Source organism: Prinia subflava (assembly GCF_021018805.1).
Source record: "Prinia subflava isolate CZ2003 ecotype Zambia chromosome W unlocalized genomic scaffold, Cam_Psub_1.2 scaffold_22_NEW, whole genome shotgun sequence".
Classification (NCBI taxonomy): domain Eukaryota; kingdom Metazoa; phylum Chordata; class Aves; order Passeriformes; family Cisticolidae; genus Prinia; species Prinia subflava.
The window spans coordinates 96,241-168,329 of NW_026960606.1; the positions used below are offsets into that span (position 1 = coordinate 96,241).

Sequence of the window (72,089 nt, forward strand, 5' to 3'; positions counted from 1 at the left end):
ACATCTTTCAGTTACCCTTTTTGCTACCCCATAAATCCCAATGCACCCATAGTTCCTTAAGAAATAATCACACAAAGCTTGGGTACCTCAGTGAGTTTTCTGATGCATGTCTTCTAATATTTTTCTAGTAAGTACTTTATTAAGTAATTGCCTTCTATCAAGAAGTTTCCATTTCTTTGATTCATCTGGTTCACCTCCTATCTCTTTCAATTCTTTTTCCTCTGTTTCACTAAATTTTGGAATTTCCAACATCTCCTCATTGGTAGTTAATACCAACATTACTTTTTCTACTCCATTCTCTGCTGCATCCTTTGCTTCCTGATCTGCCAAATTATTTCCCCTTACTTCTGGAGTTACTCCCTTTTGGTGACCTCTAATATGTACTACAGCTATCTCTTCAGGTAATTTTAATGCTTCTAGGACTTCTAAAATGAGCCCCTCATGTACTAATCCTTTTCCTCTTGAATTCAGCAAACCTCTTTCTTCCCAAATTTTTCTAAAGGTATGTACCACTCTAAAACAATACATGCTGTCAGTATAAATTGTACCCCTTTTACGTGCTAAGTGTTCCAGTGCCCTTTTTAGAGCATATAATTCACAGGTTTGAGCTGACCAGTTTGAAGGTAATTTCCCTTTTTCAATAGTTTGCATGTTCTTCCCATCAATTACTGCATATCCTGACATTCTTTTCCCTTGTAGGCATCTGGAGGATCCATCCACATAAATTATTTCTCCTTCTAGAAGGGCCTGGTCCTCAAGGCCTTCTCGAATCTTTGTCTGGTATTGGATAATTTCTAGACAATCATGTATTAAGTTATCTGTTGGTTCCCCATATAAAAATTGAGCTGGGTTCAGGCTTTTATTTACTTCTAATGTCAAATCATCACTGTCTATCAAGATCGCCTCATATTTTAGCATCCGAGAGTCTGTCAACCATTTTTCAGCCTTTTGGTTTAACACATTTCGAACTGCATGAGGCGTGCACACAATTAGTTTACCTCCCTTAAATGTTGTACCAGCCTGTAACTTCCATCAGACTTTTTTACTGGAAGAATGGGGGTATTATGAGGAGACATACAGGGTTTTAGTGTACCATCCCTTATCAGTCCTTCTATTACCGGCTTTAAACCTTCCCGTCCTTCTAATGAGATAGGATACTGACGCACCGTATGGGACAATCTTCTCTTTCAATTGTAACTTTAATGGGATCAATATTCAATCCTCCCCTATTTCCTTCAGCAGCCCATACCTCCTTCTTAATTTTCTTTTCATCCTCCTGTTCTAATTTCAATATTTTAGCTGTCATCTTCCCATTTTCTGGTATAACTCCTATTCCTAATTTTATTTGGAAGTCTCGTCCCAATAAATTACTCCTTGTTCCTGGGACTAACAAAACATCTCTTATCTAAATTCTGGTATCTCTCTATATCACCGCATCCCTGATGACAGGCAAAACTCTTTTCTTGCTCCCACCACTCCACTGCATCTTTACTTACACTATGCCTTCCTGAGATATCTACCAAACAAATTCTTCTTGCTATTGCACCTTCCACAAATTCTAACTCTTCCTCCTGTCTGCATCTTCCAAAATATTTTCTACACATCTCATTTTATAGCATAGACTAAGCAAATAATCCAGTGAACACTAATACTTCCCTTTCTTCACTCCTCCTCCTTCCACATCCATTCATCAACTGTAGAAGAGACACTTAAAAAGCACTAAACACTGACTTCACATGGCCAAGCTCTCTCTCACCAAGTGAAAAACGCTTGAAAAATGTTAGCACATCAAGCAGCAGTCATTTAAAAAACACAGCTTCAGACACTGTCTCCTTTCCTCTCAAAAAAACCACAAGTCCTTCCTAAAACATCCCAGAACACGTGTGCACACTGTCTGAGTTTACAGGCTACCGATTTGAGAGAAACTGAAGGCTAGCGCATGAGAAACACTGAAAAAATCTTTAAAACTTCTATGACCCGAGTCACTCGGTCATAAGGAAAAGGGCAGCTGCAGTGGGCGCTGATAAGCGAGCTGGAGGAGGGGCGGGCAGGGAGCAGCGTGTCCCACGCGCGGCTCGGCGCCGCCGCCTCCACCGGGCAGCCCCTCTGCCATGGCACGGCTGTGCAGGAATGCGGCGGCCGCCCCTCTCCGCCGCCGCCACTGGGGACGAGAGCCTCGCTCGTCCTCCTACTCCCGGCAGGAGAAGCGCTCGGCCACCGTCCCTCTCTGCCCACTCCCTTTCTTCCTGAGAAGATCTGCATTGACTGCGGTTTCCAAGGGAACGGCTTCCCCAACAGGAAGTGGGGAGCTCTGGAGGACTGACCACTGATTTTTTTGGTCCTCCAAGGACGGGGCATGGGTGGGGTCTGCCACCGGAATTCCCGAAGGGGAAGCAATTTCCGGTCTCCTCCATGTGGCCGCGCTCTCCTGCATGGCCCATGCTGGCGGCTCCAGCCGCCTCCGGCAGTCGCCCAGCACCACCGGAGCTGGAATCGCTACTGAGGCAGCTAGGGACCGGACCAACCCGCCACACGCCGACAGCGGAGGAACCGCCGCTGGGGGGAAGGGGGGAGGGGGAGCCAGCTGCCCCGCCGCCGCCGCGAACGGGAGGGGGGTGAGGGGGTACCCGCCGCCGCCGCTGGGAGGAAAGGGTGAAGGAACCAGCCGCCCCCCCCCCCGCTCTGCAAGCGGAGGGGGACTCACCACCGCGGCTGGGGAGGGGAGGGGGACCTGCCGCCGCTGCTGCAGCTGGGGGGCTTTTCCAGGGTCGGCTAAGCCACCACGCGGTCACCCCCCCACGTGGCTCATGGCTACTGTACTCGCCGATTCCAACAAAAAGTAAGGCAGTGGCGGCAACGCTCAGCGCTGCTAAAACAAACTAACAAACAAATACCGGGAATGAGGTTGAAAAAGCCATTGCGGGAAAATAGCGAGAGGGACCGGGGTGGGGGCCGGGTACCGACTGAGCCGCCGCTGCGAACAGCGAGGGGGGGCCGGGGGGAAACCGGCTGGGCTGCCGCTGCGAACAGCGGACTCTTGCCTGGGATGGAAACTGGGGCAGAAACAAGCGACAAGCCAGAACCTGGGGCAAGCACTGGGACTGAGACAGGCACCAACACCGGAGCCGGCAGTGCAACTCCCAGGGGACGATCCTAGGGTGGTATCTCTGTCGATGATTTCTCCCCACTGGACTTCTATCCCTTTTCTTTCAAAATTTTCTCTATTCTACCCATCCCTGTCTCTGTTCACCTTCCCTTTTACCCCCACACAAAAACTACTTTTCTCCTTTCTCCCACACTATTTCTTAATACAATTTACCTTCTCTGAGGAACTATAATAAAGCTTAAAATAAAATAAAAATCTACACTTTCTATACTTTCATTCGTCCACATTCACTCCATTTTCCACTTAATCTCACACACAACAAAACAGTCACAACAACAAGGTACCTTTTACTTTCCACACACTTTTACACTCTTTGAGAGTACCTGGCCAGAAAATGCCCTTCATAAACCCTCAATCTGGCAGTGTTGGGGGGGTTCTCCCTTCCCAACCCCAGGTGCTCTTGGGTTTATTTCCTAGATTCTGCAGAATTTAACATAACCCTGGATGTCTCAGAATTGCTTCCTCCAATCCAGCTGGTTATCAACCCTGGGTGCTCTTGGAATAATTCCTCAATCCCAGCAAAAGTTTTTTTTTTTTTTAGGGTCCCCTTTTTCACACACTTTACCTTTTCCCTGGGGGGTTTCTCTCACTCCTTTTTACCATTCACTTTCGTCCCGGTGCTGGCCGCCTCCCTCGCGGGACAACGGAACCGCAGCATAGGGGACTCCGCTCTCGCTTGGAAGGTCCGGCTGTTACCCCAGCCCGCCTCTCAGTCACACACTTTCAGCCCCCGTTCCGCGCCAAACGCTGCCCCCCCCAATCCCAGCAATTCTTACCACTCCGTTGTTCTTGGGTCTTTATTCTTCGTGTACACTTTGATGTTAGGAGCTGGTTACCGCGGTTTTTTAGGGAATTCTTTCCCTTCTCTTTGCCTTATTGTCTCCCTTTGTCCTTGGATCTTACCCCTTTCTGGGGTACTCTGCGAGGACCAGAGCCGAGGCCGCCTAATGCAGGCGGGACGCGTCTTCCTGGTCTCTAATCCTCTCACAGCACCCGCAGTGGGGGTATTTTAACCGTACTCTGCTACCAAATTGTGATAAACGCCAATAACTCACTTCTTGAAATTTATGAAAATTTAATAAAGAATAAAAATTGGTTACAAAAAAAATTAATACAATAATAAAAGTTTAAAAAGTTTTCAGAGACAGGACAAATAATGAGGCAAATAAGAGCAAAGTAGGTAGCCCGGGTCTACCGTCCCCCCTCCCTCCCAGACAAAGGCTGAGAAGGAGAAGGGCACTCTTTGGGAGGAATGTCCCCTTTTTGAAGACCAAAATTTCACGATTGTGCAATCTTTATCTTAAGACAGACCCGTTTGCCCAGAGTCCCTCTTCTAATCTTTGGCGTCCAGGTGTCTGGCTCGATCAGGTGGCCCTTGTGGATTCAGTCTGGTTTGACCAGGTGGCTTCTGTGGATGCAGGGAGATATGCCTCTTGTCTTCTGAAAGTCCTAAGGGGGGGTTCTCTTCTTCTTGTTGTAACTGTTATCTCTGTTGAGAAACACCTCTGGGCCTCTCCCTTTTTTTTTTTCCTTCTTGAGCTAAAGAAAATATCTTACACACAATTCTTTTATTACTAAAACTTAATGCTAAAAACTACATTTACTATATTATTCAAATGTCAATACAGCATAACTTTTCTACCTAGCATTATTGTATATAGTAAATATCTGCATAGAGCCACACACACAACAAGCCTTTTTCACACAGCTCTTTATTAAAGTGATCAGCTGGCTAGGAGAGCCCGATGGAGTTTTCCCACGCTGCTGTAGCAATCTGGAGGAGCAGGACGTGTCCCAGTTCCCCATTCAGCTGCAGAGAGCAAGTACCGAGTCTTTGTTCCCATGGGAACTCCTAGAAGCTCTCTCTGGTTACCTTGAGGAGGCAGATTGGTGCTAGTCGGTCACTGAAGTGCACAACCGTAGATATCAGCTCTTTACCCGAATGGGATGATCCGAGGCACTTTTCCTTGTCTGCCACTTGAGCTGGCCCAGGCCCATGTCAGTCCGGCTCCTTAGAGACCACAGCGAGTTCTCAAACCAGGTCAGAGGGTGCGTCCACCTCCTCCTCGGCGAGAGCATCGCCTGGCTCTTCCACTGTGTCCAGTCTTCCATCTTGGGGTGCCCTTCATCTCCAAAGAACTCTCCCAGCGTGCTGTGTGTTCGTCTTATTTGCATATGCCTTCCTTGAGTAGGCAGCGTGGGGGGGGCTGGGTGAGCTCCGATTACAGTAGATACAAACAGGACATTCAACTCGCTTTTAACATGCTAATTCAGAAATGCAGGACTGGCAAGATAGCTGCCCAGCAGGGCACCACAGCCTCCATGAGGACGGCAGCTGTCTTAGTGCCGCCTCGAACGGGGGTCACCTGTCCGCCCCGGCGCCTCCCACTGCACCCTCCAGAGCCCCGTGGAACCACACTCGGCACTCCCCGTGCCCAGCCATGGCTCCCGCCAACAGCGGCAGGGCGGATGAGGGAAGGAGGGAGAAAGGGGCCAGGCAGGAGTAGTGGTACGCGCAGTGTTACTCTAAGAACAGCTCTTCCTCGCGCCCGGGCCTCAGCGAGGGGAACTACAACTCCCAAGAGCCTTTGCAACATCAAGCGCAGGAGGATTTACGCCTCAAGCGTGGTGGCGGCCTATGCGACATCAAGGGTGCTCTTCTGCGGGCGGGGGCGTAGCCATTGGCTGAACTACAACTTCTAGCAGCCCTTCACACATCTCGCGCGTGCGCACGGCCTTGGTCCGGCCGCACTGCCGTTGTCGCCGTAGGTGTGTGTGGAGGGGGGAAGGGAGTGAGCGAACGCGGCGGTGAGGAGGAGTATGAGAGTTGAGAGTTGAACCGCTGTTGTCCCTGCTAGCTTGCACTCATGATTCCTATATGCCCAGTAGTTTCTTTCACCTATGGTAAGTAATGGCGCTTGATGTTTCTGTGTGTCCGTGAGCGTGGGGGGAGGGGGGCGGCGGCGAAGGGGAGGAGACGTGGCCTGCGCGCGGGGCGGAGGAACGGTGGTTCTGAGGCGCCGTGTCTGACCTGGCGCTCGCGCGCACTTCTGTCTCTTTTCTGTCTGTCCCTTTCTCTCCCCGCCTCCTCCTGCCGGGCCTCCTGTCATGGCCCCGACCGCTGCCGCCTCTTGGTTATCTTCGCCACAGTGCCCAGCCGCCTGGGAGAAGATGCCAAAATGGCCACCGGCAACTACTTTGGATTCACCCATAGCGGGGCTGCTGCCCAGTATAGGTAACAACCGCGACCCCTCCCTTCCTCCCTCTGCCCTTGCCCGGAGTCACTTCCCTCTTCGCCTCCGGTTTCGTGTCTCTGACCGGGATCTCCCCGCCCCCTCGGGGTGAGTGTTCGGGACTGCTCCCATGCTCCGCCCCGTGTGGGGTCTGCTTCTGCAACCCGCTCCTCCGCGATAGTTGTGCTTGGGACCCATCTGCTTATCTGCCTCTCCCGCAGGTGTGTTTTCTTATCCTGGTAAGGACCTCCCTGTATCCCTAGTGGTGTGAGGGTGGGGAGGTGGAGCCGGACACCACGGAGGAGGCAGCATCAGATCCCAAGGCCCTTAAATTAAAATGGCCACTTACAGTCAACAACGCCAACAAGTTACTGTCTGCTGTCCCCCGAACACTTCTCCTTCAGTAAAGATGGGGCTTGCTCCCCAAGTCTTTGCTTCCCCCTATGTCAGTGAGGGAGGATGGAATCCTTTTTAACACGTGTTAAAATTACACCAACCCAACCTATGGGAGACTGGATAGGTAAGGGAAGAGTAGAAGCACCAGAAAATACGGGGGACTGTCCCATTCCACTGAAGCAATGTTATAATTAATGTATCAGAAAGTAGAGAAAGTACTTTTGGAGCTGTGCACCTTTTAAAAAAATTTCCTACTTGGGTATCTTAAGATCAGGAGCAGGTCTTACAGTGGAGCTCAGGGACCTGTAACCATATATTTTGTATAGGAATGTTGCCTTAAATTTTTGTATCTTTGTACTCTTTGTGCATCCACATTGTGTCAGACTGTTAAAAAGTACTTGGCAGCATCTATTATCTCACTTTTTCTGAAATCAAATTACTTAATTTGACAAAACCCAGATACAGTCACGAACATCATCACATTTTTGGCTTGTGTTGGAGTAGCACCTTGAAGTTCACGTTTGAATCATTGTTATTCATTTCATAAATTTATAATAAAGGCCTTCCTTGACTCCTATGTCTTGGTTAATGGGAAAATAGTAGGATAAAGCAAATATATGAAATATGAGGGATTATTGGCAAATGAATGCAGATGTGTGCTACTATTATCTAGCCAATCAAAATTGCATACCTGATAGTTTCAGGAATATACAGTTTTATGTGGGTCTTGGAATGACTCCCAAGTGATTATTTTCTGGAAATGGATATAAAATAAATTAATTTTCATTTACTCCAATGTATAACAGTTAAAGGAGAGGATCAAACTTAGCTAATATTTTTGTTCTTTTTTTTGATTAGGTGCTCTCAGTATGTTTATGTTTTGCTTGACGATTGTGAAATTTGAAACTGGGTTGTCATGGGGTATGAAGGAGTTTTTAAATAACATAGAGGAATTTCTTTTTGTAAGTAAATAAACAATCTTTGAATGAGTAGTAAACTGAGATCCATATATATCTGCAGTTATGGAGATTCATTTTTTTAAATTGTTATTCCTGTTATTCTGGAGCTGAGGTGGTCTGTAGTCTTAAGAACCTGAACAACTGATTTGAAATTTCCTTAAAACCATACAACTGGAATACAGTTCAAGTTCAAAACTGTTTTCATAGTTAATCCTAAATGTATTCTTGAGAAAATGGGAAGACTGATTGATTGAAAGAAGCTTTTTCCTTTGCTATCAAAAGTACAAATACTATTCCATTTACGAATCAGTAAAAGACTGTCCTATAAATGGTTTGTACATTTACCATGTCTGAAGGTGAAGAGACAAAGCAATCAGTGTGAAATCGGTCCTTTCATAAGAATGAATTGAATATTTTGAACAGAAAACACAGGAGTCAATGTCTAAAAGGGAGTTTATCTTTATGTAATGACATCACGATTTAATGAGAGAAGCATTAGATTATGCAAATACCAATACAGAAAGTTTCTCTGCATATTGCAATACCTTTGTGCTAGTAGTGGTATTTGGCCTAGGGTTGTAAACCTGCATGCAATGCAAAACTTTGTTACTTATTTAAGTAACTATTAATCCATCTATTTACAAGCCTGAAATAAATGTGAAATTTGGTGATACTAGTCCTCTTCAGTTTGTGTGTATGTGCACTCTGTAGGCCACCTTAACTACTGTGTGCCTATTCAGTTTGACATGAACAACCTAATATTGGCTTGTTTTTCATGTGTAAAAAATATTAGCATTCTGGATTCACTGCTGGAGAAGAGGCATAATTATGCTTTTATTTTGAAGCTGGCTGACTGAAATGTGGGGATGCTGATGGAGAGATAGGGACATTGAGAAATGTTTGGACAGAGAAGTGTGCAAATGTGATGGTCTCAATTCTGTGTTAAGATTTTGGTTCCTGTTAGGAAGATAAAGAACCTTTGAGCATCTGAGTTTCATCTTATGTTCATACCATGTACATACTGTAATGAGACAGGTCACAGATGCGAGATTCCTGGGTAGTTAGGAGTGAATTGTTAACTTTGTATTGCTAAGTGTGGTGAGCCTTTGCAGGTAAAGGCAATCAACTGTAGCAGATAGGGTCCAGAGCCAATCACAGTGCCTGTGAGTTTAGATTAAGAAGCAGTCTTCTAGGTAGCCATATGGAAGTGAACTCTTGCAATTATAGCTAGTTTTGTATTCAAGTGCAGTGTATGATGTTACCAGATGTTTGAGACTGGTACAGAAGTGTTATGACCCGCCCTAGAAGGCAAGGGTAACTTAGGTTCTTGTTAATACCTTGGGGTGGATTAGAGTGAAATGACACTAATTGATGTTTGTAAATATATACATATAGGGTTTGTTTTCGAACAATTTGGTTTCAATGGAAAGCAGGTATGTAGCCATTTGGGTTATTATCTATAGTAATATAGCAATATGAAAGCATGAAAATATCATTTAAGAAAATGTATAAGGGAAAAGAAAGAAAGGATAAGATTAAGGGAACATATCACTATCCATGGATCTGCAATGAGACTTGATGCAATTTCGATGTCCATTTGTCACAGTAGTGATCACTGTCTTGATCCATTGGAGGTGGGGAAAAAACCCTTAAAATATGCTCAGGCTGGGTGGGAATGCCCAGGTACTTCCCCTGGGGGGGGAGCTTTCAGTCCTCTGGTGGAAGGCCTCAGAAATTAGTCTGGGGGACACTTTGGGGGTCTTTGATGGTTTATGATACCTTCTAAGACATGACATCTGCCTCTCATGTCAGCACAGTTGAGCTAGTTACGCCCCATCAAACCTGGATTCTTGTGTCTAGTTCTGGGTTCCCCAGTGCAAGAGAGACATGGACATATTGGAGAGAGTCCAATGAAAGGCCACAAAGATGATGAAGTGGCTGGAGCCTCTCACCTATGAAGAAAGGCTGAGAGAAAGAGCTGTGACTGTTTAGCCCAGAGATAAGAAGGCTCAAGGGGGATCTTGTTAATGTATATAAATACCTAAAGGAAGAGTGCAAAGAAGACAGACCCAGGCTCTTGTCAGTTGTGCCCAGTGACAGGACCAGAGGCAATGGGCACAAACCAAAACACAGGAGGTTCCCTCTGTTTTGTTTTCTCCCGGTAGCTTCAGTCCGATCCTGGCTGCCTTAGGTGTTTCTGGATAGGGGGTACTGTTAAGTACCTCCTGGCCAAGCACCTCAGGCGAAGCTCCCAGGCACAGGCAATACTTAGCAAGTTTAGTTATCAGTGATATACAGCTCTTTGCACTGATTTTCAGCTCATAAGCTTGCTAAGCGCCTTGGCAGACCCAGGGAGAGAGAGGAGAAGCGCTTTGTGAAGTTCCACAGATGAATCTTTATTGGCATCCTCCGTGAAGGGTTTCAGGGACAGCTCTTCTACTGAGCTGGGCAAAAGTGGGGTTTTTATAGGGTACCGAGGTTTTGAGAAATGGTCCAATGGTATGAGTTGGGGTAGAAAGTGACCTATTGTCTTACAGGGAGATAAGAGAGGGTCCGAGCGCAGAAGAGGGGTTATTTGGCCTAGTCACCATGACTAGGCATTTCTTTGTCTTTAGGCGACTGACCACCAGAGAGGCCTGTTAGGCCTCATGGCTGCAACACCTCTGGACATCAGAAAATGTTTTCTAAACTGTGAGGATGACAGCACTGACACAGGTTGCCCAATAAACTTCTGGAGTCTCCCTCCCTTGAAGATGTTCAAATAGCAGTCTGGACATGATCCTGGGCAACTGGCCCTTGCTAGCCCTGCTTGAACAGGATTGGACCCTCCAGATGTCTCTTCCAACCTCAGCCATTCTTTGATTCTGTGATTTTGACAAGGAAAATGTTAGTGGTTGATAGTCTTCAGGCAGTTTCATGGGTTAGCACTGGCCAGATGTTAATGCACCCATGAATATATGTTTTTTCCCTAACAACTACTGTGGGATGTGATCAGGAACAGAGCAGAGCAGGCTTAAACCTTGAAAACAGAAAAACAAAACTTTATTACATTACATAAGAACAGAGATAGAAAACTCTAAACACACACAGAGACAGAAATAAAAACTTCTCAGAACATTTCTTCTCTTCCTCCAGTTTCTACCCTTTACACATTACCCTCCATAGACCAAACCCTTGGGTTTTAAATCAAACAATCGCCACTCAAAAAAACCCTAAACCAATCTCTAATTCAGCAAGGTAGAGAGGAGTCTCTCCTGCACCACAGACTGCTCTTCAAGAAACGCAGGTCTACTCTTTGTGTGTTTCCATGTCACCTGTGGCACTGCCCGGAGAAGTTTGCCAGGGGATACTTTTTCTTATGTCTAGTGCTCTCACTACTGTCCATAGGCCAAAACTGCATACAGGGCTCTTTTAAGGATGCTTTCATGCCGAGCTCTCCCCATCTTTCCCCTGGGGCCGAGGGTTCTAAGAGCAGGTCTCCTCTGAGGGCAGAGGGCGCCACCACACCCTCTCTCTTCTCTTCTCTGCTCGCTCTACTCTTAAAGTGCTAGTCACTGTAGCAAAGTCGAGCCAGCGGCATCTACCCAAAAATGCAGTTTATGTTCAAAAGAGACTTGAGTTCAGTCTATGGCTAACATTATGCAAGAAAAGTCCAGCTCAGAAGCCACTCTTCTTCAATTACCTGCCCATCGGGTTCTTTCTAATCGTGCTTTATCATCTTGGTCCTAGGCTGGTTTTTTCTTTTTTTTTTGAAACCACTAGCCATGAGAATCAATGTCTGGAAAAAAGTTTCTTTCTGCCTCAGAAAGAGTTAACAGTTTCTGGCTCCCGGCAGGGGGCTGCAGGCTCAGGCACTCCCAGGCTCGGCAACTCCCACGCAGCTGGGCACCTTCTCCAGGGGAGGGGGGAGGAAGGAAGGCACCTCCACAGTTTTCAACCCCTCCAGCCTGGATGGGGCCAGCTCAACTCAAAGCTTGTCTCTTCTCTTCTTCCTCTGGGGCCCCAGCTTACTTTAGTCTGCAGCGTGATTCTCTTCAGACCGGCCACGTGGCCCCCTCCCCCACCCAGCCTAGTAACTGGGCAGGGGAGAGGAGATGTTTCTCTGCTGAAACTGGAACCCAAAAGAGGCTGAACTCCCCTGGAGTCCTGCTTTTAACCCCTTGTGGCCTCAGAGGTGTGTCCAAACTTCTGAGTGGCCAATCCAAGTGCCAGCACAAAACCTGATCGCTGATTGGCCTGCCCACATCCCCCTGGAAAAATTCACCTCCCTTCCCAACCACGACAGGCAGACATAACATCTAAAGCTCAGTTCTTTTTGTCATGCGTTATCATTGTGAACATGGCTGTTATCTAGATTTGAAGGACATCAATGTTTTGATAATGAGCTGTCAAAGGTGTGCAACCAAGTAAAGAGAAGTAGATGGATAAATTCTGCAAGATTATGTGCCAGTGTGCCCCTTCACTCCCCAGAAAATCAGATTGACATGGAATTGAAGATTAGTGTGGAGAAAAATACATGGTCACAGCTTGCTGCAATCAGCCTTATCTAGGAGGTTTAATATAGTGGTCTTTTATAATATATGGCACTTTTTCTGATATTAATGTATCACCAACATCAGTATTTTCCATCACTAATGTCAGTAGAATTTAGTGTAGTTGTTATTCAACGATTTGAGTCAAAGGTGTTTTTAAAAAGCCCAAACTTTTCTCATGCACTGTAGTACAATAATTCTATGTAAAGAATTAATTCTCTTGATCCTTGAGGATTTTTACGTAAGATGTGAAAGATGCGAGCAAGCTAGTTATATGTTGGGGTCTACAACTTCTGAATAGAGGTGAGCTTATTTGGAAGGAGGAAGCAAAGAGCAAGAGCATGTCTCACTGAAAACGTTGGGATAAATTAAACTCACTAACATTTTTTTTAGTATTAAGGAGTAGGCATTACTTTATTTGAGGCTGTCACAATCCGATGGACGGTCGTGATGGTTCATTTTGATTTCAAAGTGCAAAAAGAGGCAGTGAGAACTTAGTTCAAGTAAAATCAATTGTATCTTTATTGATACACACAATATGTGATAGGAGAGAAGGGAAAGAAAGAGAGAGAGAGAAAAGAGGAAAAGGGGGGTCATATGTTGTTGTTTAAATTTATGGGGGGGTCCCCGGGGAGTGCCCCCCGGAGACCCCCGGGGTCTTTATGGGGTCGTGGTTGTTCCCGTGCTGGCAGGCAAAGAGACTCAGATGCCGGTGGGATGCTGATGAGGTGAGGGTTTATTCACTGAGGGAGAGGGGAAGGGAAAGGGGGGGAAGGGAAGAGAGGGAAAAAGGGAGCATCAGGAGGCCTCCAGGGGTAGAGGGGCAAGAGGGGCAGAGCCTTCTGCCTTAGCATTCTTATCACAGAGGTTCAAAGGGGTGCGGTAACATTCTCCAGCCAATGAGGTTACAGATACAGGATACTGCAGGGAGGATACAGACTTGGGATAAACCATACATTTTCCAGGGGTGAGCTAGAGCAAACCATTTCCATAAAATGCAATCCCACAGTCATAGCTACCGACAAACAGACATGAGTCCTCGTGATGCTGGAACCAAGACCACATTCGCAGTCCTCGTGGCGCGCGCCAATAGATCTGTCTTGTCAGTCGGGGAGATCTCAAAGTGTGAGGTGCAGGGGGAAGCTTTTATAGTCATTTCAGAAGCAGGGGGCACCCGGCCAACATGGGGGGAGCACCCAAGAGTCAGTGTGAGGAGGCCCATTGCTCTGGGAATCAGGTGCAACTGTTCAGATCAGGCAGGTTTGGGACAAGCAGGTCTGGGCTTTGCAGCAGGTACAGAGCAAACACAACTGCCACAAACACAGCCCAGGAACCGTAACAGCGTCCATTGTTTCTGCACGGGTCTCTGAGGAGGGCGTCTCAGTCCAATGGGTGCACCTGCAGGGAGAAGCCTGGATCCCACCTCAAATCAGGCCAGAACTCCTGTGCTGCGGCCCAGGGTCCTTGGGGGGTCTCGGCTTCTGACAGTTGTGAGGCAGATGAGGGATCTTCAGACCGACTCTTACACAGGCCAGGGTGCATAAGGGGATAACTCCACCTAGGTGCACATAACTTTCAAAACTTTTTACTTATTTATACATTATTAGCAAAAAAATTAATGTTAATTGGTTCTAAATTACATAATTCTCTTCATCAATTAGTATTCTATCTTCTGTCAGTTATTGATTTCCCACTTCTCATGCTCATTAGTCCACATTTTTCAGTCTTTTTATTATCTTTTTCCCAGACAGGATGTCTGCAGCACATGTTGGATTGTCTTTGTTAGTCTCCTCTATCTTCTGGTTACTTCCACATGTCCTTGGAGGGCTATAAATTCTGGATTCCAGGTGTCCAGTTTTAAGTCCTTCAGGCTTTGTTCATTGAAGCTTATTGGCGTTAGTTTAGCAAAACATAAAGTTTCAGTGATCTAATAATCAAACTCCAACAATAACAGTCTGTAAAAAAACCAAAACAACTTATCTACATGCTGGCTAAAGTAGAAAATTACACTGCTTAAGAGTAATACACTGCTTATGATTATTTAAAGCAATTAATATAAAAGTTAATTAAAACCATCAGTTAGGAAAGGTATATAATTTCCAACACACAGGGAAATAGGGATATGCAAGTAGTAGTTTAGGGCACGTAGGGAGACATGGAAAACATTAGGTAAAGTGCTGGAAATGACCTGTTATTGACTAAAATATACATCTACAGAACATGGAGAAGAACAATTGAGTGCAACATGTAGCCTGTACACTGGCTGTGACTGCGATAGTGAAAACAGTGAAATAGAAATCCAAGATGGAAGATGGGTATTGAAGAATGTGTGTTGTTCCTAGAAAATAGAAATTACAGTGAGCTTGGTGGGGAAGCACTGTTACTATCATGATCAGCTAAAGAAATGGGTGTGGTATGAATGAAATAGATTCATTTTGAATGAAAATCTCTGGCAGAAGGAGGTATTATTAAAGCAATGCAGCAGAGTAAGATTTGAAGCTTATGAGCCTTTTGCCTGTAACTTCTTAAGTCAAAGAATGATGTTTGTTTTGATAGTAAGTTAAAATACTGTAAGAATTGTAATATGAAGTTACCTTGAATTGAATGTTCACAAACTGGCTTTGCTTAAAGTAAATGTTGGTTTAGAACTCATTTGCTTTTGAAACAATCTTTCATAAACTTATGAAAAAAATTTGACAGTGAGGGTGCTCAGACATTGGAATACGTTGTCTAGAGCAGTCTTGGATTCTTCATTCTTGGAGATGATTGGAACCTGACTGGACACAAAACCCTGGGAAAACTAATGTAACTTTGTTATTAGCTGTGCTTTGGGCACAGGGTTAGAACAGATGATCTCATAATCTTTGTTTCAGCCTGAATTATTCTTTCATTTTTAAGTTCTGTCTAGTTAGTAAAGCCAGTTGGACTACATATCTTTTCATATGAAGAGCACTAGAATTCTTTGAACTCAAAGATGCTATTAAGGATATTAGAATGTATTTGGGAGAAGAGAAGAATTGATCTACAAAGAAAACTCACTAAGGTACCAGGTCAATCAGTTAGCTTCTCTGTCTGCTTCTAATTTGGTTCAACTTTTTCCCCACTATGTTAGGGGATTAAGCTAAACTGAATTACTTACTTTGTTGCAGTAAAGAGCACACGTGTGGTTTGTTACTATAGCTCAGCTGACATATCATATTTCATTGTTGCTCTAATAACTTGATCAAGTGCCTAAGTTTTTTGTCTTATTTATTAGGACTAATTTGAAATACTTGATGTGGTGCAATATGGAAAATTATTACTTAAGTTAGAGATAAGTGAAAGAATTGTAGAGAAGGAGATGGTAGAGGTGGTTAGTAGAATTAGAAGAGTGATTATCAAAGAGGAATACTTGCAGTGGAGTACTCTAGGGATTGGTCTGGAGTCTTATTTATGGTGTGCTGTGATATTTGATGCAAAGGAAATATTGTCAATACACAGGTAACTACAAGAAGCTGCTCTGAGGAAGCTAGATTCTTTGGAAAGAAAGTCTGGAGCAGAGTGAGTGGCACAACTGAAACTTCATCTCAAATGATCATACAATTCTTGCCATCTGTAGTAATGAAAGAATAGATAATACTAGGATATGTGCAACGAAAAATTGCAAGAAAGATTGGTGGAAGAGCAAGGTAGCAAAATAGTTTGGAGAGAGGTAAGTTCATCTTGGCAAATGTGATGAGGCACTAATCACCAAACAAGGATTAAAAACTCATGTAAGTTAAATGAGTGACACAAAAATATTTTGATTATAAATTAATTACCTGAAAGTATCTGGTCATGTTTATGTTAAAAGGTTCTCAGTAAGACCATGGGGAGAAAAAGAAACATAAATTTAGGAAAGATGTTGATATGAATTTCTGTAACATACCATAACATAACTTTTAAAAATGAAGTAGCAGTCAGTTCTAGAATATTTTTCTTGTGGTCTTGCAAACTTGGTCACTAGCTCTGCATGGTGTTGCAGAAGCAAGGGGAACAGATTTGCTAAAATAAACATGGTCATAGAATTATATTAGCCTTAGAAATCAAATTATTTGAGCTGCTAATTCTATACCACGATGAGGAAGTTTGGTACAAAAACAACACAGAAGAAATTAAACTGTCTGTTAGCAGAATCTTGTTAATAGTCCTGCTCATAATGATTAGTCTCTTCACAATATTAAACACTGAAAACTGTCAGGCAGCTTTAAACATATATATATATATATATATTCTGAGAACAAAAGCATTTTCCTTGATAGACTGATACTGTTACCTCATAGTGTGTTGTTAATACTGTATTGTATTTTGTAATAGTAACTTAAGCACAGTTTCATGAAACTCGAGACAGATTAATGCTTCCTGGGTAGGTCCCTGTTCTTTCTCTCTCTCCCATTATTTGATTATTTTCCTCTGCTTCCATATGTATAACTTATGTGGGTTCTAGCACTCAGCAGACTGTTTTGTGAGCTACAATGTTTCTAACATTTCTACCACATTAGAAAATTAGCTCAAGAAAAAAAAATTAAAAATCTCGTAGTTTTCTGCTAGATTAATGAGTTAAATCAGTGCAATGAATAGCTTGATAAGTAGCAGAACTAGCACTAGGGATGAAATAGGATGGCATAGCCAGGTTTGGTATATGGGAGGAAGGAGGAATAAAAGTGGGGAGGAACACTTTTCCTTGTTGGCAGTATTAGACTGTTGTGTTCAAGTGCAGTTTGAGATAAAGTCTGCTGCCTGTTTTCCCAATGTAATGTATTTTAGTAGGTAAATATGATAATGTGAATTACCTCAGGACGTATGAATAGTTTACACTTCTGTACTGTTAGTTACGTAGATAATACAGCCTAATTTTATAGATTGTCATTCACTTTTACCATCATAAAATAGTCTTCCTGAATTTTCTGATGGAGTTTGATTTCTCACTTTAAACTGACAAAATAGATAAACTTTATATACATCAAACAGTGGTGGGAGCTACATCAGAGTGAGTCAGGTCTTTTCCTTCCACTGTTATGCTAAGAAGTTGAAAATGAAATGAAACATAATTGCGAGTACAACTTACAACTGAATTAAATTTGGATGAAATGCAAGTAGTTTTTAAAGCAAACAGGCCTAAGATGGGAAGAAGGTGGAGTCCAGGTGTGTAAGTCCAGTAATAATAATATTTTCTCTGTGTGTTTCTGCTGTAAGAATTTTTAAAAAATATATTCAAGTTAATGGATTCTGCTGTAATTAAAATTACAAAATCAGTTTTTCTTTAAAAAAAGTTATTAAACAAAAGGGAGTTATGAAAATGTCTTTTGCCAAAATAATAGTAACAATAGTTAAAAGGTGCTTTGTTTCTGATAGCTATGTCAGAGAGAATATTGCAGTCTTTAGGAAAGAAATACCGCAACTTGTTCCTTTTGGTTTTGAGCATAATCATGCTGAAATTCCACTTTGACACTACATTGGCTTCCAACAAGATTTCATTTTTCTATTTTTTTCTAAAAATTAGAGGATACTACCTCCTTGATAGACATGGAATTGTTTTTGAATAATCTTTTAATAGTGCTATGGAGATGTGAAACTCTATAGAGACTCTAAAATATTGAAAATCAGTACAGGAAGTGTGCTAAAAATTTCATAATAATCACTCAATCCCCTATTTAATATAATTGTTCCAGACAGTGATATTTTGCCCAGTTCATTTTATTTGTTTAAAAATAGCTATTATAGGATTTTAATAATAATGCAAAGTTATAAATCATTATAGGACAACAATATTAGTTTTCATTCAAGTAATTAAGTCTTAGAAGCCATCATTCTTTATTTCCACTATTAATATTTATTTATTCTTATTAAATACCTACATAGTAATGTTTTACCTGCACATTAAAGAGAAGCAAATTAGTCTCAGCATGTGCCGGAAGATTGCCAGACCTCTAGTAGCAGTTGTTTTGCTTGATTTGACTGCCTGTTCTTTAGATGCTTCATGTTGTGAGGCAGTGGACTTCTCTATGAGTGAGTGGGGCCAGCTTTTATAATTTTCAATTTTTGTGGGAAAACTCCCACATCAGAAATATTTAAAGTGTCTCTTCCTTAAATTTAAGAGTTCTGAGCTATTTTTCATAGAAGTCTTTAAAATCTCATTACTTTAATATGATTTACTGAAAAACAATGCAAGTGCATATCAGTAATGAACTCTCACAGAAAAGCAGTGTTTTCCTTAATTTGTTTTATTGAAAAACCACTAAAACACTTAAAAACTTATTGGTCATGAAAAGATAACTGTGTAAGACTTCTGTATTATTTTGAATGAAAGGCTTGGGTTCTTTTCAAGCAGTGGAATACAGCTACCACCACTCCTTGCTAAGAAGAAAGTCATTGCCTGCATGATATATTTGCATTCACAGAATCTTCAAAATGATACAGCCTTTTTAATGGGGTGGATAAGAGGTAATAAAAGTAATTACAGTGTATGATAGCTATTCCAGATCTGTTTGTAGAACAGAAAAGTATGAATCAAATCTGGGAGTTTGAAATGTGTAGGCGTTAGATGTGTATGTTGGATTAATCTAATTATTTACTTACTATCTTTTTCCAATGTAGCCAGCAGTCAGCTTCGGGCGTAGCTTATTCCCATCCAACTACAGTTGCCAGCTACACTGTCCACCAGGCACCAGTTGCTGCGCACACTGTCACTGCAGCCTATGCTCCAGCAGCAGCTACAGTTGCAGTAGCTAGGCCTGCTCCAGTAGCTGTTGCAGCTGCTGCAACAGCTGCTGCTTATGGAGGCTATCCTACAGCACACACGGCTACAGATTATGGTTATACACAGAGGCAGCAAGAAGCTCCACCACCACCACCTCCCGTCACTACGCAGAATTACCAGGTGTGTTTTTTTTTTTTTTAAAGTGCATTTTTAAAATGATATGTTAAAAGGAGGAGGCCTGTTTAGATAAGAGAATGTGGTGATATTTATATTTTTTCTTCCATGGCTCACTGCTGAAACTGTGGTAGAATGTGAAGTGACTGCTGTCCTGTATGGTGCATATAGAGGATTATCACCAGTAATACTGCTAAGATTTAGACATTCACACAATAAACAATGTATTGACATTTATCTCCAAATGATTTTGTGAACTATTGCTGAAATACTTGTCTTGGCTAGCCTAACTGTTCAAGTGGCATGCAGTTAAATGGGTCATGGAACTGATGTAGATGAAAGAACGGTTCCAATAAAAATTTTCAGTGGGAGATAGAAGTAGTTCCCTTGTCAGATTCCTGGTTGCCACAGGAGCTCTAGCACCAAATGTAGGAGGATAGAAGATTACTCTAGGAGAGGAACTGTCTTTTGAGTAGATTTTGGGTACCCTTTGTGAGACTACTGCCTACCCTTGTGTGGCTACAGGCTTTTACAAAAGGAAACTGTTGTCTGTTTTCATCTTGCTCTGACCTTTACCTACACTTCTTTGCATTGAATCTAGCAGTTGTCAGCATTTGGGTGGGTCAGTTCAGGATAAGGATTCCACAGAAGGTTAACCAACTAAAAAAGGAACACCATCTTTCCATGGGATTGACAGGCTTCTGCAGAATTTCCTTGGTTCTGCACAGTTGTGGTGCCAATGCAAGAGAAGGATGTGGGATCATGTAGGTTGAGATGTGATGGTACCTCAGACAACTTCCCATTCTTACACTGGCTTAAATGTCTTATGAAGCAACATCCTGTCAGTGACTGGTATTTCTCTTCAGAAATAAAGAAACTTAGCAGTACAAATCAGTGCTGCATCAGTTTTGCAGTTGGAAGATTTCAGTATGTAGTGGTTATCTTGGGACTTTAAGTGTTTACTCCAAAGACTGAGAAGTTGCAGTCTTTTCTGTCTGTCTAGATTGACACAATGCAAGGGTATATACACATCAGTAACCCTAGCCCATTGGTTTCAATCAGACAGCTTAAATGCAGAAAGATGAGTGGTTTTACATAGCCAGGTGCTTTCCTATTAGAAATGTGAGCTTTATTTGTATTTTTATCAGCTTTTTTGCTACATTATCTAGACTCTAATTTGCATTTTTATTTGTTGAAAGCTACTATACTGTTGCTGTATGTTATGAATTCCTTTGTATGGCTTTGTACTTTGTTACATATGGTAATGAACCCAAATGTAGGAGTCTTTCCAGTAGCATGTTTACACATAATTGCAAGGTTGTTAAACTAGTCAGTTACTAGATGCATTCATATAGAAAAGAGTCCCCTAGATTAAAGAAAAATACTACAAGAAAGACATTGAGACACTGGAGCGTGTCCAAAGAAGGGCAGTGAAGATAGTGAAGGGTCTGGAACATGTCTTCTGAGGAGTGGCTGAGGGAGCTAGGGTTGTGTACCCTAGAGAAGAAAAGGCTGAGGGGAGATCTTACTGCTCTGAAAAGAGGTTGTAGTGAGGTGGGTCTCAGTCTTATTTCACAAGTAACAACACAAAAGGAAATGGCCTCAAGTGGCACCAGGGGAGGTTTGGTTTGGATATTAGAAAAAATTTCTTTACTGGAAGGGTTCTAAAGCATTGGAACAGGCTCCCTAGGGAAGTGGTAGTCACCATTACTGGAAACATTCAAAAAATGTGTGGATATGGTTTAGTAGTGAACATGGTGGTAGTGCTAGGTTGACTGTTGTACCTGGTGATCTTAGAGGTCTTTTCTAACCATAATGATTCTATGATTTCATTCACCAGCACCCCCAAGTCCTTGGCAGGGCTGCGCTCAATTTCTTCATCCCCCACCCTGTATTGATGCAAGAGATTGCCCAGACCCAGGTGCAGCACCTTGCACTTAGTCTTGTTGAACCTCATGAGTTTCCCATGGGCCACATCTTGAGCTTGTCCAGGTGCTCTGGATGGCATCCCATCCTTCAGGATTGTCAACTGCACTGCTCAGCTTGGTGTCATCTGCAAACTTGCTGAGGGTGCACTCAGTCTTTTCATCTATGTCATTGATGAAGACATTAAATAACACTTGGTCCCAATACAAACCTCTGAAGGACAGCACTTGTCACCAATGTCCATTGGGACACTGAGCCATTGACAGCTACACTCTGGATGCAACCATCCAAGCAATTCCTTATCCACTGAACAGCCCACCCATTGAATCCTCTCTCCAACTGAGAGAGAAGGATATTGTGGGGGACCATGTCAAAGGTTTTACAGAAGTCTAAATAAAGGACATCTGTAGCCCTTCCCTTGTTTACTGATGGAGTCACTCCATCGTAAATGGCCACTAGGTTGGTCAGACTTGCTCTTGGTGAAGCCATGCTGATTATCCTGAATCATCTCCTTGTCCTCCATGTGCCTTAGCAGAGCTTCAAGGAGGATCTGTTGCAGGATTTTCCCAGGCACAGATGTGATGCTGACAGGGCAGTAGTTCTCAGGGTCTTCCTTTCTACCGTTTTTAAAGATGGGTGCAATGTTTCCCTTTTTCCAGTAACCTGGAACTTCATGCAACTGCCATGACTTTTCAAATATGATAGAGAATGGCTTGGCAACTACATCAGCCAATTCCCTCAGGACTCTGATTCATCTCATCAGGTCCTATAGACTTATGTATGTTCAGGTTCCTCAGATGATCATGAACTTACAGTGGGAGGGACTTTGCTCTCCCAGTCTGTCTTGTAGTCTATCTACTCAAGAAGTGTAGGAAGAGATGTTGCCATTGAAGACTGAGTCAAAAAAGCTGTTGAGTACCTCAGCTTTTTCCTCATTATTATTGAGAGTTTGCCAGTCTTGCTTATCAGGAGTGGTACATATTCTTTGACCTTCCTTTTCTGGCTGACCTACCTGTAGAAGTCCTTCCTGTTATTCTTTGCCTCCTTTGTCAAGTTCAGCTCCTGCTGCATCTTGGCCTTCCACACATCATCCTAATACAACCGGTGTCCCTATATGTTTTCCAGGACACCTGTCCTTGATTCCACTGCCTGTGCAATTCCCTCTTGCCCTTTAGTTTGACTCAGCCATGCTGGTCTCTTGCCTTCTTTGCCTGACTTCTTGTGCCTGGGGATCGCAAGCTCTCTTTGCTCAATGGAAGACTTCCTTAAAGATCTACCAGCTCTGTTCTGCTCCTTGTCCCTGAGGGCAGTTTCTCAGGGGGATCCTATTGACTAACTCCTTGAACAGCTGGAAGCTTATTTTCCTAATTCTGGGTCTCGACTCTGCCTGACCCATATTCCTCAGGACTGCAAACTCCACAAGTGCATGATCACTGCAGCCCAGGCTCCCTCCAATCTTGATGACCCTCATTAGCTTACTTACATTGGTGACCATCAGGTCCAGTATTGCATCCCCTCTGGTAGTGCTATCTATTACCTGGCTCATGAAGTTATCCTCCATGCATTCCAGGAGCCTCCTGGATTGCCTACAGCTCTCTGTGCTACTTTCCCAGCAGATGTTGGGGTGGTTGAAGCCCCCTAGCAGGACAAGAACCTGCGAGTGTGATGTCTCCTGTAGCTGGAGCAAGAAGGCTTCATCAATAGGCTTCTCCTGTATGTGTGGCCTGTAGTAAACACCAACCACAGGGTTCCCTTTTTCAGCTCACTCTCTTTCTCACTCATAAGCTTTCAACCTTCTCATGGCTGTTCTTCAGAGACAGCTCTTCATAAGCTATCATTTCTTGACAAAAGGGGCAACCTCTCTTTTTTTCTCTGTCCCTTCTGAACAGCCTGTAGCCATCAATAACCACACTCCAGTCATGGGATTTGTCCCACCAAGTTTCAGTAATGGCAACAAGGTTGTAGCTTTGTAGCAGCATGGAGACTTCCAACTCCTCCTGTTTCTTGCCCATGCTGCATGCATTGGTGTAAACGCATCTCAGCTGGGCTGTCAGCATATCACCTTTTTTAGGGGAACACTCCTCCCTTGAGGTGTTTCCCTGGTGGCTTCTGTTACCTCAGGTGTTGCAGCAGCCCTCTCATTAGAGGGTAGAAATGAGCTGAGACACAGACTTCTTGTTTATTACAGCATGAAAAGGGTCCTGGTTTATTCCTCTTCACAATTCAGTTATTCTGACTCCAACTGCTCACTGGCTACAGTAAGCCCCCACTGTAGGTTTCCCTTGCAGCTTCTGACTTCAGGCTTTTACCTAGCTAGACTTTGACTGCAGGTTCCTTGTTGGAACTAACTGCAGACCCAGACTAACCTCACAGCAGTGATTGTCTCCCCTATTCAGCCAGTCCTTCTGGATCATTGCTTTAGTATCTCCTTCCTCAAGGTCTTTTCCTAACCAGCCAACCCACCCCTTTGATCACACTTATCTTTATTGGATATAGCTGTGACTCATTAGGGGCGAGGTCACCTGTAATCCCTTGTACAATCAGGAGGCCCTGGCTCATCTCTGTAAGTCTTCAAGTGTGCTTCACTGTGGCTAGCACATCTCAGAGTCACTGGCCGAAGGCCCTCGCTACCACTCCATCCCTCTAATCTTGATGTATTGTCCCACAGCTTGTCAAGGACAAGTCTGATATTATCCCCCTCCCCCATCATGTCTGGTTTAAAGCTCTATATCAATGAGTGCTGCCAGCTCCTGAGCAAAGACCCTCTTCCCCTTTTGAGAAGGGGGAATCCCATCTGATTCCAGCATGCCTGGTGTCAGGTAGGCCATCCCATTATACAAACATATGAAATTGTGGCAATGACACCAGCCATGGATCCATGTATTAGACTGGGCTCATCTGTTTCTTCCAATGTCTCTGCCCACAACTGGGGGCATAGAGGAGAAAATAACCTGAGCTCGATTCCCTTACCAGCTATCCCAAGGCCCTGAAGTGTCTTTTGATAGCCTTTGGACTACGTCTTGTGATTTCATCACCTCTCATGTGGAAGACCAATAATGGGTAGTAGTCTGAGGGCTGTACCAGGCTAGAGAACTTTCCTTGTCATGTCTTTAACCCAGGCCCCAGGGAGGCAGCACACTTCCCTAAGAGGAGGGTCCATCTAGCATATTGTACCCTCTGCTCACCTTAGAAGGCAACTGCCTTCAGCTGCAACCTGTCTTTTCCTCCTGGAGGTGGTCGTTATATACAGAGGGTAGGCCTTTCTGACTCTGGCAACACCTCTGATGTAGATGGACCTCCATCCTTATCATCCTTTGACTAGCCTTCTACGTCTTCGTACCTATTGTACAAAGGCACCTGGGAGGGTGAGGTGGGCAAGGAGGGGATTCACCTGCTGCCCTGAGTGAGGACTTGCTTCCATTCACTCCTTTTCTTTGAGCTACTGCCTTCTACCTGCTCAAAGGGAAAAATATAGGACTCCCTTGATATTGTTTTTTTTCCTGGTGGCTCTTCCTGTCTTAGGGAGGGTCAAACCATGGCTCCATGTTTTTAAACTTGTGAATATATTGTGGTTTGTGGAGATCTGTGGTGTTTTTTTCCTTCATATTTTACAGGAATGCAGTCTGATGTAGTCATTATTAAAAACTAGTGTGCATTGAGTTGCTTTTTGGTAACAAAAATAATTTGGAAGGGAAAAAGTTGTTTAATAGCATGAGATTAATTCCTATATTATGTCTGAAAAAGACCATTCAGAGTTGTCTTCAGGCCTGAAGTATCTGTAAGCATAAATTTAATTTCTTTAATGCATATATTGGTATATAATGTATCTAAATATTTTTAAAATCTACTTAAGTAGAATAGAAGAAAAATCTTTGACTCTGCTAATGATTTTTATTATTCCAGATATATACTTAAGGAGAAATTTGATGGATTTTTCTTTTTTGAATTTTTAGGATTCCTATTCTTATGTTCGATCTACTGCCCCAGCTGTAGCTTATGACAGCAAACAATACTATCAACAACCTACAGCAACTGCTGCAGCTGTGGCTGCTGCTGCCCAGCCTCAACCCTCAGTGGCTGAGTCATACTACCAGGCAGGTATGTGGCATGATTCAAACTCCTGTCATTACACACAGTCTGTATACTATTTTATTAACTTAAAAATATATCTTTGAATATTTCACTTTATCAAATTTATTGTTTTGACATGTAATCCCTGTCAATGTGTAGAAAAAACTCGATGCTCCTAGAACTTGAACATTATTGTGACATTGACATAAGTAACTATCTTTGAGGTTTGGATTGTTATTAATACACTCAAAACGTACTTCTGGGCAAACATTTTAGCTGAAGTAGGTTGAAAAAGTCAGTGAAAAGTTCAGATGCTAACTTGGTTAGAAAGACTTTTTTAAAAAAATTCTTCAGTTAATACATGTAATTCTTTAATTATTGGTATCATAAATGCTACAAAACAAATTCTATTTACCTTTTTTTTACTATAATTAGAAATAATAGCAAAGTTTAGATGTACTTTGGTTTAGTGTGTACTCTAGTCAAACCATTGAAGGAGAAGGTTGTTTAAAAACATGGCAGCACAGTTAAAAATACGTAAATAATTCTGAGGCTTGCTAGTGTGAGCTTTGATGTGATTAAACCATTGTGGGATATATGGTAGCTGAAGCATAAGCATTACTGTAAAAAAATCAAACAAAACCCAATCAAAAAAAGGCAAAAACCAATCAAACTAAAACAAAAACCACTTGTTAATGTGTTTATTCCCTAGCATATCATTAAGTATCACTTAATATGGTTTGCATTTCATTCAACTAAAGCATATCAGTGTTTGTACACTTCTATTTTCTATCCTAATTAGCTCCAAAAGCAGGATATAGCCAAGGGGCAACTCAATATACCCAAGCCCAGCAAACACGACAAGTGACAGCTATAAAACCTGCAACTCCAAGTCCAGCAACAACTACATTTTCTATATATCCAGTATCCTCTACTGTGCAGCCGGTAGCAGCTGCAGCTACTGTTGTTCCATCCTATACTCAAAGTGCAACATACAGTACAACAGCGGTTACTTACTCTGGTAAGAATTTTGCATATTATATTGCTGGGATCTTTGCATTTGTTACAGGAGAGGATTTAAATACTCAGCATTTTAGCAGCTTATGTTCAATTGCATCATAGTCTACTGAGAAATATCAACCAGTTAAATCATAATGACAAAATATTTTTATGTATCTTTAAAAGAGGTTTGATGCTTGTATGTGCCTATTTTGTTACATGTGAGAGTATATAAAGTGTTGGCATTGCTATGTGCACAAGTGTTTTGTGACTTACTGTAAAGTTTGGAGAGAAAAGATGGGGGGGGATAGAAAAAATAAACACAAATATAACCCAGGGAAATTTGGAGTATGCTGCCATCAGGCAGCAATTACAGAGACAAGGAGGAGCAGTCAAATATAAATCTTGTAAGTTTGGGTTGTCTCGACCCAAGATGAGAGGAGAATGGATGCTACAAAGAAAGACTTTCTTTCAAACACTAGAAATCCAAAAAGTAGTTAAAGGTGAGATGTTAATTTTATGGCCAGGTGGTAATTAACTGGCATTTTATAGCTACCTTGACCTATTTGTTTTGGTTTGTTTTCAGCTTAAAAAGGGATTGTAAGACTTCATTGAAACAGGGCTTGTTTAGAGGATTAAAATAGTTGAACGAGTAGATGTATAAAGTTTATGGGAAAACTGGCTCAAAAGGTATGAAAGCCCAGTGTCCTTGATTTACTAAAGTTTGATACTAGAAATCAAGGAGGGTCTAGACAGGGTGTGCTGCAACACACTTGAAATAGAATGGCTAATGCTATTGCATTCTATCTTTTATCTTATTTTTTTTCCCTTAGTCTACATAATATCTGTCCTTTTATGTTTGGAACTTTACCAGTAAATCTGGCTCTGGAAGACGTCTTATTTCAAGTGACCTTTGATAAATCTTTTATTAAAATTCTTGTTGCATCATACTCAGTCTTACCAGATGTACCAGGAAATTTCACATATTCTTTAGGGATGCTTCGATATATTTAACAGAATAGCATGTCTGCAAAGTTTTGTCTAAAATCAAATATATTCCTGATACAAATGGCATGCTATGTATTAGTGTTCTGTGAAACATCCAGAAAAATTCAGACTGCCTGACAAGATCTCAATAAATCATTTATATCCTACTCTATTATGCAATGTGCTTGGAATTAGTGTATTATGTAATTGATACATGAAGTACAGTGGTGTAACATTTATTTTATTTTGATCTTTGAGGTACCTCTTATTCCGGCTATGAAGCCGCAGTATATTCAGCTGCATCATCCTATTACCAGCAGCAGCAGCAGAAACAGGCAGTGGCAGCAGCTGCTGCTGCTGCAACAGCTGCTTGGACAGGGACCACCTTTACTAAAAAGGCACCATTCCAAAATAAGCAACTGAAAGCAAAGCAACCTCCCAAACTGCCCCAGATCCACTACTGCGATGTTTGCAAGATCAGCTGTGCTGGACCACAGGTACCTGTATTATGTAATATGCTGCTATATGCTTTAGTCATAATTTTTTTTCAACTAAAAAATGGCCCCTTTAAGAATATTTGTTAATTTTTAAAGACCTGATTCTATACTTCTGCTAAAGGAATAATTAAATGAAAATGTATGCTATGATAAAAAGAGGCCATATGAGAAGACAAAAAGATGCATCCCCCAAGCTTGTACAGAGAAGCTTCAGCTGTGCTTTGGACTCCAGAAGTATTCTAAACTTTGAATTTTATTTTCTTTTTAACATAGCAAACTTCTTAGAAAATACTTTTTTCTAAACTTTGTGAATGGTTGTCAGGGTTTGACACTGGCTAGAAGCCAGACACCCACAAAGAACTGTTCACTCATTCTTCTCTGCTATAGGTGAGCAGAGGAGGGGGAAAGAAAAACTAAAAGGCTCATGGGGTGAGATAAGAATTAGAAGAAAACACTCCAGGGGCAAAACAGGCTCAAAACTTAAAAGATTTTAAAGAAAAATTTATTAACAGAATTAAAAGAGGATAATCAGAAATAAAAGAAACCTTTAGAACACCTTCTCCCACCCCTCCCAAGCCCTTCTTTCCTTCCCACCAACAGCGCAGGGAGACAAAACGTGGGATTTTTAGTCAGTTTGTCACTTCTAAAAATCTTTCTTCAGTTTGCTTAGGGAGAGGAGTCTCTTCCGCTGTGCCGTGGGGTCCTTCTCATGGGAGACAGTGCTCTGTGAATTTCTCCAACATGGTTCTAATTTTCACAAGCAGCAGACCTGCCCAACCTGCTGCAACATGAGTCCATCCCACAGGCAAACGGTCTGCCTACAACTGTTTGAGTGGGTCAATTAGTTCATGGGGTATAGTCTTTTAAGGATGAGCTGCTCTAGTTTAGAAGCAAGGGTCCTCTTCCTCTATTCCTGGAAGCAAGGATTTTCTCTCTCTGTTCAGGTTTCTCACTAAATTACAGCTTTTCAGCATCCACACGCTCCAGTGTGAGTATCTTTTCTCACAGGCTGCGGGTAGACTTCTACATTTCCCCATGCACTTCATGAATTACAAGGAAAAAAACCCGAGTTTGTTGTATTATAGTCTTCACCACGGCTTGCAGAAGAAGCTCAGCTTCAACACTCGGAGCACCTCCTCCTCCCCCTCCCTCCTTTTTCACCAACCTGAGTGTCGCCATATAGTTCTCCTCACGTGTCTTTGCCTTTTCCTTTTCTCTGACTTGGGAGAAAACTGGTGTCCATAGGTTCATTTGTTCTCAAGTTCTGTCAATTGAAAAGTTTTTATAGAGTTCTGCAGCGCTGAAAGGTTGATCCCGTCTGGGTTCCACATCAGGGAATTGCTCGCCATGTCTCTTGCTGTTGGTCACGTGGTCCCCACCGGCACCGCACGAGCTGCACCGGCCGCCGGCTCCAGTCAGCACCTCTCTTCATGCGGGGCGCCGAAAAGGAAAAACTGCTGCTGCTGCTTCTGCCCTTCTGTTCGCAGCATGGCCGGCTAAAAGTGGCTAAGCAAGTAAAGTTCATTGCGAGCCATGCTGAGATGGCAGTGGCCGCGTGGCGCCTCCCCAGCTGCACTGATTCCAGCCATGTGGCTGATCCTGGCCACGTGGCCACTCCTGGTGCCAGGATGGTGGCAGCTGTGTGGCTACCCCTGGGCACATGACTGCTCCTGACACTGGCCCTGGCCACATAGTTTAGGCTGAGTGGCTGCTTGCGGTGCAGGAATAGCCCCACGGTGGCATGGCCTCAGTGGTCGCGCCATAAAAAGCCCTGGCTGCGCCGGGAAGGGGCCCGGTGGCCTCCTCACCACCCCTCGGAGGGGGGGGAAGAAAGAGAACTTGTGCGTGGTTTTTTTTGTTCTTAAATATGTCGTCACAGAGGCGTTACTAACTTCTCTAATTGAGCTAGCCAATATTTCGATCGTCAGTGTCTTCAGGGATTGGCTCTGCTGGACATAGAACTTTTGAGGAGCTTCTCTCTCAGAGGCAGCCTCCGTGGCTTCCTCTGCCCCCACTGAAAGCCATGTTGTGTTAAACTAATACAATGGTAATCCTGAAAATGTATTCATTTTATTCCAGCATCCCAGTTTCATTTCAAAGGGGATACAAGTGCATAAAAAGTAGATATCGATTCATGAAGTGTTTGTATGTGTGTGTGGCAAAACAGTTTTCCCTCTTTAGGTAAATTTGTCATTGTTTCCCACCCTGTCTGTTCCATAGATCGCCAGTGTTAGTATAGGAACAAATAGCAACTTCTGTATTTCATTTTCAGTGCAGCTTTATTTATGCGCTACCTTTTTTTGAATTTACTTTTTTAGTTATCTGGATGCATTTAATAGCTGTGGTCTTGCAGTTTGAGGAAAATTCAGAATCAAGAATAATTCAATGCAATGTACGAAAATGCAACTGAGACAGTTTTCTGATCTTACCAGGCTTTCAGTGGTAATATATGCTGACCAGTACTTGACTGAGGAAATGAGAAGGTAGAGGAGTAAAGACCATATTGTATTACCTACAAGTGGAATCCTGGTGGTGAAGAAAATATCTTGGTTTTAGAAGTGGCCTGCTTATGCCTTAAAACATGCCATAGGGAAGCAGTGTTCAGTGTAGGAAGTATTTTTCATAACAAAGCATGTGTTTTATGGTATGCTCTATATTACATGTATACACATGAATGATGAACAAACAGTACAAAAACAGCTGTGTGTATTTTTTATTTAAACAGACTTATAAAGAACACTTAGAAGGCCAGAAACACAAAAAGAAAGAAGCAGCATTAAAAGCTTCCCAGAACACCAATAACAGCAGTACTTCTGCTCGTGGAACTCAGAATCAGTTGCGCTGTGAGCTTTGTGATGTGTCTTGTACAGGAGCAGATGCTTATGCTGCCCATATCCGTGGAGCCAAACATCAGAAAGTAAGAACTTTCTCTTGACCATGTTATACAAGTCAGTCATATATTTCTTTCCCTCATTTTTCTCATCTTAGGAGAAAATATGCAAAACGATATAATTAGAATTTTGTTTAAAGAGATTTAGTTCTGCTTTTTTGTTTCAAAATTATCTTTAAGCTCACTATTAGAAGGGCCTTGTTGGGAGAACAGGGGAAAACTTATTGCCACAGCATCAAGGAGAAGAGGATGTATTGGGAAAGGTTTGTAAATTGTACGAAGAAGGTATAGAGTATAATGGGGAAAAGTGTCAGTGAGGACATGCAGTAGCATGCTTGTGCCCCCTAACACTTTTCAAGACTTCTCTTGGCATTCTTATTTGGCACTGTGAAGCTCTCTGTACTTTGAAACACTGTAAACTGAGTTGGTGCCAAGGGATGGGATTATTATGTGTCACTTTTTGGTATTTCTTGCAAAAAAAAGGCATATGGAAACAAGGAACAATGTCCTGTAGTAGATTTTATGAGTATGTTTAAAGAGTTTTGGTAAGCATGCTTTCCCTATTGTCTGTGTGCAGTTAGGTGAGCATTTTAGTATAAAGACTGCGAGCTGCACTGTGAACCCCTGTGACCTATGTTCTAAATTTGGTCATACAACAATAAATGGAATGGCGCAGTGTAGGTGTGTTTAGATATTACAGATTTTCCTCAAAGCTATGGAATTATTAATGTAAATAAAGTATTAATATTCAGCTTTTATAGGCCTTTGTGTCTCAGAACACTGTACAAAGTGGCATAAGTAATATCATTCCTATTCAAGTAAATAAATCTCATAGCGAATTTAAAATAATTTTCCAATTTTTTTTTTAGTAGAACAAAAAATATAATTTACATAGATTTGCCTAGTGTTTGTTCTTTCATTAATGAAGTTGAATCATTAAATTTTTTGGGTTGTGCCCAGTAACTTGTCAAGGGTTGGCCCTGGCCAAATGCCAGTGCACCCATGAGTGTATATTTTTCCTAATAAACTACTGAGATGTGGTCAAGAACAGAGCAGAGCAGGCCTAAAACTTGAAACAGAAAGAAAACTTTATTAAACTACATAACAGACAATAGAAAAGAAAACCCAAACACCCAGAAACAGAAATGAAAACCTCCCAGAACATTTCTTCTCCTCCCCCCAATCTCCATCCCTTACATGCTCAAACAGTTAACACTTACACGTTACCCTCATCTTACTTGCTTAAACCTTCCACAACCCTGGGTTCCCCATCAAAGTCATCATCCCTTTAAAAAAACCAATCTTCAATCCATCCAGGGAGAGAGGAGTCTCTCTCGCACCACAGATCCCCCACAGGAAACACAGGTCCATCCTCCCATGTTCCCATGTCACCCATGGCACCAGCTGGAGAAGTCTACCAGGGTGACACCCTCCTTTCCATGTCCAGTGCTCTCACCACCGTCCATGGACCAAAACCGCATAAAGGGCTCTTTTAAGGATGTTTGGCCAAGTACCAAAAACCAGCCATCTTCTCATATTGGGACAGCAGTCCCCCCCACATTTACCCCTGGGGCCGCGGGTTCCAAGAATATGCCACAAAGTCTTTGGTTTTGAGCCAAAATGCATCCACCCAAATACAGTCTTATTTATGTTCAGGAGAGTTCAGGGTCCGTCTATGGCTAACATTATGCAAGAAAAGTCCAGCCCAAAAGCCACTCCTCTTCGTCTCTGCCATCGAGGGGGGTCCTTTTCATCGTCCTTTATCATCTTGGTCCCAGGCTGTCCCTCTCTCCTAAAACCACCAGCCATGAGAATCAATGTCTGGGAACAGTTCTCTTCTGCCTCAGAAAGAGTTAAAAGCTTCTGGCTCCCAACAAGGCCACAGGCTCAGGCACTCGCAGGCTCTGGCAACTTCTCCCTGGGGGGGGGGGAACGGAAGGCACCTCCAAAGTTCTCCACCCCTCCATCCTGGATGGGGGTGGCGCAGGTCCAGTCCTGTTCTCTCTCTTCCCTGGGGCCCGGGCCTACCTCAGCTTGACCACCTGGCCCCCCTCCCCCACCCAGCCTGGTCAGCTGGGCAGGGGAAGAGGGAAAAGATGTTCCTCTCCTGAAAGTGGAGCCAGAAAGAGGAAGTCCCTCTGGGACTCCTTGCTTTTAACCCCTTGTGTTCTCAGAGGCGTGTCCAACCCCTCAGTGGCCACTAAAGGTGCCAACATTCAAACCTGGCCACTGATTGGTTTGACCACAGCCTCCTGAAAAACTCACTTCCCCTCAAACCAAGACAAACTCCATAGGTATATGGAGTACGATAATATATTATCTTTGTGTATTTGGATGTCCTTTTCCTCAGAGACAGTTGCTAACTAATGCTAAGTTAGGTTGTCATCAGTGTAAAAATGAAATCTCAAAGGACTCTTTCTATGGTACACTGAAGAATATTGTGCATTCTAGTGGGAAAACAGTAATCTGGAAGAGTTGCTTGAACTTTAATTTGTAATATTATGTGATATTAATATGTCTGTATTCTGATGAGAAACATGCTTAAAATCAGAATAAAAAGCTAAGAAGTGTATGTATACGCTTGTATGCATATCATAGAATTCTTTAGGGTGTAAAAGGCCTTCTAAGATCATTGACTCCAACCGTTAAACTAACACTGCCAAGTCCACCACTAAACCATGTCCCTAAGCACCAATCTACATCTTTCATGACTTTTAAATCCCTCCAGGGATGGTGACTCAGCCACTTCCCTGGGTAGCCTCTTCCAATGCTTGGCAACCTTTTCAGTGAATAAATTTTTCCTAATATCCAATCTAAACCTCCCCTGGCACATCCTGAGGCTATTTCCTCTTGTCCTGTCTCTTGCTACATGGGAGAAGAGACCAACAACCACCTGGCTACAGCCTCCTTTTCAAGTAGTTGTAGAGTGATAAGGTCTCCTTTTCTCCAGGCTAAAGAACCCCAGCTCCCTTAGCCACTCCTCATAGGACTTGTGCTTTGGACCTTTTACCAGCTTTGTTGCTCTTATTTGGATGCACTCTATCACCTCGACATCAGTCTTGTTTTGAGGGGCACAAAACTGAACACAGGATTCAAGGTGTGGCCTCACCAGTGCCCAGTAGAGAGGGACAGTCACTTCCCTAGTCCTGCTGGCTGTACTATTTCTGTTACAGGCCAGGATGTCATTGGCCTTGACCACCTGGGCACACGCTGGCTCATGTTCAGCTGGCTATTGGCCAACACTACTTGGTCCTTTTCCACTGGGCATCTTTCCACCTGCTCTTCCCCAAGCTTGTAGCGCTGCAGGGGGTTGTTGTGACCCAAGTGCAGGACCTGGTACTTCACCTTGACCCTGATTGTGTACATGTATTTGCATTAAGGATGTATCTAGCAGATTTGTATTTTTTTTACTGCTACTTTCAAACCCAGTCTCTAGTTTTAATTTTGCATGTTTTGTTCATATGGACTACATGCATTGCTTTTCCAGGTGATGGTCAGCTGTCACCAAAAAGAAGTATTATTGTATCTCAGGTGTATTGTAAAAAAGCTCCTACTTATTACTTCTAAGAATAAGCACATACTTCAACTTTCAAGGAGATAAAGAGCTCTGAAATATGCCTTTTGCATTCTTCTTAACTCTTTCTGCAGATGTGCTTCAACAAAAAGAAAAGAAAGCCTTTGTCTAAGGAATATTTTCAGTTTTCCTAGGTAACCTGGAAAGTCAACATAAATATACTTAAAATGTAATGATGAAAAGAGTGTGTTGAATCTGAATTAAATAACTTATTTACAATTATTATTTGGAACTGAAATAGTTCAGCATACTACAATTTTTGGAGGGAGAATAAAAAGCAACCAGGCAACAAAACTGTCACATTGAAAACATTTTGTTTAAACTGTTTCTTGAGTTTTACTGGCTTGTGAGTTTATTGACTTTCTGTTCTCATCTACACAGCTTTTGGAGTAAATGTCTGAATTTCTAGGGGAAATAAGCAACCTGAGATAACTGTTAACTATTTCCTCATTACAGATGATAAGAACTTTTATATGTCCCTTTTTTCTCCTCCTGAGATCACTTTTAGTAAAGAGGCAATGACTTAAAATAAAAATACAATATCATTGGTGATATTGGTGTTTCTGTTAAAGCTTCAATAATCTATAACAAGTTCAGTTTTTTATAGCTACCTCAGGGAGATGATATTATTAATTTCCTGTCATTTTTATAGGTAGTAAAGTTGCACACAAAACTTGGCAAACCTATTCCTTCAACTGAACCAAATGTGGTTTCCCAAGCTACTACTTCAACATCCACATCTGCTTCTAAACCAACTGCCCCTGCTTCAAATATAGCAACTAGCAGCAGTACTGTGAACTCCTCTGTTGCATCCTCTGCAGTGAAAATTCTTACTCCCACGGCAAATGCACCACTTAACGCTGCGTCCAACAACAAAACATCTTCAACCGCTGCTAATATAGCTGTAAAGAAAATATCTCCACCAAAAATAAACTTTGTTGGCAAGTACAGAAGTCAGTCTATTTTGAAACCTAACCTATTCTATATTTTAAAAAATATTTTAGTGCAACAAGTGCAAATATATTTAGTTGACTTCTGCATGAGTAATTCTGTTGTGTTTAAGGGAATTATTACCGATGGGGAAAATAAGAATGTGTATAAAAATTTTACTTCACAGTTTTTACTGTTTTCTGCCCTTTTGTCTCCTTCTGACCTCTCCTGGAGGCTTGTCCCACCTTCATAAAGAGCCTCCCACCTTTGGTTTCTTATGTAGTAGCTGCTGGAGTATTGCAGATTATAGTCCAGTTACTTCTAATTTCAATTCACAGCCTGGCCTGTTAAGACAGCCTGCAGTAGGTTGGCAGTTAGTAACTGGGAAACTGAAACATTGTTGCAACAGTGGAAATTTTACAGTGGAAACTTTTGAAATAAGCATGACATTTAGAGACAGATAGCAGTTGTTCAACAGTAAGCTAATGCTCTCAAAAGGAAAGACCTATGCAGTTGTAACACTGAAAGTATGCTGCCTTTGTTAGTACCTCAAAACCTTTTAATGTTTGTACTTTCTTGGATCCATTTGCAAAAAGAAAGCAAACGTGATGACAAAAAAGAATTAGAATATATTTGCTGAGTTGTTCCCATTCAGTCCTATCTCTTGAAAAAGCATAAAAATGAATGACAATTACAACTATATAAAGCAAAAGATTTTTTACTAGAATAAAAAACTAGGTGTTTAAATAAGTTTTTGTTTAGCTTAAAAAAAATAATAGTATTTAAAACTGTTTGGTTTAACTAATTTTCAGACTGATAATGCTTTGACCAGAACATTGATACTTGCAAATAAAGTCTTCAGTTTGCACATCATATATAATTCTCATTTTAGGAAAGTTAGAGATTTAACTTTTTTGATTTATAGGTGGTAATAAACTTCAGACAACAGGAAGTAAACTGGAAGAAATGAAATCAGCTGAAAGTGTTAAAGCAACAACTGCTGTTACAATACAAACACAGGAAGTGAAACCAGACACAGCAGCTGAACCAGTGACACCTACGACTCTTGCTGTCTTGCAAAGTGATATCCAGCCAGTGGGCCATGACTATGTGGAGGAGGTATTGATATGAAAACATGGATTATTTTTTAACTATTATATGGAGAGAGATTCTACTCCCTTCATCATCTTTGTGGCTTTTCATTGGACTCTCTCTAGTATGTCCATGTCTCTTTTGCACTGGGGAGCCCAGAACTGGACACAAGCCTCCAGGTGTGACCTCACCAGTGCTGAGTTAGAGAGGAAGGATCAGCCCTCTTAACCTGCTAGCAATATTTTGTTGAATGCAGCCTGGGATGCCATTTGCCGCCTTTGCAGCAAGGGCACATTGTTGACTCAAGTTCAACTTAGTGTTCACCAGGACTCCCAGGGCCTTTTCTGTCAAACTGCTTTCCAGCTGGATGGCCCTCAGCATATATTGGTACATGAGGCTGTTCCTCTCCAGATGCAGGACTTTGTACTTCTCCCTGTTGAACTTCACAAGGTTTCTGTCAGCCCATTTCTCCAGCCTGTTGAGATCTCTCTGGATGGCAGCTCAACCCTCTAGCATATCAACCACTGCATTCAGTTTTGTGTCGTCAGCAAACTTTTTGAGGGTGCACTCTGCTCAATCACCAGATCAGTAGTGAATATGTCGAACACAACTGGACCCAACATTGAGCCCTGGGGTACACTGCTAGCCACTGGTCTTCAACTAAATTTCATTCTACTGATCACTTCCCTCTGGGCCTTGCCATTAAGCTAGCTTTTGATCCACCTCACTGTATGCTTATCCAGCCCTTACATCAACAGTTAGTCTATGAGGATATTTTAGTGAGACTGTGTCAAAGGCCTTACTGAAGTCCAGGTAGACAACATCAACTGTTCTCCCCTCATCTACCAGTCCAGTCACTTCATTGCAAAGTTTATCAAGTTTATCAAGCATGACTTTCCCTTGGTGAAGCCATGCTGACTACTGATGATGATTTTCTTGTCCTTAATGTGCTTGGAACTGGTGTCCAGAATTAGGTGCTCCATCACCTTCCCAGGGATTGAGGTGAGGCTCACAAGCCTGTAATTCCCTGGGTCCTTCTTGAAGATAAGTGACAAGGCACTGAACCTGCAAAAGCTTGTGCATATGTTTACAGTTTGTATTGTGCATGTTTCCTTTGACCTCAGTGGGGGATTCTTCATGTTGGTGGCATGAGATATGTGGATGAAATCTGATGTAAATTTTTCATTGTTTGTAATAATTAAACTCATTATGTTCAGACTCAAGTTTAAAGCTGTGGAAGAACTTTGTTCGTTACCAAACACAATGGTGGGTCTGTCAGAATTGGAAGTTCTATTTTGCCTTTTTTCAGTTCCTTTGTGAAGTTTTAAGCATGTTTTGGGATGGGTAGACATGTAGACATTATTCAGTGTCACTGAATTAGATTAATTTTAAAATCAACTTTTGTTTAAAAAAAAAAAAGTAAATGTCTTTTATAACTTTTATTTTCCAGGTAAGAAATGATGAAGGAAAGGTGATCCGCTTTCACTGTAAACTTTGTGAATGCAGTTTTAATGATCCTAATGCCAAAGAGATGCACTTAAAAGGGAGGCGGCACAGACTTCAGTATAAGGTTGATAAAAATGCTAATACTTTCATCTGAAAATCTACCAGATGTCAGCTGACCGATTACATGTTCTTATATTTAAAGACTAGTCAGAAGTAGGTGCTCTGAGTAAACAGCATATAAAAAAAGCTAGAAAAATATATTTCTTAGGGAGTATAGTCTTTAAAGTTGTAATGCAGACTGAAACTTCATTTTGGTTTTGGTGTCTCTTTAAACATTCTGAACATTGCTTTCAGGCATTTTTTCAACAGTAAAATATTGTACAATATGTGCAAGCAATAGTAGGTGCTTTGTTTACTGTAAATTTCAAATGTTCAGTGTGGAGACATTTGAGAAGCAAGTATTTGCAGACATTTTAGTTATGAATGGAGAGACACCTATAGTGACATGGTGTACATTTTCATTATTATAAGATTATATAAGAAGAATTTACTGTGGTCACAAGAGATAGAATGGGCCTGCATAATCATGAAAGGGATGAAAGAAGAGGAAAAAATTGCCAGAAAAATATATTTAGTGATGTGATTATGCTCCAGTATGAGGGACCCTTCAGGAACAGGGCATCAGGAAGCACACTGTAGTTAGGAGGAAATGGTTTTTTTCAGGCTTTATTGTAATCATCCTGCTACAGAACGAACAGCAAATGACTTAGTATTTCATGTAACATTTTAATCTTAGATAGTTTTGTTCTTACATAGCTGAAAAAAGAATTCACGTTATATGTAGTACATTGCTGTTTCTTTCCTTTGAAATACTGGACACAGATTTTTCTTCTTCAACTGTTTATTAAGTGCAGTTCTAAAACTGCATTTTACTCCTCTTGATTTTATTGTAGACCAGTAGTGTGTTAAACATGTCAGAACAACTCCATAACCTTGAGATGATGAGGCAAACCAACATTTCTTTTGTTATTTTTCTGAACTAGAAAAAAGTAAACCCAGATTTACAAGTAGAAGTAAAGCCCAGTATTCGAGCAAGAAAAATTCAAGAAGAGAAGATGAGGAAACAGATGCAGAAAGAAGAATACTGGAGAAGGCGAGAAGAGGAAGAACGCTGGAGGATGGAAATGAGGTAATGCATTCTGTTTTATCAACAAATGAGACAAAGTTGCAGTCAGATTATCTAAAACACTCTTATTCTGTAATTACTTATTTTGAATACTTGTTTTGGGAACTCTATAGTGTCTTGTTTTAAATTAAGTTGCCATATCCCTCAGGTTTTTTTGGGTTTTGTTTTGGGTTTTTTGATCAATCTCTGAGGAATGTAGACTCACTAGAATTATTTACTATGAATTCAGACCTGCTTTCAAAATAACCATTAATTTTAGATACCCTCTGGAGTTCATTGGTATTTGTTCTTGATTACTAGAAATGAGTTAGTGAGAACATCCAAGAATTTATTTGGAATGGTTGGAACTATTAACTGCTGTATAAAGAGGACATTTTGATGCACTTCAGGCGATATGAAGAGGACATGTACTGGAGGAGAATGGAGGAAGAGCATAACTGGGATGACCGTCGTAGAATACCAGATGGAGGCTATCCTCATGGTCCTCCGGGACCTCTAGGCCTGCTGGGAGTTAGACCAGGAATGCTTCCTCAGCCCCAAGGACCAGCCGTGAGTTTCTTAGCTTGAAGGAAAAAAATAGAGAAATACTTACCAAGAGGCACAGTTAAGAAGTATAAATTAGTGCTACTTCAGTTGTCTCCAGCATTTCTTAATAAAGGATATGGAAAAGTGAAGAAAAAATTATATACTAATGCAAGTCTGTAGATGGACCTGTTTTCAAAATAAGCCCACTTATATGACAAAAGGATGTCTTGAAGACAAATATTGTTTCTTCTGAAATACAAGTCACTCTGGATTTGTGTACTACTTCTTATTTAATTGCATTATACTTTTATTTATCTAATTGTGGACAAATGTATGGATAAAAAGTGGTTGGATCATCAGTCCCAGAGGATAATGGTTTAGTGGTGGGCCGTACTCTACCTGGAGGTCAGTAAACAAGTGCAGTGCTGTCTGTGTTTATCCTGGGATTTGTCTCATTAACACCTTATTAATGATCTGAAAGGTGATGGAGTGAGTGCATGCTCATCAGGTTTGCAGCTGACATTAAACTGAATTGGTTCCAAGTAGGGAGAACAGTTGATACCTTTGAGGGCAGGGCTGCCATCCAGCATGACCTAGGCAGACTGGAGGAATGGACCAACAGGAACTTTATAGAATTCTGCAATGACAAATGCCTAATGCTGCACTTGGGAGGGCATAACCACTTGCACTGAAGGGCTGGGTAGCAGCCCTGCTGAAAAGCATCTGAGGTTCTTGGCAGAAAGGTGAATGTGAACCAACCATGTGGCCTGGCAGCAAGAAAGGCTAATACCATCCTTGGTGATATTAACAGAAGCATTATCAGTAGATAAAAGGAAATGATCCACTTTCATGAGACCCAAACTGCAATACTGCATTCAGTTTTGGACTTTCCAGTACAAGACAGATACTATAGCAGGTTCAGTGTGTGGCTACTGAGATCAGGGATCTGGAGTGTGCCCTGTGAGGAGAGACTTGAGGAATCTGAGCCTGTTCAGCCTGGAGAAGAGAGCGCTTCAGTGGGATGTAATAGCCTTCCAATACCCGTGTGCTATGAAGGCAATGGAGCCAGGCTCTTTACAGTGAGAGGGTGAGATATACCAGCTTAAGCTGAGACAAAAAAGGTACAAACTGAATACAGGATTTTTTTTTGTTTTTTTCTCCACACAGATGTTGTGAAGCTCCATCTTTGGCGGTTTTCAAGAACCGACTGGATGAAGCTCTGAGCAACATGATATAGTCTTATAGCTGACCATGGTTTCCACAGGAGGCTGGACTAGACCTCCTGAGGTCCCTTTCTATTTGAATTCTTTCGTGATTCTATGAAAGTAATCATGGATACTTTATTTTGCAGCAGTATGCAAGTATTTTCCAGTTAACAGAAAGACAATAGATATTTATGTTGGGGAGGTACTTTTGATCCTGGGATTTCCCAATTTGTTTATTTTTTATACATTTCATGTTTTTTTCAGATATGATTGATTGTGATCAATGTAAGTTATTAAGGATACTTCAGTTCATGTTTCCTTACATCTCAATAATTTGAGGTTTGAATATTCTGTTGTTTAGCCACGTTTGGTTTTTGGCCGCACATCACCTGTGAACTTGAAAGTATATCATAGAGTTATAGAATAGTTTGGGTTGGAATGGACCTTAAAGATCATCTAGTTCCAACCCCCTACCATGGGCAGGGATACCTTCCACTAGACCAGGTTGCTCAGAGCCACATCCAACCTGTCCTTGACACTTCCAGGGATGGGGCATTCACAACTTCTCTGGGCAACCTGTTCCAGGGCCTCACCACCCTCACAGTAAAGAATTTATTCCTAATATCTAATGTAAACCTATCCTCTTTCAGTTTAAAGCCCTTGTCTTTTCACTACATGCCCTTGTATAAAGTTCTTCTCCAGCTCTCTTGTAGGCCCCCTTTACATACTGGAAGGTGCCTTAAGATCTCCCTAGAGCCTTCTCTTCTGCAGGCTGAACAGCCTCAATTCTCTTGGCCTGTCTTCCTAGGAGAGGTGCTCCAGCCCTGTGATCATCTTGGTGGCCTCCTCTGGACTTGCTCCAGTAGGTCCACATCCTTCTCATGTTGGGATTGCCAGAGCTGGATGCAGTTCTCCAGGTGGGGGTCTCATGAGAGCAGAGCAGTCACCTGCCTTGACCTGTTGTGTACCCAAATTTCAGAAATGTGCTTTTTCATCTGTTTCGCCTCTACGCCGCCCTGACTCCTCTGATGACCGCTACGTGATGACCAAACATGCAGCTATATATCCAACAGAGGAGGAACTTCAAGCAGTTCAAAAAATTGTTTCTATTACTGAGCGTGCTTTGAAACTTGTGTCTGACAATATGTCTGACCATGAAGAAAGCAAGAGCAAAGAGGGAGATGACAAAAAAGACAGCAGTAAAGACAGGTATTTTTTTCCTTATTTTTAAAGAATTTTATGAATTGTTTCTGAAGCCATTTTATGTTTTTCCTTTTACTGTTTGTTATCAGTGTATTCTGGAATTTTGTTCCCTTTGGATTTTGATGACATATGTCACTGTGGCCTCAAGAGTATATGGAATACTGCTATTTTATTTAATTTTTCTATCTTCATGTTTAGTTTTATGATTTTTATGGTATTTAAAATGCAGCTTTTAACTATAATTCACAGAGCTTTGAAAGGAGTTTTACGGGTGGGCGTTTTGGCTAAAGGTTTGTTACTCCGTGGAGACCGAAATGTCAATCTTGTTTTGTTATGTGCTGAGAAGCCTTCAAAGATGTTACTTGGTTTTATTGCTGAAAGTCTTCCCAAACAACTTGCAGTAAGTAATATTTACATTTATGAATATGAATTTTGGTAAAAATACTGTAAAAATCTGTCCTCAAGTCAAATGTCTGTAGGGCTGACTGTGCTGCATTTCATAGCTCAGGTACAGTTTCTTTTCACTTCCTGAGTGTTTGTGTCTGAATTCAGGGACTATGCAGCGTCTTTTGCTGTCTGTATATTACATCCATACAAGTGTCTAGACACTTATGCTAGCAGTGCAGTATCAATCATCATTTAATAGATTTCCTTCAACTGGGAAATAGAAATGAGCAGAAAGACTATTATCTGGTTGCCAGCAGCAATAGAGGTAATTTGTGTGGTGTAACAGGAAGCTTGCACTGCCTGAAGGTCAAAGTTCTCCATTAATGCCAGTCTCTTTGTACTTGTCTTGTTTCCGGTTTCTATGTGTCAGTGCTTTGTAGTCCCAGAAGGAGTTAACTAAGTCTTGTGTGTGTTTTTTTTAATTTGGCACTAAAAAAAAAAAAGTACATGTAGTCTAAAACCATTCAGCAAAATTCATATAAACCATTTGCTGTATTTCTACAAGACATGAAAGTACAGAATAAAGCTTTTAGCTTCAGTGCTCTCTACTGAACAAAGCCTGTCCACTATTGTTATAGGATGCACAACATCCTATAACACAGCATTTTCACAGCATTAGTACTTCAATGCAGTCTGGTAAAATACTCAACAGAATCAGTGGCATGGTAGAAGCATTAGCAGGATCAGATTAATTAGAAAATAATCCTGGGTTTGCTTGTTTGAAATAACAGAAGAAAACTGAAAAATTGCACATCTTGTTTTGGCTTTGTGGAGAATTTACTTGTCCCTCTAGTTTGTGGAAGAAGGTGATAGAGGTGCCTACAGCTTTATTTTGGGGGTATTTAGACTTATTAAATCTAGTCACAAGAAGCAATTCTGAGTAACCACCTTGTTACTCTTACTATTTTTTCCCCCTGGTGTTAATCTTATCCTTTGCTCTCATCTGAGGATGTTGTGATAGCCAAGTATAGAATTTGACTTGCAGTACTCATCTTGTAACTGCAAGCTTGAAGAACCACCACTGCATCTTTGTGCTTTTCAAAGGTTCCTATGTTCCAATGAGAAAAATATTCAACTGGCATTTGAAGTGGCACTGAGGCTTTTCTTTATCTCAAATACTGTCAAGATTCTTGTTATGTAATTTACCTATTATATGAACTTCACTTGGTTGTCTTTTTCTGATTTGCATGCTTGGCAACTGCTGTGTGTTTTCATTAATGATCTGGAAACAGTATTCTACAAGTCCATATATATGTATTAATTGTGTATACTGTTGTTTCTTTGAATACAGAGATATTTGCTTCATATAATTATATTGCATTTCTACCTTTCTGTTAAAAAAGGCTATGTTGAAATCCATTTTCTTCCCCTTACTTTTCTTGGCCACATGCTAATAGAAATTTTTGTTTCTTGATATTTAGGTAATAAGTCCCGAGAAATATGATATCAAGTGTGCAGTCTCAGAAGCAGCAATAATTTTAAATTCATGTGTGGAACCCAAAATGCAAGTTACTATCACATTGACATCTCCAGTCATTCGGGAGGAGAACATGAGGGATGGAGGTTGGGAAGTTGTTAAAGATGTTACTTCTATTTATTCTGCTTAAGATGGCATTGAGGTCCTAGAAGGCAACATGCTGGCATAACTAATGTACTTGATCAAAACCTTGTTTTTCAACAAGCAGTCTCGGTAGAGAACAGTTGTCTATAAAAATGCTTATATGATGCATTTAATTTTTAAAAATTCTAATTTAAAGTCCAACCTTAGCTCTCTGGAAAAGGTACAAACTTGATTTTTTTTTTCCCTCTTAAAAAATTATAGGGAAAATGAAGTATTTCATAACAAGTGACTATAAACTGACTTTGTAATGCAGTCCTGCCCTGAAAGAAAGATCACATTTTCAAGTTTTAGCTGTATCAGTATTACCATCATTTACATATTCCAAACAGCTGCACCACTTGAAACGTACTTTTATAATATTTTTGATGGTAACACAGTGCTTATAATTTTAAAAGAAGATGTAATTTTTTTCCAGCACTCTGAGGTTGCATTTTGGTCTGGAGTGATTTTTGAATATATTTAGGAACCTGATATTGCAACCAGTCTTCTATCCAACTGGCAAACTCAGACTAGGAAAATAAGAAATGTCTTTGTAGTTTCAGTTGTAGCAGAAAGTGGAGTTTGCAAATAAAATGACATTTCTGAAATTCAGTTTCTCTGGTGCCAGCAATGTTGCTTTACAGTCTGTTTTGTAATGCTTTCCAAGCTTTAAAAGCTTTTAAGCCAACAAGCATGAATAATGTTTACAGTACATTGGTTCTTTTTGTTTACAGGTCAGATAAAATTAACTTTTGTTTCCTTTTAATCCTGTATTTTCATAGTTGAAAGAGATCATGGCAAACAGGGTTCTGGTGTTTGACAGTGAATCTACGTATAGCAAATCTGAGGCTGTCTTAACACTTCTGTGCAGGTTGAAAAAGTTGTATGTATGTATACTTGTGCTTGTGTATATATGTATTTATATAAGCCACAGACTTTTTATTTCATCTCATCATTACATGTCCTCTAAATTACTTGAGATTTTCATATTGTATTAGTAAATGTTCTGTAGGTATGACTAATGCATTGTAAGGAAGCTGTGTTAACAGTCATCCTACATAATCAGAAAGAAAAATGTCAAGATACAGTCTCTAGTTTGGATGACTTCTGAAGACTCTTAAAGAGTGCTGTGTACATGATTTTTGAGCTTTACATATTATTCCTAGTTATAAAGTCTTTGTACATATACTGTCACATCCAACCAGTTTACGTGTTTTTGAAAATCTTAAGTATAACATGGGTTTTAAGTTGTCTATGCTGAATCAGACTTCATGTATTATTTAAGCTCATAAAGAATGCTTTAAAGTATTTGATTATTAAATTACATTAAGCATTAAATTGATTTAACCTTAAACACCATGTTTGTTTATTAGCATACTGTGAAAAAGCGCAATACTGATCCTGCCACAATACTAAATTTGCATTTTCTGGCCTAAAATTCTGTGATGTAGACTAAAAAGAAAAAAAAAATTCAAATTATTATGATCAATCCCTTAATTTATGCCACCTAAAGGAAACAAATCTGTACTTTTGTCTGACCCACACTTGAGTTAAAATGAGTTTATTCACTGCTGGAGTACTGCCTCTAGGCAAGCAAAATCAAGTTAGATTTCTTTTCAAGACACTGAGCAGTATAAAAAGTTCACTTTTGAAGCTATAGCAAATAGAACACTGAATTGCAAATTATTGCAGCAAAGAAGGCCCTTATTATGAAGACTTCTTATTTGCTGCAGAGTAATAGTATGTATTTGTTTTTTCTTACTGCAACTCCTCATGCTCTGTGTCTTACAATGGTTTAAAGTTTTCTTTTTTTTTATTTTTAGCCTGCAGTTTGAGACTGAGACTTGCATGAGGAATAGAAACATGTTTGATGTGTAATAATACCATTACATGATAAAAGGCTAAAAAAACCCAAACCAAAACCAGTGTGAAATTGTTACCTACATAGCTACTGTTCCTTACAGTATTGTGCATTTGACAGTTTACCAAATCTGATATATTCAAAGGGCTCTAACCCAGCTTTGGAGTCTTTCCTTCAGCAAACAAAGTGTACATATTTATAAAAGTATATATATATATATATATGTGCACGTGTCTTTTTTTTAACCTTAGCTAACAGCTCCAGTCCTAAGCTTTCTAGCAAAGGGTCTTGATTCCTGTCAGGGGTTGCTGCTAAGACATCCAAAGGATTTTTGACTAAGGTTTTCTAAAGCTCAGTGTCACACCTGCCATACTTTACAAAGGAGGGGTTTGAACACGTAGTCCTAGCACCTACTGTTACTTTGGGGTTTTTTCTTTTTGTCTTTGTCTCTGTCCTAGAATGAAGCAGTGCTCACACTAGTTTTCAAATAGTTGACTGGGTAAAATGTATTTTGCATAATAAAACTTAGTAAAATTGATACACCTGTTAACTTTTAATGACAAAATAGTGTGGACACAGCATGTCTAGCTGAAGAGTAACCCCTTATATTTAGGGCAGTAATAAGTTATATAGGGTAAGAATTCATGCTTGTTTTGTAAATTTAACTTTTTTTTGTCTTAGTTTAACAGGATGGTAGGTTAGGCATCTGAATTTAAAGATTGTTTAAGGGGTTAATCCTGAAATGTGAAACAGATGAAAAAATTCACAGATTAAGTATTAGAAGAGTTTCTTTGATACATTTCTTTTCCAGTCAGTGTATTCTCAGAGCAATTAGGTATCTTACAGCTTCTCAGTCTTTTTAAGTTTCAAGCATATTCATATGATGCCTAGTAGTAGCACATTTTAGAGTGACATTTCCAGCACTGAGTATGATTCTCTTCTGTGCACTTAAACTGTAGATTTTTTAGTAAAATTATTTTCCAAATTGAAGTTTTTTGAAGCTAGAAGTAATTGGAGTTTCAAATTATGTAGTGAGTTACTGTGATTAAAGTTTGCACAGTATAATCTATTTGCATAGTAGCTTTAAAAGACAGTAAAAAAATGTACTGATTAGGCTACTAGACAGAAGAGACACATTTTTCAGTTCATAATCTTATTTTGCCTCTTATTTTCCTGCTGTACATTTTCTCTAAATGTACTCCCTGTCTTTTTATATCCAAGTTTTACTTGTTTCATCTGTTATCTTACCTGGCACCCCTCTTGTATAGGTGTCAGTTTGATTTTTGTTTTAAATGAAATGCCACGTTAAATGTCTTCATTTTCTGTGTGAACACCTTGTTGGTTCAGTTATTCTTCTTTCCACTTTAACATAGAGTCCATAAGTTTAAACGTCTGTTTGAAAAGATACCTATGTTCTTAGCTTTGTTCTTATTTTGAAATCTTCCCCCTTTTAGTCCCATGTAGAGCAATGGGACTATCCTATTAAAAAAATGCCCAAATCTGAGTGGAGTACTTCAGATTTAAGTTTTGCAAGGTTATAGAACCATGTTCATTCATGGCTTTTTAGTTCTCTCTAAAGTATCCTACTATTTAAAGTATCCTACTATTTATTTTGCATTTGTGTATAAATAGGTGGTTATTGGCGATTGATGAGAGACGGGAAGACTGATTCGGTGATCAGAATTCCATTTTACTCAGGTTTCCCAAAAGCTTATATACTATTTCAAACAGGTTAATGATTTCTACTACAATAATCAGGTTAAAAATCACACAGAAAACTCATGCATTTTACAACAATTCTTTGCTTGCAGAGGTTGATTGAATCTTCTCTCTTCCCGTAAGCAGGTATAATCCCATCTCCTGTAATTTTCACAGTTCTGTTTGTTCCTGCCATGGCATCTTGGTTATCAAACTAACTATGTTAATCAAGTCTGTTTGACTCTCTGTCTTGTGTAATCCCAGAGGTGGTTTCTGAACTGTCTCTCTGCAGCATCCCTACTTGCTGGCATGTTTCATGAGACTATATACATAGCTTCTATTCTCGAAGTTACCTAACTTAATATCTTGTTGGAGTAAATTATATTCCATTCAGCCAGCTCCTGTGAAATGAGTGAAGGCTTTTTCTTTCATCTTGTCTGGTGTATCACCAGTTATGCTACCAGTATACTTTGTCACTAGTCACAATAGCCATTTTCATAATTAGTAAAACAAAATACTTTTAAAAGTGATCATTACATTATATCCCTACAATTTTTAAAGTAACTTGAAGGTGCCATTTCGTATTGTTCAGTGGTTCCAGTTTCATTGATTTAAACCATTTCCAAAAGGCCTTGTGGTCTTTTCCATTTTGGTAACAAAGCAATCTGCTTTTTAATTAATCCTTGTATGAATGTTTAAATATAAAAGATTTACCATATTTTAGAATAATAGAATCATATAATCATTTAAGTTGGAAAAGCCCTTCATGATCATCAATTCCAACTGTGAAACGAATGCTGCCTAGTCCACTGCACCTACAGTGCACATCTACACTTCTTTTAAATCCCTTCAGGGATTGTGACTCAGCCACTTCCCTGGGGAGCCTCTTCCAATGCTTGGCGACCCTTTCTGTGAAGAAATTTTTCCTAATATCCAATCTAAACCTCCCCCAGCACAACTTGAGGCCATTTTCTCCTGTCCTATTGTTTGTTACTTGGGAAAAGAGTCCAACAACCACCTTGCTACAACCTCCTTTCAGGTAGTTGTACAGAGTGATAAGGTCCCTCCCAAGCCTCCTTTTCTCTAGGATAAACACCTCCAGCTCCCTCAGCCACTCCTCATAAGACTTGTGCTCTAGACCTTTCACTATCTCCTTCTCTGGACACACTCCAGCACCTCACTGTGTCTTGTTATGAGGGGCCCAAAACTGAACACAGGATTTTAAGTGTGGCCCCCACCAGTGCCCACTAGAGAGGGACAGTTACTTCCCTAGTCCTGCTGGCCACACTATTGCTGATACAATCCAGGATGTCATTGGCCTTCTTGACCACCTGGGCACACACTGGCTCGTGTTCAGCCGCTGTCAACCATCGCTCTCAGGTCCTTTTCTGCCAAGCAACTTTCCAGCCAATTCTCCCCCCAGCCTGTAGTGCTGCGTGGGCTTGTTGTGACCCAAGTAACAGGACTGGCCCAAGTACTGAGCCTTGGGGAACCCCACTAGTGACTGACCACTATCTGGATGTAATTCCATTCCCTACCACCCTCTGGGCCTGGCTGTCCAGACAGGTTTTTACTCAAGAAAGAGTGCACCTGTCTGAGCCATGGGCAGGCAGTTTGTCCAGGAAAATGCTGTGGGAAATGGTGTCAAAGGCTTTACTAGGTCTAGGTAGACAAGATCCCAGATCCCCAGCCTTTCCCTCATCCACTAAGTGGGTCACCCTGTCACAGAAGGAGCTAAGGTCATTTAAGCAGGACCTGCCTTTCCTAACACCGTGCTGGCTGGGCCTGATCCCCTGGTTGTCTTGTATGTGCCACATGATGACACTCAAGATGATCTGCTCCATGACATTCTCTGGTACCAAGGTCAGGCTGACAGGCCTGTAGTTCCCCAGATTCTCCTTCTGCCCCTTCTTTCAGATAGCCTACTTTGATTTTTTCTTGTTTGGCTTTTCTTTTTCTTGCTGAATCATAATTAAAACAGTCCCAATTCAGATCCTTCCTTGCATCCTGAATGATATTGGAGCACATATATCATGGACTCAGGAATTTATATTAATAACATTACAAAATATCTAGTGGTTTTAAGTGGGTTTTTTTAGTATACTTAGCTTTCCTTAAAAAGAGTAGGTCCCAAATAGCATTTGACCATTACAATTTTCATGAAACTGTGAATATTTCTACTTCGTTAAAGTGGATTTTTAGTGTTCCTTCTGTCTTGTGGTCTCTGCGCTGGTGTGCTGGGTCCAACCATTCTTCCTTTGCTATTTAATTTTAGGGGATATATGGTTTTCCAGTGTTAGCTTAAAGAAAGAAGTACTATGTATTGCATAATCTGCAATGCATTTGAAAATAACCTGACAGCTAAAGTTTAATATGATTCTACAATCTTCATACTGGGTTAATGTCCTAATACTAATTGAATGACTTTTATTGAACAATTACATTTGTTGTTCAACAGTTCAAGCTTTAAATGGCATGTGTGACATTGAAGCTACTTTAAAATGGTCAAACACCCATTCCTCACTGCATTTTGCCAATTCAATCCATTTTAGATGTAACCTCGGGTATGGTGAAAGACCCACCCGACATCTTGGACAGGCAAAAATGCCTTGACGCTCTGGCTGCTCTACGCCACGCTAAGTGGTTCCAGGTTCGGAACATAATTTTATTTTCTTCTTGTAGCCTTATGAGAGATTAGTTCAGTTGCAATATAAATGTTTAACTGTGTGAAAACACTCAGTGTTTTCATGCTAATAATACTTAATATTTTTCTGGTCCCTGAATTTAAATGTAGAAGGTTGAGTAGGGAGGAACTGCTTTATGCAGTTATTGCTCATTTGACCATTTTTTTCCTTTTTCTGGTCATTGAGAGGACGATGTTGAAAGCTTGACTCACTTGGGGTGATCATATGTTGTATATTTGTTATATATTCCATAAGGCTGCAGAGTAACTTTAAATAATAAAATATATGTTTAAAGCTTTGTGTTTAGATTTGACTTTTTTTCTTATTTCTTTAAGCCTAGGGAATGAAAGGCAAGAAGCAACTGTTTGGTTTAGTGATTTTGCATTCTGGCAAAGGCCCAATAAAGAAACCAAAGAGATTCCCTTCACCTTTCAGTCTCTATACCTATTTCTTAGACCTTCATTTTTATTGCTAGTATAGAAAAATACTGTATTTATTGTTGCAGGTGAACATAGGTCAAAGTGTATAGGTGGCACCCACATATAGGGGATCAAGAAATGTTATTCTTGTATAACCTATGCACTTTGACTTCTATCACCTTAAATTACTAACCCTGTATAAAATACTGCAGTAAATGGCAGCTCTTAGAATAAAGTTGTAGAATAATTTGTTTCAGTCTTGTATCTGAGCTTCCATTGAACAGCGGTGTTTTAGTCTTTCAACAAGTCCTATTTGCTGTATATGCTGAGATTAATTTGATTTTGTATTGCTCTCAAGGCTAGAGCTAATGGTCTGCAGTCCTGTGTGGTTATCATACGTATTCTTCGTGACCTCTGTCAGCGGGTTCCAACTTGGTCTGATTTTCCAAGCTGGGTGAGTAATGTTCTTTTGAATGAGTCTTTTTAATGCACATTGGATTTTTTTTTAATCCACTGCAAATAAAGCATGGGAATGTATTACTACAGTTTTAAAATTTAGGTTTTTTCAAGGAGTAATGTAGGCTTTTGCTTGGGTGGTTGGTTGGTTGGTTTTTTGGTTTTCCCCAACAAACAATCCAGATTACCTCTAAAATTTTAATTTTCTGTGGTTTTGCCATGTGGAGCTGAAAACTTTTGAAAAAAAGGAATTTTCTTGTTGTTTGGAATTCTTGGAGGGTAGTGTTCTTATTCTGTATTCAACATTTTTTCCTTTACTCTGTATCAAAGAATCTATTTTTTTCTTACAGCCTACTCTGAATTGCTTGGACTTTACCAAAACTGGTAGAAAATTATGTCAGCTGTGCCTAGATAGCTCTGTGATAACAGAAAGGCTACCTGAAAGAATAAATCACAGCAATTCCTGCAATCATTTATATGTTATGTCTGCAAGATGAAATACCACAGTACTAGTCTGTGTATGTGTCACCATTGGCATTTTAATCAGTATCACTTAGACACAGTTCTCTAGGTTGTAACTGATTACCTATCACAATTCTTGCAGCTGAGTGGTTTCGGAGCATTCTTTTACATTGACTATCTTAAATTATGCTTTCCAGGAGTGCAACTTGTGTTCCAAATATTAATAAATGTTCAATCTGTGGACTGCACAAAGTTAGTCTGATCCAAAATCTCTGAAGCATATATATATGTGGAATTAAATTCAACTTTGACTGTTTTGTTTCACAGACCAAATCCTGCTGCTTCCTAATGTAGACTTCAGTTTTGGCAGGAAGAGTGCTAACATTGTCAAGACAATTATAATAGTTGGCATTATTTCAATGAGAAATGTTTTAAAATTGTAATAAGCTTGCTGACTGGAAAAAATGTGGAGCAATTATTTCTGCTTTTTAAAATATTAATAAAAAAATCCAATTTCTGTGCTATACTTCATGAAAAATATACTGTACAAATATAATTTAACAGAAGCTCAGAAGCATGTAAGTACCCTCAATATTGCTTACTAAGTAGACAAAGAATAGACCCAGGCATACTTTTAGAAAAGTATCTTTTAAAATATTGCAACACACAGCAGGCACATAGATGAAGAACAAGCAATGTTATTTCTTATTTCTCATTTCTCACAATATCTGTTCTAAGGTGCAGCCAGAAAGGAAGCAATGTGTCACAGAATTACAGAATGGGTAAAGTTGGAAGGGACTGCAGTGGATCATCTAGTTCAGCCTCCCTGCTCAAGCAGGGTCATCTCAGAGCACATGGCACAGGACTGCATCCAGATGGATCTGGAATATCTCCAGTGAGGGAGACTACAAAACCTCTCTGGATAACCTGTTCCAGTGCATGGTCACTCACAGAATAAAGAAGTTCTTCCTTATATTCAGGTGGAACTTCCTGTGCATCAGTTTCTGCACATTGCTTCTTGTTCTATTGGTTGACATCACCGAGAAGAACCTGGCTCTGTCCTCTGACACTCACCCTTTAGGTACTTAGACACTGATGAGGTCCCCTCTCAGTTGCCTCTTCTCAAGGCTGAACAGGCCCAGTTCCCTCAGCTTTTCCCTCCTAAGAGAGATACTCCAGACCCTTGATCAACTTCATAGTCCTCTGCTGGACCTGCTCCAGGAGCTCCATGTCTGTCTTGTACTGAGGAGCCCAGAACTGGACACAGCACTCCAGCATACCAGGGCTGAGTAGAGGGGCAGGATCACCTCCCTCGACCTTCTGGCAACACTTCTCAATGCACCCCAGGATACTATTGGCCTTCTTGGCCACAAGGGCACTGCTGGCTCATGGACAACTTGTCCACCAGGACCTCCAGGTCTTTCTCCCCAGAGCTGCTTTCCAGCAGGTCACCCCCAGCCTGTACTGGTGCCTGGGGTTATCCCTTACCAGGTGCAGGACCCTGCACTTGCCTTTGTTGAATTTCAGGTGGTTCCTCTCTGTTCATCTCTGCAACCTGTCAAGGTCCTTCTAAAGAGTAGCACAGCACTCTGGGGTATCAGCCACTCCTCCCAGCTTTGTGTCATCAGCAGACTTGCTGAGGAGGCATCTGCCCCTTTGTCCAAGTCATCGATGAACACATTAAACAATACTGGACACAGTATAGAACCTTGGGGGATAGCACTAGTGACAGGCCTCCAACTGGACCCTGTGCCACTGATCACAACCCTCTGGGATCTGCCTTTCAGCCAGTTCTCAATACACTTCACTGTCCACTCATCTAGTCCATACTTCCTGAGTTTGCCCATGAGGATTTCATGAGAGATTTCAGGGCTAGGTGTGTCTCAGTTCTCTCTAAAAGTGCTTCCTGTCTTGCTCTTGTCTCTGAAAAATGGGAAATAAACGCTCCAACCTATTTTCTAGGTTAGAAAGCCAACATTACTTTATTAGCAGTGCCGGATACATGGGGGATTCTTCTCAAAGCATGCATAAGCAGCAACCTAACAGACCAGCTTATATTCCTGGAACTAATGCATATTCATCACATTTCCTGAATACATGCACATATGCTAATTATTTCCATGGACTTGTTTGGATATGGTTGTAGATCTTCTGATGAATCTTTTCTCTTTCAGAGTATCTGAAATATGTCGTCAGGTCATAATGTACTTCTCTCACCATTCTTTGCTCTGACATGCAATCCTTGTTCTCAAAACTAAGATATCAGCTAATACATATTAATCACTGATAGAAGTAAATAAGGAAGCATTAGCTGGCACAAGACTTAGTCACAGAAATAGGGAGTTAACACAAGGCCACATTAATCTCTGGTATTTGCATAAGCACTGTATGGCACAAAACTAAACATTAACCACAAATATAGGGATCATACACTATTGTGCTAAAATTAAAAGAATTTTCCAACATCTGCCCCCACTGCTACATAGACTTATTAAAGAAATTTAACTTGTTCAGTAACAGTCTTTGTACCCAATGCATGAATCACCATTGAAGTTTGTGTATTCAGTTCTTCTTTTGGCATGTTGGAAAAGTCTTACTGACAAAAAAAAAATAAAAGACATTTTAAATATATATGATTTCAGATAGTTACGGGTGAAGTTTTGTAGATTGAAGAAATATATTTTTCTAGATACAGAACTTCTCCTGACCTGTATGCTAGAAGCCTGTTACAAGCCAGAGATGCCATAGCTTTTCAAAAAGAGCCTAAGTAGTTTTAATAATAGAAAATATTACAAAATCTAAACATACACATTAGGATCAGTCTCTTTATATACCTAGAAATAAAAACTAAATTAGAAGAATTTTGTCAAGTTCCTACAAATTAGAAGGAACCAATATTCAAGGTTGATTTTTTTAATTATTTTCCAAACTTCAAATCTAGCTGTTTGTGCACATAAACACTGGGGCATCATAATTCACATTTTCCTGTGATTAAGTTGAAGACTGTAGTGTATTGTATGAGGATCCAAAAGAACTAGACTTGAATAAATGCAGTGTGGTCTGCTTTTTTTCTTTCTTGCTGTATTTTGCTTCATACTTGAAAACAACTAAATTGTTGCTAAAACTCAAAAGCTTGACCCTGAGTGATACAGTGTAAGTACTTAAAATACCATGCTCAAGAATGGAAATTTGTCCGTTAAATTCAGCTAAAATAGAAAGCAGTAGGCACCCTTAGTGAGTGACTCTAATCAGCACTGCCTGTAGTTACTTGCATGCATTAGAATGGACATTTATTCTTGGAAAATGGAAATAGAAGGCAACATTAGAGCAACTGTAAACTTGGGAGATGAACCAAAAAAACAAACTCCCAAAAATCCCGCCAAAAAACAAGAGAGACATTGTTTGAAAATAAAACTTGCCAAGGAGGTGGTATTGAAACATCAATTTAATGCTTACTTTTGCAAAAATATATATTTTTTTATAAAAAAATAGTGTCTAATAAAGGCAAACAATGGAAATATTCACAGAAAAAATGTGTAAATTTTAGAAAACCTGTTTATTATCAAGTTTTTCTTAAAACTTGTTTAACATCTAAGTTAGTGTTAGCCTATACCCAGGAAACAAAAATTGCAGTGAACTTCAGTTTTGCAAAACTGAAGAACTAGTAACCACTTAAATGTTAAAAGGTCATTAAATTTTGGATACTTGAGGTTTCTGTATTCTTGTAGAAAAAAAAAAAATTATCTGTAGCATCCTGTTAATTTCATTAAATGAATCAAATTCATCCATGTCATACTGTGTGCTTTTTATTCACATGGCTGACAGATTCCAGTGACTCACCATGTTTCATGCTCTCAAAAAATGACTGGACAAGTTCTCCAAGTAGGCTACACTGTATAAATTTCTAAGAAAAACTTTGGACAACTTGTCATGAGAAGCAGCATATCTGTACTCAATACTTAATGTTAATCTTACAGTAGCTTTCTTTTTATTAATTGTTACCTGTTGCCGGAGATCAGCCAGAGTCAAGACAGCACTCAGTATGAGTTAAAAATCTTCCTGGTTTATTCAGCTATTTGACATACATTTATACTGTGCTAAGCATATCATGCACCTAATTCTGAACATCATTGGTTAAACCATAGTGTTCATGCATCCTTGCAGTATACATAATTGGCTTAAAAGCTCTGTCCACATGGCTGGATGCTGTGAGCCTTCCCCAACTTATGGTCAACACATCCTGTCTAGCATCCTGTTACAGCTATTGCTCCAAACCTTACTTCCTCCTTATCCCATCTAAGGAATGGTTCAGCTTCTACTCATCCTTTAGGCTAAAAGCAGGATTGTGCACGTCCCTGCTTTTCCAGCCATGCTTCCACAGTTACCAAACATCTGGTTTTTTTCATTTTAACTGAAAGTGTTCTGTGATGTGTAATAGCCTTCAAAATTTCAGTATAAAAAGTTCTGTATTGAACAACAGCAGTAGCTTTTTTTTTTTAATCAGTTTTCTAAATTGTCTGGATTTCCTTATTGTTCTTCTAGGCTATGGAGTTGCTTGTGGAAAAAGCAATTAGCAGTGCTACTGGACCACAGAGTCCTGGGGATGCACTAAGAAGAGTTTTTGAGTGTATATCTTCAGGAATCATCCTTAAAGGCAAGTTGCAGTTGATCAGTGTCTTTATACTTATGTTTAAGTAATGTAAAATCTGTAATCTTGACTGAAATAAGGTAGAGGTGTGCTACTAATTAGCCTAACTGTTTTAGGTGGCCCTGGCCTTCTGGACCCTTGTGAGAAAGATCCTTTTGATACACTTGCTGTAATGACAAATCAGCAACGAGAGGATATTACTTCAAGTGCACAGGTAAGGAAAAGTATGTGTTAGGTAACTAAATGTGACGGATGACACGAGCCGGTAGAATCCCAGCTAGCTCTGATTCCCAGCTGTGCCAGGAGCTGTTCTCAAGTCTGCCAGCAGTCTCAGGTAACGGTGCAGAACAAGGCTGTTCTACAGCATCAGGTGTTGCAGTGTCTAGGCTTTGGAGCAAGAACTAGAGAAGGCTCTTTTCCATATGAATCTCAGAGACCTTAATTCCCCAAGAGGGGAGAATGAAAAAGAGGACGTGCCAAAGCCCGGGCGCACTTTTAACCCAGGGAGTGAGGGGCGTGGGACAAACAGGTGATTTGCCCTAGGATAGACTGACAGGTGTTTTTCTATAACATAGGGCAGGGTCAGGGGAAAGATGGACAGCTGAACAAAGCTTGTAGGGACAGGGCGGGGCAGGAGAGGTGGACAAAGAGAAGGAGAGGAGATACCTTTGGATGGCACCTGAATTATAAGGGGGGGAAACAGTGAGAAACCATTGGGACACATAACTCCAAAACAGCTTAACAAAAACCTACCAACACAGATGAATATTTTTTGGGGGTGGGTGGTTGGTTGTTTTGGGTTTTTTTGGTGTTTTTATTAGTGGAGCTATATGATGGACATGAATTTTCTTTTCTTAGAATGTCGTCCAGTCTTTCAAATGATCAGTCGTAAGCTAGGCAATAAAAATGTCACAACAGAGAAGGAATAATAGTGTTCATTTTTGTACTAAAATTAACATATTTTCCTGAAAAGTTTGAAGCACTCCCATCTACATATATATAATCTCTGTAAAGATGCTAACTCTACAGTAGTATGTTATTAGATTTAAAATTGCATTGGCATTTAATGCTTTATAAATTGTCCTGGTTTATGGCAAATTTTGGGAGGAAACTTCCAAAGGGGTCTCCTCTAGAAAGCAAATTTCAGCAGTCCCTCCCCCAACTGGTTTGAGAAGTGGAGAAGTTGGAGAGAAGTGGAAAAATCTGTTATTTAACAAGCTAAGTACTCACAAGCATGAAAAAAGTAGTAATATTAAACAATGGAACCTCTTGCTGTTCTGAAGAGATGGGAAATTCAGAAAGAGTCCTTCGGTGGGTGTGGCTCAGTCTCTCAGGGGCTCAGGCCCAGGGTGCCAGGCCTGATGTGCAGCCTGGGGGGGCCCACGGTGATTCTCCTGATGTCCTGGACCAGAGAGAAGTTGAACAGTCCCAGAAGAAGAAGGCACAGTCCAGGGAAAACCTTTCTTGCCTTAGCTAATGAGGAAAACCAGCCAAAAAAAACCCAAAGGAAAACTCCCTGTTTCTCTCTCTCTGCAAAAGATGAGAACTCCGAGAGCACTGAGCTCTTATCTGTCTCTTGCTGTCCAGGCTAGGCAGCATAGTTCATGAGAGAGAGGAATTCTGGGGGAGTAAAGTGAAGCTTCTGCAGACAAACTGCATGCTGCTTCTTCCCCCCCCCCCCTTTGCTCTCTCAGGGCTTAGCTTAAAACTACAGGACCCATTTCTGAGCAAAAAGACAGATGATGGGTATACCAGCATCATAAAATTTACGCTTACCCAGATTTCCTGGGTTGAGTTTAATATTTATTGTATCTGCTTACAGTATTGGCTATTCATGCTTACAGCTTAAGAGTTTATTGCCCCTGCCTCTTCATTTGATCCTTTTGCTAAAGATTACTAATGCATATTGGGACACATGACAAGCATTGGCTGCTTCAATGCAAGTCCAGCAGCTTATTTTTTTAAGTTAACATGTTGTATTTTGTATCAAAGAAGCAAATAGGACATACACATTATATTGTGTTGACTTTGTTGGGGGAAGGAAGAGAGGATAATAAGAGCTAAGGATAATATCATTGTCAAGAGCCAAAGGATGGTCGTGATGGTTCGTTTTGATTTCAAAGTGCAAAAGGAGACAATGAGAACTTATTTCAAGTAAAATCAATTGTATCTTTATTGATACACACAATTATGCAATAGAAGAGAAGGGAAAGAAAGAGAGAGAAAGAGAAAAGAGGAAAAGGGGGGTCATAGCTACCGACTGCAAGCGCGAGTCCTCGTGAAGCTGGAAACCATTAGACCACCCTTGCAGTCCTTGTGGCGTGCGCCAATAGACCTGTCTTGTCCGTCGGGGAGATCTCAGAGAGTCTCTTCTCTGGAGGTGATTATTATAGTTATTTTTAGAGGCGAAGGGCAACATGCCAGGACGGGGGAGATATCTCATGCACACTGCAGGCATTCTCTCTACAATGCAGGAGCAAGGCAGCCCAAGCCTTGCAGTCAGTACGGTACAGCCAGTTGAGAGCAAACACCTCTCCGCAAACACAGCCCAGAAACCGTGACAGTGTCCATTGTTCATGCACAGGTCTCTGAGAAGGGCGTTTCGGTCTAAAGGGTGCACCTGCAGGGAGAGGCCCTGGATCCCACCTTAATCAGGCCAGAACTCCTGTGCTGCGGCCCAGGGTCCGTGGGGGTCTCAGCCTCTGATAGTCGTGAGGCAGATGAGGGACCTTTGGATCGACTGTTACATATCCCACTGTTATCATATACCACTACTGTTCTTCATTAATTGTTCGATAAAGTATTTTAAACTGACATTTGTTTCTAACAGAAATATCTTCCTTCTATCCTTTCTCTAGTTTGCGCTGAGACTCCTTGCATTCCGTCAAATACACAAAGTTTTAGGAATGGATCCATTACCACAGATGAATCAACGCTTCAACATCCATAATAATCGTAAAAGAAGAAGGGATAGTGATGGGGTTGATGGATTTGAAGCTGAGGGAAAAAAAGACAAAAAAGATTATGATAACTTTTAAAAACATTTGTCATTAGTGCTAAGATTGAAGGTGATTAAAAATCCATTTGTTGCCTTCATTTTAAATGGACATAATAATGTATGTTTAAAATATCCCAAAAACAACTCAGTAATTAGATTTAGAAGAGAAAAATATAGCTCTTCTGTGAGATTCTGAATATTTTAATGATATACTATATCAGACAGATTATGTATGGAGAGACTGCAAATGGAAACTGTCATTGGAAAAAATAGTGGGTTTTCCTCATTACCTTTTCTTTAAATGTGTTAACTTTAGTCTCTGTCTCTCTCTTGAGCATTGTTTTATCTTGACTGTATTTAATGCAACACTTGTGCTTCTATTCCTATGTGTATTTTGATTACTTTTTTATTTAGGTTTGTTTGCCTTTGACACTAGTTGTAGAAGTTACATTGTGTTAGCATAAACTGTTGCCCTCCCAATTAATATTTTACAGAACTTCATTTTGTAAAGTGAGACTGTAAGATTATGTTTTTGCTTTTGTTTTCCTAAATGTGAAGGGGTTTGCAACACATAATTATCCTGCCATTTGAGTGCTCAGAATTAAATGGTTTTGCCAATCTTGTGGCATTTGTCTTTTTAGTGTGATATAAAGTGTGATATTAAGACAAAATTTTGTTAATCTAATCAACTTTGCTGTTAGTTGTGTATTAGCAGTATAAAAGCTAATATATGCAGTATGATCTTGCAACAGTTTTAAAGCAGCTGCAGGATTGAACAAATTTTTGCATGATGTTTTGGGTTTTTTTAATAATAGGGCTTTTAAAACTATAATTTTAGATTAAATGCATAGGTTTTTCTATGACTGACTGTGACATAATAAGGTCAAAATATAACTTTCTGAATTTCCTTTTTCAACATACAAGCAGAAGCAGGCATTTCCAGTTTAGACAAAGTTAGTAATTATTTTCAGTCCACTTTGTTGATATTAATGCCTCTCAGCCCTTAAAATAAATGTTTGTCATATCAGTGCCTGTAAGAGTATTCCTTATAGCTGTTTCTGTATAAACTCTCAGTGATTTTTTTAAATAATTCACATTTTAAAAAGTGAAATATAACTGAAAAAGTGAACATTATTAAAGGAAAAAAGTAACCCTGAAAACTGTTTGATGTATGCTTATGTCTCTTTCAAAAAGCTAAGTATAGCAGTGGTGGAGTAATGCTACACCATACTGTTGATGTATGCTCTGGTACACAGGTGTGATTTGTTGTCACAGCACTACTGTGGAATATGCAACTAAAAGCTAAAATATATTAAATTACTAAAATTCATTATACACCTTAAATTGAAGTTTCCGTCATTCTGTTCAGTGTGTATTATACTTTGTTGCAAACCCATAAAACTAGCAGATAAACATAGAGTAACATTCTGGTAACTATTGATGGCTGTAGGAGTGTATCACACATTACAAAGATCATTTGTACAATTACAAAACATTTTTGTTCCATTTTGAGGTCGAATTTATCTTTGACCTTTTTAATAAATACCTCTTGGAGTAGGGGGGTGTTTTTGTTTGCAGTGCTTACTACTAACAGCAGGGGCCTGTAAAATAGAAATATACAGTATTTTAGAAGAATGGAGAGATTCTTAAGGAATATATTAATAGTATTCTTCAAGGATTAGAGTGCAGTTTTAAAAGGAGTGGTTATTAGTGGTTAGCAAATAAAAGGAAGGCTTTCTCATTGTAGGAAAGATTTTTTCCCAATTTCAGCATCCGAAATACAATAATTAATGCATGCTTTAAAATTACTTTTAAAAAGGATTATGCTAGTTTCTTTAGTCTAGCCTTGATGTGTGGCTCCAAGCATGTGCTTGGTCTTGATGGGTATTGGTTGTTTGAGTTTTTTTGGTTGATTGGTTGGTTGGTTTCTTAAAAGGGATATCTTGCTGCCATGGTTTCTAATAAGCCATTACTGTTTATTTTGAAAGCTACAGGTGCTATTCATGCAGCTAGTTCAATTCCATGCCAAAGTTTCTTTCTCCATAAAACAAACATGTTTATTTGGTCATGTGATTGACCCTAAAATTTAGGATTAAAAAGGTCAAATATGTATTTTAGTTTTCCGGTGGTTTTGTTCTACTGGCTTTTAACTCTTAACCGGTTTCTGGGTCTTTTGAACTATTATGTACTTAAAGTCATTCCACATTAAATATGAAGCTGTGACTATGATTTTTGCTCTGTGTGGTGAAAAGTGAATTTGCAGTTTATTTCTGTTTTACCTGCCCATTTTAATGGGCTATTTTAACTATATAACTTCTGACTCTTGTTCAGCTAAGAATAATGGATAAACAAGGTTTTAAAAAGTACAGCGTGAGCTTCATTTTTAAATATTACATTGTATGCTTAGGAAGATAAAGCTAAGACCAAGTAATCAATTTACAAACAAATAACCATTTTAATACCCTATGTTTTGATAATGCTAGTGGTTCACTAATAAACAGTTTGCATTTCTTATTCAGCAATGCTGTGTGTTAAATCTCATAGTGCCAGACACTATAGTCATAATACACAAAAAAGAAATGTACTCAGCAAGAATTTCCCCCTCAGTCCTCACTTTAGAGGAACAATTTAATACAATGAGAGCTGTTCTGTTTTGAAGTATTTTCAAGCTTTGACTTTTCTGCCTAGTTTTTAAGTATGTCCTGTCTGTGAGCATTGTGGTTTCACAGGGGTGTAACAATGTCTTTTCGGTGTGTGGCTGCAGCCTAATTAAATCCCAGTCAGCCTCTCCAGTGGAGAAACTGCATGAGAAGAATTCAGGCAAAGCAATCAAGCCACACATCCACACATGTTACCGGCTAGCTCAAGCAAGGAGAGGCAGAAGGCTCTTGGCCACAGATTAGTTCCAGCGGGGTTTATTCATGTGCAGAAGGGACATCTGGAGCCACAAAGAGAGAGGACCATGTGGTTTTCTCTGTTATATTGTGTCTCAGGTTCATGGGTGGTACAAGGGGCAGGACAGAGGGCAAGTGGCCATAGGGAAGACAGAAACTGGACCCCAGGCCCCACAGCCAATGGGGAACCAGGGGAAGAGGACACCATGGGAAGGTGATGGACATTGGGAAACCCAGGGAACAGATTGCAAAATGTTTGCAAAGAATCATGGGCGAAAACTGTTACATGTGGAAGGGGTATCTTTAATTTTCACTTTTCCAAGGCAAGGCAGTTGGGAATTCTTTTAAGGGCACTATGGACTCCACATATGGGCTCCTGTAGAGGCATTGGTAGAAATGCAAGTCTGTTGGATACATTCCATCAGCATCTTGCCCTATTATAGAATTCTATATGAATTGTTAACGGTATGAAGCCATTGAATGTGATGGATTCATTTGCTGCTTCTATTTTTAGACCTATTTCACTACTCAGAAGTGATTTAAAATTTACTTAAAATAGAACCTAACAACTTTCTGAGAGCTGAAATCAACTTTAAATATCCCTACAACAATTGTCATGTATATGTAGCATTCTTGTTGCTTGATGAATATCTGGTGATGATTGGTCTGTGAAGAATTCATGCAATGCCAAATTCATTTCTTTATTAAACAAGACTTGTTTGCACTACCCAAATAGATTTTATCAGCATAACACTAGAAATAGAGGGAAAACAAAAAAGAAATTGGGAGGCATAATTTGCAATCTGTTGGTTTTTTCCTACTTGTATCATAGGTTTACAAAGTACGGTGACAGATTCAACCAGAACATGTTTTCCTTCTGGGTGTTTTTCTTTTCCTCTGAAATCTGTAAACCAAAGACCTTTCCTAGGCAAAAGAGGCTAGCAAATTACATTTCTTCTGACAGATACTTTAATAAATCTTCTGAAGAATTCTCTCTTCCTGTACTGTGATATTTCTCAGCCTTTTTAAACTGAAACAGACACCTAGTCTTTTGAGGAGGAAAAAAAATTTAAGGAGTGTCGTAGGTAGTGTTACCACAATGGCTTTGATTTACATCCAATTAAAAATCAGGCTTAATTCTGTTAATATATGTTGATTTGTGTTCTCCAATTTTGCTCCGTTTTCTCATTTAGATTTATAAAAATGTGCAAATCATAGAATCGTTAAGGTTGAAAAAGGCCTCAGAGCCAGTCAACATGTATATATATGCCTAGTACTGAGAAAATCTGAAGTTATTGAACTGCTTTCTGTTGATTTAGAGTTTACATTTTAAGAACTGCTGCCCTAAGAATATGTGGCATGTGTTAAGTTCCTAACAGGCTAAAGTTCATTGGTTTTCATGGATACCTGGTTGGCAGTTATTGATGGGGATTTTTAACCTGTACGGTGCACACTTTCCCACTTAATCTAGCCTTAGCATATCTGCATTAGCAAAATTCCTCATTAAGGGTTGTAGTCCTTAATACGTTTTCCTAAACTATTTTGCAAAGCCAGGGCCATTAATATTTATTCTGAAGCCAGTGATTCATTCATTGCAGGATAGTTTAAGTCCTATCAGCTTTTAGAGGCTCAGCCTAGCTTAAATACTTATACATATATTCTACATTATTCCTATTTGAGGTTAATATGCTAAATTCAATAAAGCACATAGTATGGTATCAAGAAACCTCTATCAATTTTTGCAATTTCCTGTATTTAAAAATCCAAGACTTCAGAATTGAACAGCTGACCAAGAGAAAATGAAACACACTTTTTACAGTAAAAGGTTACTTTATCATTAAAAGGGAGACACAAAGCTTTTGGTTTCTACATGAGAATTGCAAACCTTGCTCCTTGTGTATTTTTTTTTCTTTTCTGCATGCAGCATCATGTTCGTCTTAATTGTATGTATATGATTATGAAGAGTTCTAAGAATATGTAAGCCACCCTTATTACAGACAACTTCTGGCATACATTTAGGTTTGTCATTAATTTGCTGGTTATACAAGGTAATGTTTTCTTACTAAGACAGTATGCTGAGCTGCATTGCTAACAATGCAAGTGAGAACAATATATGTTGGGAAGGATGAAGTAGAGAGGCCCTGTAAATATGATGGTTTAGATTCTGGGAGTATGAGACCAGCAAGTGAGATAGAAATGAAGGCAAGCTTTGAGATGTAAAATACCAAGCCATCAGCTAGTGAACAATAGTGTGCCTAGCTGAGGGCAATCTCCCTTGATTAAACAATACCCTCCTGCTTGCCAAAGGTAAAGTGACAGTTCTATTGGCTGTATGTAAATGTTGTGAGATTGGTATCTTGTATTAGATTGGTTGGTTCAACACAGACTATTCAACTCAGAAGGACATTTATTGTATGGTTACTAGAACCTCGCTCTCTTTCCCCCCTCTTTTCGCGCTCTCTCCTGGCCTGCTTTAGCTGTGCTTAGCAGCTACAATTGAGGCCCCCACAATAAACCACGTGCTCTCACAGCTGTTTTGCTTATAGAGATACTTTGTCACTGTCCCTGCCATCACCGAGAAGCTTCTACAATATAGAAGAGATTAAGGTACATAAATACAGAGGTTTATTGCTATATTATACTCTGTCATGTCCATCTGCTGCCTTCCCAAATAAAATTAAAAAAAAAAGGACAAATTTCTCAAAGGCTCAGACCCATATCTGCCAGCCCCTTTATAATGGTTTTGCATGGCAGGGTTTTAATAGCAAGGGGGAGGGAGCTACAGGACTGGCTTTTATGAGAAGATGCCAAAAGCTTCCCCTGTATCCAACAGAGTGAATGCCAGCCAACTCTAAGATGGACCTGCTGCTGGTCAAGGCCAAGCCAATTGGCAATGATGGTAGCACCTCTGGGATAGCATATTTAAGAAGGGGGGAAAATTGCTGCACAACAGCAGCTGGGGGAGAGATGGGTGAGAATATGTGAGAGGAACAACTCTGCAGACACAAAGGTCAGTGAAGAAGGAGTGGGAGGACGTGCTCCAGGTGCTGGAGCTGAGATTCCCCTGCAGCCTGTGGAGGTCTATGGTGGAGCAGAGATCCACCTACAGGTCATGCAGGACCTCATGCTGGAGCAGGTGGATGTCTGAAGGCTGTGACCCTGTGTGGAGCCCATGCTGGAGCAGGGTCCTGACAGGACCTGTGACTGTGGAGAGAGGAGCCCATGTTGGAGCAGGTTTGTTGGCAGGACTTGTGACTCTGCAGGGGACCGATGCTGGATCAGCCTGTTCCTTGTTATGAACAAATTACCAGTGGGTATGAGTGCTCTAAAGGCTGCAGGTGTTTGCTGCTGTGGCCCTGGGATGTGGAAGGGTTATGTCTCTAGAACACCAGCCACTGGGCAGCCACAGTCATGCCGTGTGGCCCTGACAGGCGCAGCTGCTGCTGCTGAGAACAACGGCTAGGCTCTGAACAGAGTAAATGGGGAGCACTGGAACCCCCAAGCATTTCCCAGGGACAGGTAAACCCCAGTCCAAAGGGGTTGTGCCATCCCTGTCCTGGGCCCCATAGTGAGACAACCACTTCATCCCCCTCAGAGGAAAATGCAGAGCACCCATCAGCATATTAAAAGAGTTTCTGATTGCTCAAAATGCAACCCCCTCCTCCCATCAATTCATGCCATCACCCAGCCTTTTAGAAAAATGGCGGTTTTCTTTTTTGCAGAGAACCCCATAGCTGGGGTGATGCTGCTGTTCCTAGGGAGCCACTGACCCCCCCCCCCCAGCTAGGCGAGATGTAGCCCTGACACCCCAGCAAGTTTGAGGATGAGGGGAAGCGGCCCTGTGGCATTCTCCTACCTCATTAAAATGTTAAAAGGAGTGGCTCCAGTCAAGAAGGCCCTGTCATTGTTTGCTGTAACTATCTTTTTCAGCAGGGATACCCTCTGCTGCGACCAGGAAAAATGTATATGCATTTGTATATGCAAATAAAACTGACCCTGTGAATCCTGGGAGGGCTTTTTTTAGAGGAACTGCACCCCAAGATGGGAAGCTAGATGCATCAGAGGAGAATTGAATTGTGCCCTGGCCGAGGAAGGAGTGGACGCACCCCCTAGCCTGGTTTGAAGACTCACCATGACCTATGAGGAGTCTGAATGGAATGGGAGCGGACCAGCTCAAGTGACTGGGACAGAGAGAAACTCTCGAGGTTTTTCCCTGAGGGTCAAGAGCTGACGTCTGCCGCTTTGCACTTCAGTGACAGACTCCACACCGCTCTGCCTTCTGAGGATTGACCAGAGAGAGCTTCTAGCTGTTCCCATGGGAACAAGGACTCGGCACTTACTGCTTGCAGCTGAGTGCTGAGGTGAGAGACTTCCTGTCCCTCCAGATTGCTACAACAATGTGGGAAGACTCTGGCAAGCTCCCCCATCCAGCTGATCTCTCTAATAAAGAGCTGAATATTAATAAAGGCATAAGCCCTGTTCATTTCATTCCTGAAGGACTGCACCCTGTGGAAGGGATTCATCCTGGAGCAGTTCCTGAAGAATTGCAGCCTGTGGGAAGGACTCACATTAGTGAAGTTTGTGAAGGACTGTTTTCTGTGGGTGGGACCCCATGCTGGAGCAAGGGAAGAGTGTGAGAAGGAAGGAGTGGCAGAGATAATGTGTAGTGAATGTCATTACTGTAATCCCATTCCCCATCCCCCTGTGTTGTTTGGAGGGGGGAGGCAGAGAAATTAGGAGTGAAGTTGAACCCTGGAAGAAGGGAGGGAATGAGGGAAGTTGTTTTAAGATTTGTTTATAATTTCTCATTATCCTACTCTAGTTTGATTGGTAATAAATTAATTTTCCCAAGTTGAATCTCTTTTTGCCTGTGACAGTAATTGGTGAGTGATCTCTCTGTTTTTATCTTGTTCCGGGAGCCTTTTGTTACATTTTCTCTCCCTTGTCCAGCTGAGGAGAGGGAGTGATAGAGCAGCTTTGGTGGGCGCCTTGTGGCCAGCTACGTTCAACCCACTGCAGTCCTTTTTGGTGCCCTATCGCTTCCTCTCCTCAGCTGGACATGGGAGAGAAAATAAGATAGAAAATAACTCATGGATCAAGATAAAGCCAGTTTAATAAAGCAAAAGCAAAGCTTTGTGTGGAAGCAAAGGAAAAACAAAATATTTGTTCTCTACTTCCCATCAGCATATTATGTCCAGCCACTTTATAAGTAGGGCTTCAGTATGTGTAGTGATTGCTCTAGAAGGCAAATACAGTAATAGTGAATGCCCCTCACATATTGTAATAAGTTAGCTGAGACTCCATTATCTTCATGTGGGAAAAAGCCAATTCTTTATTTTCACAACTCATACAGTTTTTACTGACCTCATGTGCAACTTTAACTGGTTAATATCTTTCTTGCCAATTACTCTATTAGTTAGTAAAAGGTACTCTACTTGTCTGTAGGAATGCACCCCACACCCAAGCAGGTGTTTCCATATAGGGAAAGGTTTAAGACTCACCCCTTGTTGTGCTGATAAGGTAAAAAACCCAGACACTTCTTTGCTCTCCTGGCAGTAATTGGCTCAGTGCCAAGACAAAAAGACTGATACGTCTCTTTATCTGTTCCTCAGAAAGGTAGCTATTCTCTATTGGGCTGTTTGCCAAAAAAACTCACCCAAATCATTCAATATTTAAGGGAGAGCACAAGGCTTCTCAGCACATTTTCGGGGTGTTGTAGTAGGTGCGTGGGACCTGTCCCTACACTGTGAACAGCTTTGTTCTTTTGTTTCATATTATCTTCTTCTTTTATTAAAACCTTTTGCTTTTTCAAGACACACTTGATTATGCGATCTCACTCATTATTTTAAGCCATTTTCTGTGAGGTGCAGGACACCCTCAGAGGTATTGAACCCTCGCAGAGCTACATACATCTGGCTCTTCAAGAAATTCAATACTTGTCCATCAAATCTCTGTATTCTTAGATTGTTTACATCTTTTCTTCACTGATTCTCATGAAACAAATCCATTGTTATTGCAGGTGCATTTGTTTTTCAACCCAGGAATAGATTGTTATGCTAACGAGTTCTCATACCAAGCATGTTTTTGCATGGGAACTTGAAAATTACTTAGAAGTGGTGACAGGCTAACTTTGGCAATTTAGCAGAGCAGGCCTGATTTTATGAGGCCTTTCTTTTATAATTCTTTTACCTGTCATGACATCTCCCCCTTTTTATTAATTTAAAAAGCTCATATGTTCTGATATTAAAACAATTTGCATCTTGTTAAGGCTATTACCAGTTATCTATTAAATGCGGGACAAGATACTGTCACGATCTGTGTAAGGGTCATGCTGGTTCATTTTCATTTCAAAGTGCAAAAAGAGGCAAAGAGAACTCAGTTTTAACCAAAATCAATGTATTTTTTATTGATACCCACAATGTGCAACAGAGGAAAAAGAAGAGAGAAGAGAGGAGAGAGAAGAGAGGAGAGAGAAGAGAGAAGAGAGAAGAGAGAAGAGAGAAAAGAGAGAAGAGAGAAGAGAGAAGAGAGAAGAGAGAAGAGAGAAGAGAGAAGAGAGAAGAGAGAAGAGAGAAGAGAGAAGAGAGAAGAGAGAAGAGAGAAGAGAGAAGAGAGAAAAGAGAAGAGAGAAGAGAGAAGAGAGGAGAAAAGAGAAGAGAGAAAAGAGAAAAGAGAAAAGAGAAGAGAGAAGAGAGAGAGAAAAAAAGGAGAGGGGATTATAGCTACCAAACGGGGGATGAGAGAGGCCTTGTGGCACCTTCAAAGTCCACTTGGCATGCGCCAATAGATCTATCTTGTCCGTAGGAGAGATCTCAGAAGGTCTTTTTTGGGGGAGCTTATTACAGTCCATTTTGAAGTGAGAGGCAGGAAGCCAGGAAAAAGGGGGGTGGGAGTTCTTGTGAGCAGTGTGGTCTTCTTGCTCCGTTGAGGGAACAGGTACAGCACAGATAGTTCGGAGCAAACACAGCCCAGGTGCCCATGACGGTTCCATTGTTATTCCCATGGACCAGTGAGCACACCTGCAGGACTTTGGTTATGGTCTCAGCCTCCTTTCCCCCTCTGTCCTTCTGCAGTGATTGGGAGGCAAACGAATGGGACCAACCCTCATAGATACATAAAAAACCGGTTACAATCAACAAAACTTATTAAATCAAATCATGTCACTGGCACAGGGTCTCGCAGCATGAGAAAAATAAAAATAATGTCCAATATCTCTAGGGAAATTGAGATAAATAACCATTGTTTTAAAGTCCAAATAGTTGAGACTCAGGAGAAAGTCCATTAGCTCGAAATGTTGATCTTTGACATCACTGAATGTCTTTTTGGGAGCCTGGAACAGGGAACAGCTGAAGAAGGTTAGTAGGAACACTATACCATGATGATGACATAAGGCTTTTGTAGACAAGGTGCCTCTCTAAGTCTCCAGACACAACCAGGTTCTGGCAGTCCTACTTCTGTTCCTTATCACCGCGGGGCCTGACCAGAAGTGAGAGACTCGGGACACAGTTCTGGGTTCAGCAGAGCAGGACAGGAAGACCCAGGTTTATTTACAAAAACCACTCTTATACCTTTCCTATGAGGCCCGTGGATTGGAAGATGGAATTCCCACCTCCCTACCACATTGGCCAAGGAGGCTGTCATTCAACCTCCCCTTCTCCTTGAGAAGGAATTCATAACAAGGGCAGTGTTTACAAAAAACCTGGTCCTGTGTTTACATTAACGAGCGTGAGAAACTGCACATTTCTCCTTCAATATGAATGCTCGGCAAACCAGGAAAAACCTCATGGCAACAGTTCCTTTTCTGGTTCTAAAGGCTGGGTGGTGGTTAGGTCATTTGTCACTGGGCCTCATTTTCTCAGAGGCAATTGATGTCTGATCAAATGAATAGATGACTACTTTTTACCTGTTGATGATAAAAGCACATGCATACCTCTCAGGATAGCTTTTCCCTGAGATTCTCCTCAGGGTTGCTGTTCCCCAAGGTATATAGGGTTTTCGAGCTTTTCTTGCCCAAAAAGTCCAGAGACAGAGAAGACAAACTGAATCTGCCAGTGTGTGTTTCCAAGGTTGTTTATTCTTTCATTATCTCTTAGTTCTTTCTCAGCTTTGTAAGGCGTCCCCAGCAGAGCAGGACACGAGGCAGACTGGGGGGATCAGAGGGTCCCAGACCTTATGTACGGTACCCTTGACCCAACCACTGTCCAAGACGTATTTTTTATTTACAAAATTTTACCAATACCTACTACCTATGCTAACATGTAATTTCTACTCTAAACCAGTCCTTGAGATCCAACTCAGCGGAAAATGGGGGACGAGAGCAAGAACAAGGAGCACAGGGGCCACTCCCCAATTCCTCCATCTTGCCTCTTCAAACCCATCTACTAAAAATCCTAGATTCTACATTTACATTCTATGATAAACTAAATACTACTTATTTTGAATTTTCTCAGCTTGTGATTCTTCATACAATGTGGGCATTCACTCCCATGGCCAGGGATCAGAGGCAGTGTCCTTCTGGGCTCTGTGTGAGGCTGGTTGACCCCCTTGTACAGATCCCAGACCCCCCTGTCTGGTCTCCAAACCCTCCAGGGTGGCCAGAGGGATGTTCTAGACTCCAACAGCAAGCTGCCTCCATAACCCTGTTCCTGGCAGCCCTACCCCTGCTCCTGCCTTGGCCATGAGGGATGGATGGTGATTAGATCATTTCTCCTCTCAGTGGGCCTCATCTCCTTGGAGGCGTTTGATGTTTGTCCAGATGAGCAGGTAATCTCTTTAGACCTGTTGGCAAAAAAACACGTGTACCTTCTCCCCTAGGTTAGTAAATCAGCTAGGCCTTGCCATTGTGCACCCAACTGTGGACCCCTATTTAAAAACTTTTAGAAATTGGCTCCACACTGTTGCATCGTATGGCAACAGAGTTCATAGTGTCCAGGGAGGTGCAGCCATCGGCAGGGAACAGACGAGATGAGTCTGTGTTTTGCTAAGCTTGAGAATCCATTTTTATTTCTCCCAGGGCTGGGGAGGGAGAGGAAGACAAAGAGAGAGAGCAGGGACAGGGTCGTGGGGTTTATAGGGTGTTGTAGAGGCGGAGTTTTAGGGTTTGAGGTCAAAGGAGGAGTTAACACAAGGAGAGTAAGATCAGATTTCAGCTTTCTCAAAACAGGAGTGTTGGGAAGGATGAAGTAGAAAGACCTTACAAATATAGTGGTTTAGATTCTGGGAGTCTGAGTTCCTCAAGCGAGATAGAAATGAAAGCAAGCTTTGAGATTTAGGGTGTGGGGTGCAGGGCCATCAGCTTGTGAACAACGACCTGCTAAGCTGAGGGCCAGCCCCCTTGATTAAACAATATACTCCTGCTAAGCTAAAGGCCAGATTGATTGATTAAACAATCCCCTTCTGCTTGCCTTGGGTGGTGGGACATTTCTATTGGCTGTATATGTTGTCATCTTGTATTAGATTGGTTAGTCCAACTCATACTCTTCAACTTAGAAAGATATTTAATGTACGGGATTCGGGGCTCTGCCCTCTCTCGGCTCGGTTCGCTGTTCCTGCTCTCCTGGCCTGCTTTAGCTGTGCTCAGCAGCTACAAGCAAGGCCTTCACAATAAACCACGTGTTACCCCTGCTCATTGCTTATAGAGATACTTTGTCGCCGGTTCTACCGTCACGGAGATACTCCTTCACAGGAGGATTCCACACTGCACATGCAAATCTTCAGAGCTGTATCGCTCTGCCGGGGATCAAAATTGATGATCTGCTTTCAAAAATTCTAGTGTAAATATTGCATTATCTAAATGTTCTTGAGGAGCCATATTCTCCCTTTCTTTGTTTTTTCGACAGCATGCACGCCTCTCTCTATGAACATGAAGGCAACATAAAAGTAAAACAATACATGTGGTGAAGCAATAAACTCACACCAAGCAGAAATAAGCAAGGTAATAGACATAATCATTACCACACGAGAGAAAGGATAGTTATCGGGATTGATGAGAGACGGGACTACTGAGAGACGTTGTAAAAGAGGATTTATTGCATCAGTCTCACAAGAGGGTGAGATTTTAAGGCTGTTACATTCAACGCCATCACATCAGAAGCTGTAGTCACTCCAGTTACAAAGCCTTATATAGGTTTATTAGCCAATAAACTACTGCCACAAAGTCTGTTAGTGTCTTTTACAGCAATCATTAATTGTTTTGTCTTACACGTCTCTGCCC

General features: G+C 40.9%; 1 protein-coding gene and 1 non-coding gene across 5 annotated transcripts; both read left to right on the forward strand.

The window, feature by feature from the left end:
- Positions 1-4,248: 4,248 nt before the first annotated feature.
- On the forward strand, positions 4,249-59,600 carry LOC134564927 (zinc finger RNA-binding protein-like). 4 transcript variants are annotated; one of them, XM_063424234.1, is made up of 20 exons: positions 4,251-6,070; positions 6,317-6,401; positions 18,902-19,184; positions 25,058-25,202; positions 25,978-26,196; positions 27,420-27,658; positions 30,384-30,575; positions 34,775-35,075; positions 35,978-36,171; positions 37,595-37,714; positions 38,634-38,779; positions 39,166-39,325; positions 41,486-41,715; positions 41,959-42,109; positions 43,578-43,719; positions 49,868-49,965; positions 50,777-50,872; positions 55,879-55,990; positions 56,101-56,198; positions 58,843-59,600. In XM_063424234.1, the coding sequence occupies exons 1-20, from the start codon at positions 6,034-6,036 to the stop codon at positions 59,020-59,022; spliced, it is 3,228 nt and encodes a 1,075-aa protein (XP_063280304.1). In that variant the 5' UTR covers positions 4,251-6,033; the 3' UTR covers positions 59,023-59,600. The 4 variants fall into 4 exon arrangements, with proteins under 4 accessions (XP_063280307.1, XP_063280304.1, XP_063280305.1 ...); XM_063424235.1 differs by having other exon boundaries at positions 34,775-35,063; XM_063424236.1 differs by lacking the exons at positions 34,775-35,075; positions 35,978-36,171 and having other exon boundaries at positions 4,252-6,070.
- LOC134564929 (small nucleolar RNA SNORA66) lies at positions 16,253-16,389 on the forward strand. The gene has a single exon (XR_010083711.1). It is a non-coding gene; the product is annotated as a small nucleolar RNA SNORA66 (small nucleolar RNA).
- Positions 59,601-72,089: the final 12,489 nt, after the last annotated feature.

What these genes read in the sequence shown, in the direction of transcription:
- LOC134564927 (XM_063424234.1), top strand. Translation starts at nt 6,034, where the DNA reads ATGATTCCTATATGCCCAGTAGTTTCTTTCACCTATG. An exon ending in GTGGAGCCAAACATCAGAAA is followed by an intron (nt 30,576 to 34,774) that starts GTAAGAACTTTC and finishes TCATTTTTATAG; the next exon opens with GTAGTAAAGTTGCACACAAA. An exon ending in GCCATGACTATGTGGAGGAG is followed by an intron (nt 36,172 to 37,594) that starts GTATTGATATGA and finishes TTTATTTTCCAG; the next exon opens with GTAAGAAATGATGAAGGAAA.